At 42.4% G+C, this 72,089-nt stretch overlaps 4 protein-coding genes across 4 annotated transcripts; 1 reads left to right on the top strand and 3 right to left on the bottom strand.

The window, feature by feature from the left end:
- Positions 1 to 18,687: 18,687 nt before the first annotated feature.
- LOC111212300 (short-chain dehydrogenase TIC 32 A, chloroplastic) lies at positions 18,688 to 23,721 on the bottom strand. Its single transcript, XM_022713788.2, has 8 exons — positions 23,426 to 23,721; positions 22,353 to 22,584; positions 20,164 to 20,243; positions 19,930 to 20,083; positions 19,741 to 19,819; positions 19,555 to 19,642; positions 19,410 to 19,456; positions 18,688 to 19,111 (listed from the first exon to the last, which is right to left on the bottom strand). Exons 1-8 carry the CDS (start codon positions 23,550 to 23,552, stop codon positions 18,914 to 18,916), a joined length of 1,005 nt encoding a protein of 334 aa, XP_022569509.2. The 5' UTR covers positions 23,553 to 23,721; the 3' UTR covers positions 18,688 to 18,913.
- Positions 23,722 to 29,461: 5,740 nt separating this feature from the next.
- Positions 29,462 to 30,444, top strand: LOC125578956. Its single transcript, XM_048742114.1, has 2 exons — positions 29,462 to 29,881; positions 29,929 to 30,444. Exons 1-2 carry the CDS (start codon positions 29,462 to 29,464, stop codon positions 30,442 to 30,444), a joined length of 936 nt encoding a protein of 311 aa, XP_048598071.1.
- Positions 30,445 to 52,057: 21,613 nt separating this feature from the next.
- On the bottom strand, positions 52,058 to 53,497 carry LOC125578955. Its single transcript, XM_048742113.1, has one exon. The coding sequence runs from the start codon at positions 53,495 to 53,497 to the stop codon at positions 52,058 to 52,060; it is 1,440 nt and encodes a 479-aa protein (XP_048598070.1).
- Positions 53,498 to 53,790: 293 nt separating this feature from the next.
- Positions 53,791 to 54,864, bottom strand: LOC111212301. The gene has a single exon (XM_048742112.1). The coding sequence runs from the start codon at positions 54,862 to 54,864 to the stop codon at positions 53,791 to 53,793; it is 1,074 nt and encodes a 357-aa protein (XP_048598069.1).
- Positions 54,865 to 72,089: the final 17,225 nt, after the last annotated feature.

The raw sequence follows: 72,089 nt of genomic DNA, 5'->3' as shown, positions 1-72,089 counted from the left end.
GTGTCAAGTGTCGAGAGCTTCTTAGCCAAACTCTACATAGGAAAAAAGGAGTTGGTTGATGTTAAGGCTAAGCTGTCCAGTGTTCACAAGCTTCTCAGAAGCAGGTTAACTTTAAGGAGGATATGGAAGTTGTAGATGTCAACAGTGACGTAGATTTTGAGGAGAATGTGAACTTCATTAGTGATACCAGTTTTCAGAATTAGAAGCCTGAGAATCAGAGTGGATACAGAAACTCCTATGAGAATAGTCAGAAGAGTAACTTCAACCAGAGATCACAGTTCCAAAAACCCTACAGCAACAACTTCAATAACAACAGCAACAAAAACTATGGAAATTCTTTCTATCAGAACGTGTTACCACATACTCGAGAGAGCAAGATAGAAGATATGATTGATCAAGTTCTTTAGGGCTAGCATAAGCTGATGGTGAATGTCAATGGGAAGATAGATGTTGACTACACTGAGTTGAATGCAAAGTTTGAGACTTTGAATACACATGTGAAGAAGTTGGAGACACAAGTAGTTCAGATATGAGAAGCTGTTAAGAAACAAGAGACCTTCATCAAGGGTAAAGGAGATGAAGCACTGAAGTACCACGTGAATGCCATCATAGAGGATGATTTCTGGCAGGTGGTGAAGGAGGAAAAGCTTCAGGAGGGAGACTTCGACGTTGACAGTTTTATGAGCTTCGGTAGTTCACATTGGTGTCGACCGACGTCAAGAGAGGAACATCAATCGATGGGATCAGACGAACACCGATTGATGGAGTCAGTTGCAGCATGCAAGACGGTGAGAATCATGACCCATAAAGAGTTCGCACCTAAATACCCTCATCCACCCAAACCCTTTTGTATGAAAGATATCGACCAGCAGAATGAGCCAGTCGCCGATCGATAGAGAGAATCAACCGGCGATCGACAGTCAACTCTAGTCATCGATCGACGAGTACCTCTCTGCCACCGAGTAAAACTAGCAAAAATAGATGTGGCACGACTGAATGCACTCAGAAACCCCTCTCAACCTTCAGAGACATCAACATACAATATCAGTGAGCAACCTGAAGATGCACCAGAGCCTATGCAAGTTGATCAGGCTACTGTGAGGCGAACCTTGAGGAAGTGATAGGAAAATGTTCCTAAGCATCTGAAGAGAGGAGCTAATGATAAGGAGATGGATAATTTCATAAAGAGGATTCTAAGGATCCCAATTGATATGCCATTTGAGGAGGTTTACTTTACCCACGGGCTGTGGATGTTCTTCTGAGAGACCAAGAAAACTGAAGAAGACATTAGGAGAATGTTCCACCAAGTTAGAGAGAAGATAAGATCTTGGATCTCCATAGGCTCTGACGCGCGCGACTTTAGACGGGTCGGTTTCATCAATGGGGACTTCTCGGACCCCCTCCTTCTAGGGATAGATCTTGGGAATTGGTTTTGCGACCGAGTTAACTAGTGAAGTTGACTGTTGTAGCTTGACTGCAGCGATAAGCAGCTCTCTCGCAGCACGTTGGTCTCTGCGGATCGTCTTTTTCGTGTCGTCCTTCCCAAGGAATTTGACACACTGGTGATAAGTCGGGGTAATGGCTTTCATGGAGTGCAACCATGGGGTACCGAGGATAGCATTGTAGGGCGCTTTCGCCCGAATGATGGAGAACTTAACAGTTCGGGTTACGTCCCCTGCGTACACCGGGAGGCGTATTGTCCTGATTATCTGTTCCGAGGAGCCATTGAACCCGGTGAGGGTGCGTGAAGAGGGCTTCATGTCGCGTAAGTCGATTCCCAACTTGTCGAGCGTATCCTGAAAGAAAAGGTCGACAGGGCTACCAGTGTGGATGAGAACCGTTGTGACCTGGCATTCGCCAATCCCAATATCAATGAGGAGTGGATCATTGTGCGGCATGCTGATGCCGCTAGTATCGGCTGCTGAGAAAGAGATTTGATGGTCAGCCTCAACTTGTGAGGGCCATTTCTGCGAGGTGATGGCTTGCCATCGGTAGTCTTTCACGGCTCGTACCGAGTCTCCGCAGGGAGGTGAGCCACCCACTATAACGTTGAGGTGCGGTGTGCGCGTGGCCCTCATGGACTCTAATCGTGTCCACAGATCGCCTGTAATCGTTCTTCGCTTTGAGAAGCCCTGGCCTGAAGTTTATGACTTTTCTTCTCCTTGTTTTTGCTCCAGCTTTTATTGTTCTTCGGCTTCTGCGGGGGAGACTCTATCTCGATTTTGCCACTTTCGACCGACTCGAGGAAATGTCCATAAAGAACTTTGCAATCCTTCGTGTTGTGTGACTTGAATTTGTGATACGAGCACCACTTATTAGGTTCAGGAGTGTTTGAACTCGTTGGTTCGGAGGAGCTGGATGACTTTGTGCGGAGTCTCGGTCCCAGTGATTCCATCATTTCTCTCGCACGACAATTGCATAGCCTGGGGAATCTTCTTCGTCCACGACGTTCATATTACCCCTTTTCTGGTTGGGGTTTCCGCTGGAAGAATGCTGGTGAGGTTCCTGACGGGTGTTGTTCGTTCGGGCGAGTGTTTGTTTTCCCGCCGCTTCTTTCGCCGCCTTCGCCCTGGTGTCTTCTTCCATCCGGATAAAGTTGTTGGATCGGGCGATAACGTCTGGCACGAACCTCGTCGGGTGCCGGTAGAGGTCGGCTCGAAATGGTGATTTGATATGGAGGGTGTTCATCTGGGACGTCGAACTTTGAGACGACGGATTTAAACTTCTCCATGAAATCCCGGAGGCTCTGCCCATTAGCGTGATTGAGATTCCACAGGTCTGTGGCGGTAGCTTCCTGACGAGTGAACATGATATAGTTCTTGAGGAAGGCCGTCGAGAGGTCGTGAAAGCTGTTGACGGAGTTCTCTTGGAGACCGGTGAACCAGTTGAGGGCCGGTCTTTCGAGGGTCTCGATGAAAAGTTGGCAAAAACCGGCGTCTTTCTCTCTGTCGGATAGGTTTGGGCGTCGCATCGCGATGTTGAAGGATGTGACGATGGCGGAGGGGACAGAAACACCATCGAAGGTCGGAAGACGGAGCTTTTCCATCTTTAGGAGTCGAACCCCCGTTATTTTTTTCTGTGAACAGCGTCCGGAGAGATTCTGCGAGGACACGCTCAATTTGCGGAGTAGACGTCGTTATGTTGTGAATCCTTGAGTTTTCATAAAGCACTGATTGCTTTAACCCGGCGAGTTCGTTTATGGTCTGGGCGTCAAGACCTCCAGGGTGGGGTTTGAGCCGTATCGCCGTCATTGATATCTTGGTCTTCAGCATGCGCCAGAGTCGCGCCAGTCGCTCGATCTGTATTAAACAGATGTCTTCGGTACTGCGCCATTGAGGCTCCAACGTTCGCGGCGAGAGGGGCTATGATTTTTGCGAGAGCCGCGATTTGGTCGGTTGCCGCCTTCTGGGCTGCGTCTTGCTGTGCGAGGCGCGCCATGATAGTTTCTATGGATGCGGGTGGTAACGGCGCTGGAGTCGCAGGAAAGGGTGTAGGCGTCGTTTCAGGAGCTTCACACTCTTCTCCAGAGGAAGAGTCGTCATTACTCGTCACCATCTTGTTGACGTTACTTTTCTGAAGGCCCCACGGTGGGCACCAACTGTTTGATCGGGAAACGGTATTAAAAGGTGAAACGTTGATTTCAGATGTGGGTTAAGCAAAGACGTCTTATAGATGGTCGGAAAAGCGTTTGGTCGGTTACAAAGAAAGGAAATGTGCGACAGAAAGGAAACCGGAGCTCGGAGAGCTTGCCGGAAAAGTACAATACGGCGAGAGAATAAAGGTAAAACCCTAATCTAGCCGCCGAGTGTGTGTGAGTGATTTCAGATCCTCTTTACGTCGCACCCGTTTCTCCTTATATAGTCGACTTGGTGCTCTTCTGTAACCTAGCTCGCGTCGTCTTCGTGGGCTTTTAACTTGTTGGGCTGAGAAGTCCACGCTGCTTCGGAAAGCCGTTAAGCCGTATGTGCCTAGTCGATACGTCGATGCTCCGAGCCGTCGAGCCGAACTATCGTTATGTCTTATGCGGGTCGGGCCGTCTATTCTCCGGGCCTTGAGGGATGGTCGAATCCAGCCCTACACGCTCTTGCCAAAAACCGTGAAACGAAGAAACTGAGAGAGAGAGAGAGAGAGAGAGAAAGAAACGCCACCATCGGAGAGAGAAAGAATAAAAAAAATAAACCCCGAATAAAATGAATAAATTAAGCCCTGATTTTGCTCGATTTTTATTGGTCATGTGCAGAGGGGCATTTTCGACATTGCCCATCCATATGAAGAGTATCAGAATATACAAGAGTATGGGAGAATAAGTAAGAGTACGACATAATGAATTTCGCCTCATTAAGAGCATCTGAGCGTTTCTCCCTAAAATTATGTGAAATCAGCATTTAGTTTTATTAAATTTTCCAAAAATATTTATTTCAAAATAAAATAAAAGTAATATCAAACAAGGTAAACTAAAAACATAAATCAATATATAATCTAAAGAATCATATTTATTCAATTAAAATACAAATAAAAATAAGAAACTAAGCTAACAAAGGAAACATATATCCTTCTAAAACTTTAACTTAACTCTTTGGAAATTTAATATCAAACATAAATTCTTCGAAAAAATGTTTCCTCGGTCTAAATATACAAAATTATATATATCAAAATAAAAATAAATAAATAATATCAAAATAGCTAACCTAGTAAAAAATTAAAAGAAAATTGCAAGACTCACAATAGTCACTACAATTATTTAGTGATGACATTCAACCGTATTAATGCTCCAACTACGTTTCTAAGTTTGTGACTCGGTATTTAAACCTTATATGCGTCACTTTGATGCATAACTCATCACCAAAAAACATGTGGAACATGTAAAATGCAACTTTGAAATGATGAGACAGAATGTTTGTATGCTAAGAGAAGTAAGTATGCTTTTGCTAGGGAGAGAATAGAGTATTGAGGGCATTATGTTTATTTTGAAGAGTATCCGCATACTCAATGAAAGTTAAAGCAATTGTTTAATGGCATATATAGTTATATTTTTCTCAAGGACTATATGGATCTGATATCATATCTCTCTAAAAATTCAGCACAAAAATGTTTAACTAACAAAAAAGGAACATACATTATGTCTTATAAAACTGTAAGAAGTTTCAAAGATTTTAACAACCTAAAACCCATAATTCTTGACAAACTTATTTGTAATAGTTAGGGATAGAAAATGTCCAGTTAGGGATACTGGGATAGTTACATGGCTTTTAAATAAATATGAAAAGTTGAAATATCCATAATAGCTAAAAGATTGATGTTCAGTCTTTTAAAATGTCAAGCCAATTTTATTAAATTATAATTCTACACAAATATAATAATTCTAAAACGTGTTTGAAAATTTAGTATTTTTCTAAATTAGTTATTAGTTAAGAAAATATCGCACATTTTCACTAACTTCTCTTTTCAAACTCTAAAATACTATTTTAGCATTGCTTTCACAAATATCATACTGAGAGATACATTTAGAAAATGAAGTAAAATGATGACTTCGTAATTTTAAAAATATTATGAAAATATAAATACAATATCTGATGAAGTGTAAGCTCTAAAAAACATAAATTCAAAAAAAAAAAATTATTTTCTAAACTTTCCACCACAATTTTCAACTTTTGTGCCTTGCATAATGCCGAATGCAAAATCAGGTTAGGTTCTTAAAATTTATGTATTTGATTGTCATTTAGTAAAACAATAAAATAATAAAGACCAGTAGACTAACAGAAATCATAGTTAAATGACAATCAAATACCAATTTTTTTAGTATCACTTTTATACTAGGGAAAATAAATAAAGCACATACCCTATTATAATATGTGTGTCTTATAATAATCAACATAATTAGAGACAATTTGCAAGTAATTAACAATACATCTATTATGCTTGAAAATTCAATTTCATCAATAAACATCACCTAAATGAAATGTTAAACATTCTAGATAAATGAAACATAGAAAAAAGCCAAATCAATACAACAAAAATGAAGTTAATGAAATAAAATATTATATTTTACATACGTATAATTCATATTATGTTGTAACCTATTAAATTTTGTTTTAGTCAAGTTAATATTGCACCGTCAAACATTTAAAAAGTGGTTTCAATCCTAAAACCACAATCAACAACCTATTTCAAATTGATGACATAAACTTAGAATGATATTTGTAAGTGTCTAGAGAACTTTTCTTACTATGCATTTATGAGTTTGTTTTCTATTAATGATACATTATCGATTTGTAAAAAAAATTAGATGATTCAAGCCACATACACAAATAAAACAATAGCTCTAAATTGACTATACTACATCTAAAATTAAATATAATATAAATGCAACAATTTATATATAAGAAAAAATGGTCAATATTTCAAAATACACAATCCGCGCGAAGCGCGGAAAAAATCTCTAGTTTGATTTTAGAGGATCCAATTTAAGGAGCACTTGAACTTGACCTGCACGCCCGTGCAGGTACTTATTTTCACTTTTATATACGTGATTATTATTTAAATGTTTATTAGTTAAAATTTTAAATATTATAATATTTTGAAATATTTATAAATTCAATAATTAAATTGTGTACATATTGTAAAAAAATATTGATCCATACGCCATACTAAACTTTCGACAAATATTGACCCATTGATATGTTTGAATATAAAATTTTTTTTTTGAATGAATGTTAAATTATATTATTCAAAAAAACCTGATTACAACTAGTGCACCTTTATGTAAACCCTATTTCTTCCCCCCTTTACAAATCCAGATTATAACCCCAAGCAAAGTTTATTTCTATTTACAATCTCCTTTGCCACCTTTAATTCTCATCAGACTTAGCTTATTACGAACTCCTTTCTCAACCAACTTCTGTAGAGCTGACAATGGCAATGGCTTATCATCATGTTTGATCTTATTTCTTTCCCTCCATAACGCATAGACCGCAGCTTGAAATGCATATCTAACGCAGAAGAGATTCTTTCTTTCCATGGACTGATCTGCGATCAAGATTACTATCGCATTCCAATCATTTGTGTAAGCACTACCCAACATCCCTTTCACAAAAAATTCCCACAGCTGAGAAGAGAAGGAACAACCAAAGAAGAGATGATTCTTTGTTTCAGGAGCACACTTACACAGGACACATGTTTCATCAACCCCTACAACCATCATTCATTCTCGAATGCTCACTATATGGAACTCCTACAATGACAAATAAGTATAGATAGTCAGACAAATTTCTACTCCAACTTGAAATTCTGTCCATAGTTGATAACCTATTCAACATCGCAAGCCACACTATGAACGAGAACTTAGGAGTTGCCTGCGAAAACTAGACGCTTCTTGACCAACTACACTGAGTAAAATTCACTCTCAAAAACCTCCAAGTCTCGTTAGTTGAGAAACTAGCTTTATATCCCGACCCCCTACGCCACATACTCATACCCTCAGTAGATGGACAAAGCTTATCCTTTAGCTCTGTTATATTTGCTTCAATTTCATTCAAAATTCCAGCACGATGCCTGCGCCTTCTACGCACATTCATCACAGCCTCCTCAACCGTTGCACCTCTCCTAATCCCCATATCAACGATACCACGATCACCCAAAATGTCAATAAGAACTACTCTATCCGCTCATCTATCATACCAGAACGAGATGTGCCGATCATTTCCCACTGCTATTTTGTAAAAAGATCTTACCACCTCTCTCAATTTAAGCATCTTCTTCCACATCCAAGATTCCATTTGAGTGTTTTCCTTTACTTCCCAAAAGCTTTTCTGTTTCAGTAGCTTAATCTTAATCTATTTTCCCCACAGAGATACCCCAGTGAGCATTCTCCATATGAGTTTTAACCCATACACAATGTTTACTTCCTTCAACGGTCGAATACCCAACCCACCTTCATTCTGCAACTTATAAATATCTCTCCAAGCAACTTTCGCACCAGTTGACTTCAACTCAGGGCCATACCAAAGGAATGATGAACAGAGTTGTTCAATCTCTTTCATACACTTACTAGGAAGCCTATAAACCCCTGCCCAAAAGTTTACAATACTCATCAGAACTGATTTGATTAGCTGAAGTCTTCCAGCATATGAAATAAATCTACAAGTCCAAGAGTTGATTCTGCTCCTGATCTTTTTCACCAGAGGTAGGAAATCTTGCTTCTTCATCCCTTGAGTCATCAGAGGGAGTCCCAAATAACGAACCGGAAGATCCCCATCCGCAAAAGAGAAGTTAGCTAAGATCCTCCCCTTCTCCTCTACTGAGACACAAGCCATATAAATTGTGGACTTCTCTATACTGATAAAGAGACCTGACCATACAGCAAATTCATCAAATACCGAGAGGGCCCCCTCTATAGACTCTTTAAAACCTTCTACGAACACCATCAGATCATCCGCAAAACAAAGATGAGTAAGAGATAGCTCTTTACACTGCGGATGGAACTTGAACTTACCCTGCTCCACTGCTTTATCGATTTTATGTGAGAGAACATTCATACACAGCACAAACAAGTATGGCGAGAGGGAGCAGCCCTGCCTCAAACCTCTTGTACTTTGGAAGTAACCAGCAAGGTCACCGTTAAATTTCTCTGGCACTCCTAGAGCTTCCAAACTCTTCAGAACAAAGGACCATTGAACTGATTCAAAGGCCTTTGATATATCAATCTTCATCACACACCGCGGAGAGACTTCCTCTTTGTGGTATTTTTTTACAAGCTCTGAAGCTAACAACACATTTTCTATCAGCAACCTTCCCTTTACAAATGCTGACTGATTCTCCGTGATCACTCTAGGAAGAAGCCCCTTTAGCCTATTTGCTAGGATCTTAGAGACGACTTTGTAAAGGACATTGCAGCAGGCAATAGGCCTATAGTCCTTCATCTCCATAGAGTCAGTCTTCTTAGGTACCAGAGCTAAAATTGTAGAGTTAACCCCTTTAGGAAGAAAGCCAAACCGAAAAACCGACTGCACTGCGATGGTGAACTCCTTACCCAGAACAGACTAAGTTGCTTTGATAAACTCACAAGGATAGCCATCAGGCCCTGGGAACTTGTATGATGGCATAGAAAACAGAACCTTACGTACCTCCTCTTCGGTAACTTCCGACTCTACCAACCTACAGTCCTCAGCAGTACATCTAAACCCAAAGAGACTTTGCAACTCTTCCACAGAAGCCCCTTGATAACTTCCAGGAATCTGGTTTAAAAACTCTGAGAAGAATCTCTCAGCTTCCTTTTTAATGTCTGAGTGATTAGAGACTGTGGTACCATCCGAACATCTGAGCTCACGAATAGCGTTCTGAGCCTGCCTGCTTTTGATAGAATTGTAGAACGTTTTATTGTTCTGATCCCCCACATCTAGCCAATGAAGCTTCGCCCGCTCCTTTAGAAAATCCTCTTCCAAACCCGCTGTTGGGGTCGAAAATGGTCACGACGAAGTTAACGTCCAAATCTCTGCAATATATAAGTATGACTCTCCGCAACATAGCTTTTCGAGATGAAGTTTCATCTCGAATTCCATTTAGATCAAACATAAGACAAAACCCTAGCAAAAAATCTCCCGTCGAAAACGGGAACCCCAAAAGTCCTCCACCTCCCGTAAAGGATTCGGAGGATAACGAAGTCGAACGCGTTGACCTGGATCCTAGCGATGTCTCCAACGATACCGATGAGGACGTCGACAGACATCCAAGTAAGACCAGAAGCCGATCTGCTCGGGAAAGCTCTCCGTTGGACAAACCAATGACGGAAGAAGAGGAAATCCTCTATTGGAACGAACAAGAAGAGCTGGCTGAAAAGCAAACCGAGCCCACTCGCAGTAAACGCCGATAGGCTCGGAAATCTACTGACGAGACGTCGGATATCTGCGATCTTCGCGACTACATCACCAAGACTGCGGCAGAAGTAAGAGCCGTAAAGTCTCAAATCCATCATGCTACTAGCGCTGCCCTTGAGATCGACAGGCTGCTGGAAGAGGCTCGGAAGACCCCTTTCACCACTCGCATCTCATATATGAGGGTGTCAGATCCGGAAAAAATCAAAGTACCAAAGTATGACGGTACGACCAATCTGAAGGCGCACCTTCAGGCTTTCCACATTACGATGGGAAGAGCGAGACTGAAGGATGGCGAAAAAGATGCCGGCTATTGCCGCCTGTTCATAGAGAATCTGGAAGGAGCAGCCCTCGAATGGTTCGCGCACCTTAAGCGAAACTCTACCGGGAGTTTCCGACAGCTCGCGTCGGAATTTCTCAAACAATACTCTATGTTCATAGATAGAGAAACTTCCGATGTCAATCTCTGGAGTCTATCCCAGAGGGAAGACGAACCCCTCCGCGAGTTCATCAGCCGATTCAAACTGGTGATATCCAGGGTCAGTGGAAAAAGCGACAAACTGGCCATCGACGCACTCAGAAAAATGCTCTTATAAAAGTCGAAATTCAGAAAATGGATAACCCTCGACAAACTGCGGACGATCCAGGACGCCCTCCACAAGGCAACTGACTACATCATAATCGAGGAGTAAACAAAAGTATTGTCGCAAAAACATAAGTCGGCAAGACCATCCTCAAAAGACGTAGATCCGAAAGCAAAAAAGAAGAACTCTTGTAATGACTAGTATGTCCATCACGAGGTGGAAGATCTCCAAGGAGCGCACAATTACGCGATCAATTCGCACCAAGGCCGAACCACAGGTAATATGTGGACCCGCAATCAAGGATATGACGAAAACACCTTCTGAGAGTTCCACCAGTCCCAAGGACACTCCACGACTAACTGCAAAGTATTGGGAGCAAGGCTGGCCGCGAAGCTACTCTCTGGAGAGCTCTTGGAAGTAACCAGCGTCAAAGATCTCATCCTTGATTTCGATCGCCCTCCAAAGACGGACAGAAATCCACCCGCTGAAAAATCCCCTCAATGAAACCAACCCGGGGATAAACGGACAGGAGGTCGGACAACAAGGGGAATGATAACAATCGTCGCAGAGTCAACATGATCATCGGAGGATCGCAATATTGCAACGATACTGTTTCGGCCATCAAGACTTACCAATGGAAGGCAGAGTCGAGTGCAAAATGGCCTACATGGTCTCCTCTTCGAGATGGCCAAAATTGTTTGATCACCTTCACAAAGGAGGAAGCTGGCGGCATAGATCAACCTCACTGCAATCCGCTCGTCATAGATCTCGACATACGAGACCTGGAAGTTGGGAGGGTACTCATCGACACGGGAAGCATGGTCAATGTAATCTTCCGCGACACTCTCAATCAAATGAGCATCAATCTCGGGGAAGTAATTCTGACGCCGAAACCACTCATGGGTTTTTCGTGCAAAGTGTCGATGACTCTCGGATCAATCCAGTTGCCAGTCATGGCCAAGGAGATCACGAAAATTGTCGAGTTCGCGGTAGTCGATCATCCCACTATCTACAACGTGATCATGGGAACCCCATGGCTCAATGCCATGCACTTCCAGTTGGCTTAAAAATTGTCTCTAAGAAGATGCTCGATTCATACCATACAAGTCGTATAAGCCGAGAACCTATCACGGACTTTAAATCGGTACGAATCAGGAAAAATCGCAACAGGAAAAACGATAGCCGGCTAGTCACCGCACAAACCTTAAACCGAAAGTAAACCTAGGTTTTACCCTAAACCCATCGCATTGGTCTCAGATATCTCAAGACATGATATCTAAATGATACGAGATCCTAAATCATGTCTCTCCGTTCACATCTCAACGTTCCTGAAAATCATAAGAATAAGTAATTTTTACGAAAAGTCACGAACGAACCGACAGATTGAACGTCTCAACGGAATTAAATATGAAACGACAACTCGTATTTAATTCGAACTTACTCAAAATAATTCGACATAAAATATCCATCATATATATATAAACCGCGTAAAGCAGTAGAGATTCAAAGCCACCAACGGCCAGTCCCGGTAAAATGATAAAACGGCCAAAACAGGCCCATATAATCTCTTGAAATAAAGGCCACATGCGGCCACAAACGTAGAACAGATAAACAAACACCTCCCTCTCAATGATCACTCCACCTATCAAGATCCAAAGTAAAAGTCCCCGGACAACGAAGCGCCGAATGCATCCGCAGGACGATCCACTTCCTCGTCACCATCGGGAAACCCGGTCGCGACCTCTTCAGTATTAAGAGAAACCGGGATGGAGTCCCAGCATCCTTGGATCCTCCCGTCGATCGAGGGAATGAGCGCCTCAGCGTGAGCATGTTTGTTCATGCCGCTCTTCATCAAACTCATTTCCTTCTCGAAAACGTAGTCGTCGGCTCGCGTCCTCCAAAGACTTCCGACTGAACCACGGCACTCACGGAAATCACCTCGAACTGGAACTAAGAGGCACGAGTCTTCATCACCTCGACGATCTCGCTCTTGCCCTTCCTTTCCGCCTTGCGGATAGCCCTCGCATGATCACGAGCAAGTTGCACATCTCGCTCCAACATCTCGCCTTGCACGCAAGCGAGATCACGTTTCGCTTTCTCCGCTTTAAAGCGATAGACCATGGCTTCCCTGTGGCTCGCCTCAATGGCCTTGCCAAGCAAGTTAAGGCCTTGCGAAACCGATTAACATGTTACAAGCGGAAAGAGAAACAACTAGGCAATCGCCAAAATTTTCGAAAAAATCTAACCCCGTTGATAATGCGAGACCCTTCCGCGACGACTTTCGGCCTCCATGATTCATTCATAGGCGGAGGAGCATCGAAGCCAGAGGAAAGACCAGCGAAGAAATCATCGAAGTCCGGAATAGGAACCTCGTTAGTACCGCTTCCATCGCCGTAAGCAAGGTCTGGATCCCATCCCGGAAGCATAGAATCGTCCATCGAAAACTCTATGTCACCAAGATCAATATCCTTCCCCTTCGAAGAGTTCCACCCCGTCGCAACAGTGAGGGCAGCGTCGGGACTCTGATCATCGGGCTCGGAGTTGCTCCCCGTTTCCACAGGACCTGGACGCACAAACCTCAACGCCTTCCGAACTCCCTTCAGCATAAAAGAAGTCCAGAAAAACGGACCGTTCCTAAGAAGATTCCTCACTTCGATGATATACTCGAGGAACAGAGAAAGCGGGTTGATGAAGGGACGGTCATTCGGCAACCTCCAGAACAGTGGGATACAACTCTCTTCGACAGACGCAGTGTCTATACGAACAAAGAAGAAAAACTTCTTCCACGAGTTGAAGTTGGAGATGAACCTCTTAACCACCGACATAAAGCTCCGAGGGACCAGCCTATACTTGTCCGTATCCTTGACGAGCTGTAGCCTCAAAAGTGCTTCAAAGTGATCGACGGAAAGGGAGAGACCATGCTCGTAGCTCAGGATCATGATTCCAATGAGATGCTGAATGGAAAGGGGATACAGCTAGCTTATCGCCACCTCGAAACGGTCCAACACGCGGACGATGATTTCAGGAATCGGGAACCACAAGCGACAATGCACTACAAACGCTTTGTAGCAAGTAAAGTAACCCTCTAGGGGGCTATTAGCGCGCTCCCCTCGATGGGGAACACCCAGAATTCCACCGTGAACAGAATATGGTAGAACGATCGCATGATCTCGAGAAACTCGTCGGTACTCCTGCTTGGAGCCCCTTCCTCGACTGCACGATGGGTCAGGACCGGGAATGACTTCTCTTTGGGAGGAGTGATCGAACCGTAATGCGCAACCCACCATGCCTCATTCTCGGCAGGATCTACCGAGTGAGGCACGAACTCTATCTTCGGAACAAGGAGCTCTTCATGAGCGCTTGGGGACGAAGACCCTTTCCTTGAAATCTTTTTCTTACTCGACATTTTATACTTCTCTTTTGGGAAACTAGAAGAAAAGGATAGAGAGAACGAAAGAAATTTTTTCTTAAGGGAAATCTTTATGAAAACAAGCAAGTGAAAAAATTGTGAAGAAGTTACCTCCCTTCTTATAGGCATGAAGAATTACTATTTACTTGCAGATTTTCAGACACAAACTTCGCCCAAATACACCAATCTCGTCCGAACTCGCCATACCGCGCGTTAGAATCTCGCTGGAAATCCACGATTCTAACGGCCGGGGGGCTAACTGTTGGGGTCGAAAACGGTAACGACGAAGTTAACGTCCAAATCTCCGCAATATATAACTATGACTCTCCGCAACATAGCTTTTCGAGATGAAGTTTCATCTCGAATTCCATTTAGATCAAACATAAGCCATCGGAAACATACCCAAACCAATTACGGATAGGTTCGAGTATGACAATCGGAACACGGAAAAACCAAGCTCGGTCATTACGTAACTACCGCACATGCACGCTATCCGGTCGCTACGTAGCGACCAAGCTCGAGCCAAAGCCTGGTCGCTACGTAGCGACCGAGCTCTTCTGAAACGTCGATACGACACCAGTCCATGCATTCTCGTCTATCCTTCGACGCTATCTCCCGAAGACCATAGCAAACTCAGCTCATGTTTTCCGTCGTTCTAAATCATCGATCAAACTTTGCGGTAAAAACCGCGGAAAGTTCATTCTTTTATCCAAAGAAGTCGCGATAAACGTTTCGAGTCGGAAGATGGCCCAAAGGGACCTAAGACACGACTCGAGGCCCATCTCGCGATTTTAACCAAAGGCCCGTAAACCATACGACGGTTTACACATGGTTCGCAAGGGAAGATATATGTCAAGTTTCCGCGGATAAATACGGAATTTTGAAGACAATTACGAAGATCGGAAAAAATGGAATATCTCTATTTTTTGCTATGACGGCTTAAGGGCAGAAGAGGAAAAGCGTAAACCGACCTTGGAGCGAGTATATAAGGAGTCCTAAGCGAGAGGCATGGAAGAGAAAATTTTCAGAGTAAACTTAGCACTTAGAGCAATTTAGGCATATTTCCGTTTTTGTTATTCGAGCTGCGACTCAATTAGGTTATTGCCGTCTTAGGGTTTTAGAACTAGGAATCTCGCCGACAGCTCTCGAGCTCAGGCTTATACCTTGTTGTAACGCTCAAACGCAGATTCGGAATAAGATCTACTTTGCTCTCTTTTCAATTTCTTATATTTTATCGTTGTTATCCTCGTGTTGTGATTGTTTGACGTGTGGTATTAGCAGATATCCGGGACCTCTGGGAAATTAGGGGTTTCCTAGTTTCCTTATTTAAACGGAAATCGACAGTGTGAATTTCGGTTCCCACACCCACTACTTGTAACCATTTCCCATACGCATCAGCCTCTTCTTGAATGGAACTACTACTCGGATTTAAAAGGGTCTGATTCTGCTTGTCACAAAGTATATCATGCGCCACTTTTGCTCTCTTTGATAAGTTGTCTAACTTCTCCCGACCCAACTCCCTGATAAGAGGCTTCAAGGCTTTCAGCTTTTTTGAGAATCTAAACATCGCAGAAGTGGAATGGAAAATATTTTCTGTTGCGTCCCAATACTCCTTTACCATAGGAATAAACTGAAGGAGACTTCCAATGGCGTTGACATACTTGAAGGGTCTACGGATTTTCTCACCAGAAGCCAACAGTTGAATCTTGCATCTCATATGATCTGAGCATCCTCCTGACTCAAATACCGAGAACGCACTTGAAAATCTTTGCTGCCCAACATCGTTTATCAGCACTCTATCTAACTTCTTGCAGATCACTCCCTCCTCTCTTTTATTACACCATGTAAACAATGGACCCCCATAGCCCATGTCTGATAGATTACAGTGAAGTACCATCCTTTGAAAATCTCTCATTCCACAAGGAAGCCTTCCCAAATCAGAGAATCCTGAATTTTCCTCACCTTCTAATATTTCATTAAAGTCTCCCATAAGTACCCACGCCTTATTTTGAAACAAAGGTGAGTTCTTATGATGACAAATATCCTCCCATATCTCCTTTCTACCTTCCACCAGATTACATGCGTAAATGAAAGTGCAGAAGAACTCCTCTTCACCTTGCATACCCACTGAACACGTAATCATTTGGTCTGATTTGTGAACCGGAGTGACACGGATTGTATCCCTCCAGACAAGCCAGATTCTACCACCTTGACTGTGCTCATAGTTTGTCATAGAACTCCAATCTCGAAATACCTTCTCAAAATCCCTTCTGCCTTTCTTTCCTTCACCCTTGTCTCCAAAATACATCCAAACTTCAGATCATTTCCATTTACCCAATCTCTTACCACGGAATGCTTCAAAGGTTTGTTGAATCCGCGCATATTCCAGAAGAATCACGACATAATTAAAGATTTCGCCGAGAAGACCTTGTGCTCATGAGATTTGCATCTTGAGCTTTAGCCTTCCGACCTCTCTTCTTCCTTTTTTCTGAACTGACTTATCCTTCCCTTTACTCTGCTGATCCAAAATGTGATCTTCCAACAGATCCGCATCAGAATCCCCCTCTGTCTCACTAACTTCAACTTCTTTTATTTGATTTCCTTGCTGCTCTTCTACCAGAATTTCACCTTCCTCCACATCATCACTGAGATTAGAAAACTTTGAAGCAAATATCATGACTTCATCAGCTGGTTTACTTGGTGATTGTACCTGAGCTCTGCCCACTTTAGATTGAGATACTAGCGACCAAGCTTTTACTGAAGCCTCCTGAGACGTCCCAGTATCTGACACTGCCTTCTCTGCGATAGAGTTATTACTGCCCTCTTCCTCAATTTCTTTCTCATTGACCGTTTCTACAACTTCTGCATTGACATCAACCGGAGCATCAATCCGAGTGTTACTTCTTTCATTTAGCTTCATCCCTTTACTCTTCATCACACATACTTTCTCCACATGTCCCACATCTCGAAGGTAGCCATGGATAGTGAAACTCCACCGTAAATTCCTTCCCATTCTTTGTAAAGTTGATTTCCTTTGGTAAGACTTTAGAGACATCAACATTTACAAACACCTTAGCTACTTCGAAGTTTGAACACGCCACAGTTTCAGGATGAAGTCTTGCAGGGAACCCAACAGTACTAGTGATGAAACTGAGACCCTTCCACGAGTACATAGGAAGAGGGACTTTCCTGAGATGAACCCACATGGGAATCATTTCTTCCTCCTGCTTTGGCGTCCATTTCGCTACCACCATTGGCACACCAGATATGTTCCACATACCTCTCCTTAGAACCTTCGCTCTTGCTTTTGGATTTGAGACCCTAAAGGGCATAGTTGTAGCATTTACTTCATAGACTTCCACCTTCAAATCTAACTCACCATAGCTCCAAATCTTGTTTAGCACCATGTGGACCTTAGCTACATGAGGCGCTAGATCCAAGAACTTCCCCACTATGAAATCTTCCCAAAGCGAAGTTGAATCAGAGATAACCTCATCCGGAACCTCCACTGTATGCTTCCCATCCTTCATTGACACATCAATGTCATACTTCTGAAAAACCTTCTTATCTTTGACTGCTGAGACCCAACTCTTTGGACCCAGAACTTTTTTATCTACCTCAACTTTCTCCTGATTTGCTAAATCCTCCACTCGAAGAACCCCAACCTCCTCACGATTAACCCTCACCTCTTTCCGCACCAAATCACTACCCAGAGAATCAGATTGATTCGGCGGTATAGCCGAATCCATCGGATCAGAACTCAGATCGGAAATCGCACTCAGAGTCGCTTTTTCGCCTTTTCTCTCAAAATGCAGCGTTTTACGGATTCAACGCACTCCTTCACGGAAAAGACGTTGTCTGCGACGGAAGTGAAAGAGAGGAGTCTGATTTTAACAATATTTCTTTTAACACGAACTTGTTTCACAAATGTAATAACATTTTAAATATTTTGATTAGATACGAGCAATATTGCGAGATTTAGATACATCATAAAATGAATATTCAGTTATAAACATTAAATATTATTCTACAAGTAATTCAATGATATTTAAATCTTAATGTAAATAGATTTTATTGTTGAAAATAATTAATAGTAACTGAAATGGTTAAAATATATTTTAGAAATATTTGAAAAATATATATATATATATTTTTAGGTGAGATTTAGATAGATTAGAATGAATATTATGTTATAAACAATCCATAATATTCTACACGTAATTCAAAAAATATTTAAATCTAAACATAGATATATTTTATTATTGAAAATATATAATGGTAACCGGTTAAACATATACTTTTGAAATATTCGAAATAAATATCTTTTATTTCTTACAATCTAAATGTGTGGGATCATATGATACTTGAGAAATATTACATAATATTATTAAAAATCATTTTTAAACTTTAATTTTCCTAAAATTTAGCTAAATCATTTTAGGAAATATGTTAAACAAAAAAATTTAGCTAAATCTGACTTAGGAAATAATTTGATAAAATAGGAAAAATAATGATTACTTAAAGTAAATGTTCCTACTTAAAGTTAATGTTTTAACAGAGTCAGTATGAATCTGTTTATGTTGATGACAAAAAAAAACTTACAGTTAATATTATTCAATATTTCAGTGGTATTGACTTGTAAATAAGTTATAAATTTAAGGATAAATATGTATTTGTACTTCTCTTTTAACAATATAGATTGATTCAATGCTATTGAAGATATTTCCTATTATTTTTTGGTCCTATGTTTTGGGAAGGTTTGTCCAAAATCAAATATCTCATGAACCTATATATGTTTTTTCAAAAAAAAAAGTACCTATAAATGTTGATAACAGAAAAGTAAGAATTCTTTTACCCAAACTTTGACATAAGAAGAAATGACAATGAGTGTTTAGTATGAAATCATTAGACCTCGGTAAAGATCCTTTAGGAAAATACTGAGGTCTATGAGGAAACACACATGATGATGAGATAAGTCTTGATACAATTACTTTACATCAATAAATTGGTGGATTTTCTTTTAGTAGAAAAGGGATATATATCAAGAAGAGTTACAGAAGACTCAGATTAGGAAGAGATAGATGCAAATAATCATGGATTAGGGTATGACTGTTGGTGCAGAGCTTGAGAGCTAAAGATACATCATTCGCCAAATCTGAGCAATTTGTCTCATTCGAGTCTGCAAAATACTTTCCACTAATCCTTTTGGTTTCGTTACTCAAAGCCACATAACATGTCGTCGCTGCGCCCTAACCGCCATAATAAAAAAGAACTCGGGAGTTAATATAATATAAAAGTATTAATTTTTTTTTCTTTTTGGTAAAAAGTTTTAATATATTTGCTTGTGTTAGTGTTAATACTTCATAGGATTTATATTGCCATGTAATTTATATACGACTCTCTGGCATTAATATTGATGATGACAATAAAACTTTTGTTTGGGATTTAAAATAACATATATATTGTCAGGAAAAAGCAAAATAAGTTTATTAAGCCTATGATCGTACTACTTGGACAAAAAAATGGAAGTAATAACCATAAACCTACCTGGCTTACAGACTTTAGGAGCTTCGAAGCTATCAAAAACAGAGAATCTGCATCAAAGCACATCATGATTTTATTTTCATTGATTTTTCCTTACCAATTATTAGATTCCTTTTGCACTACTATATATGGAAAGTTTTAATTTCACCTGTCAAAAGACCCTTGTGCGCTCTGATAATTCCTGTTTTAACAATCCCTGGATGGACTGCATTTATCGTTACGTTTGCATTTCTGTCCTGTAAGCACATATAGTTGTAAAATTTCCCAATTATTATGTAAATAAATAAAAATAAAAATAATTAATATTTGCTTAAAATCAAATTTTCAAACTCACCTTTAATCGCCTGCTCAGCGCTTTGGCATGTAAAATTGTTGCCAGCTTTGACTGAGCATATGCCTTTGTACCATTATACCTTTGGTTACGCAACCACATTAGCATACCAAACATAAACCATGTCATATGAATAGTTTCTATATACAATAAGTAGTTTTAGTATTAAAAATAGAAATGAGTGTGAATTACTTAATGGGATGTAGTAATTCAGGGAAGGAGAAACAATCAGGCTTGACCCAACTATGAATCACGGAAGTAAGGTTAATGACTCGTCCTTCGATTCCACTCTTCTTAGCCGTATCTATCATTTTCTTTATCAGCATCTCTGTTAATAAGTAATGTCCTGAAAAAAAAGATATACTTCACATCATTAATTCTTCTTCACTCCATATGGTCATCTGTCTAGTGATTCCAGAAAACTACCTAAAAAGTTTGTAGCAAATGTCAGTTCAATCTTTTCCTCTGAGAATTCAAGATTTGGAGAGAAAATCCCAGCATTGTTTCTGCAAAAAAAAAAGGTTATATATATATATATATACATATATCGTTTCCTTTCAAGGGTGTGATTAATTAAAGTCTCAGTCTCATTGTACAAATGAGTGTGGATGGGAAAAGAAAATGATGGTACAATCCAACTTTTGTAGTTCTATTAGGATATGAATGGTGACCAAAAAACGAAGAGGAACAATGTATTCCTTAACATTCCTGAAATTTTTTATCATTCATAAGGAATAATTTTTCCTTTCCATTCTTTCTCATTCCGTTTGTTGCAGAGAAATATAGAATAAATTTATTCTTCACTAAGCGTCAGACTGGTGACCATTCTGGAAACAAGAGGAATCAATATGAAATGAATGTACATGAATAAAATAGCAGGAATGAAAAGGAACGGGTGTTCCTTCTCAAATTTTAGAAGGAATGATTTGTTCTTTATTTCTCTACAGAACAAAAAATGATAGGGAATGAGAGAAAGAAATCATTTCTTGTGAATGGTGATTTTTTTTAGGAACATTAGGGAATGCATTGTTCTTCGTCGTTCCTTGGTCACCATTCATACCCTAAGAGTCTGACTGGTGACCATTCGGGAAACAAGAGGAACATATAAAAAAAGAATGTTCGGGAATAAAATAGCAGGAATGAAAAGGAATGGTTGTTCCTTATCAATTTTAACAAGAATACTTTTTTTCTTTAATTCTCTGCAAAAAAAAAAGAATAAAAGAGAATGAGAGGGAATTATTATTCCTTGTGAATGGTGATTTTTTTCAGGAACGTTAGGGAATGCATTATTCCTCTACATTCCCTGGTCACCATTCATACCTTAAATATGATAAAGAATAATTATTCCTCATCATTCCTATAATTTTATTCCTTTCCGTTCCTTTCATATCCATTCCTAATGTTCCTGTGATGGTTACCAGTTAGACCCTAAAGGATTAAGATGATTGATTTAGCTACTTATGTTATCAAAGTTGACTTACCTTTTCCGTAACACATCCGTTTAGAACTCCAGAGTTAAGCGTGTTTGGGCTAGAGTAGTAAAAGGCTGGCTGACCTATCGGGAAGTGATTCGCGATACCGTGCGAGTGAGGCCAAAGCACGGGGAAAGGTCATGTGGTGATTTCAGGGTTTGTAAACAATGATTCCGAGCCTTGGAAAATTTACGCATCGATCGTTGGAACGGGATGGGGCCCACGGGCTGGGAGAGCAGGCGTGGGTGGCCCATTAGCCGTGGGCGGTCGGGACGTTACAAATTGTAACATCCCGAGTTAAGATATATGGAAAGGCTTAAGATAATTGATTTGGCTACCTATGTCACCAAAGTTGACTTACCTTTTCCATCACACATCCGTTTAGAACACTCTAGTTAAGTGTTCTTGGGCTGAAGTAGTGAAAGGATGGGTGACCTACCGGGAAGTGATTCGCGATACCATGCAAGTGAGGCCGAAGCACGGGAAAAGGTCATGTGGTGATTGCAAGGTCAGTAAACAAGACTTTTGGTCTTTGGAAAATTAACGGATAGACCGCCCACGCCCCGACCGACCGTTGGAACGTGATGGGTCCACGGGCTGAGAGAGCGGGCGTGCATGACTCATTATACGTGGGCGGTCGGGGCATTACAAGTGGTATCAGAGCTGGTTAGCCATCTTGGTTCTGACCCGAGAGGCATCTTGAGACCTGTCGTGGGGTGCAACGAGGACGTTGCGTTCTTTGAGAGGGGGTGAATTGTAACATCCCGAGTTGTGATATATGGAAATGCTTAAGAGAATTGATTTGGCTACCTATGTCACCAAAGTTGACTTACCTTTTCCGTCACACATCTGTTTAGAACTCCAGAGTTAAGCATGCTTTGGCTGGAGTAGTGAAAGGATGGGTGATCTATCGGAATGTGATTTGCGATACTGTGCAAGTGAGGCCAAAGCACGGAGAAAAGTCATGTGGTGATTGCAGGTCAGTAAACAAGACTTTCGAACTTTGAAAAATTAGTGTACCGACTGTTGGAATGTCCATGGACCGAGTGAACGGACGTGGGTGGCCTATTAACCGTGGACTGGTCGGGGCGTTATAGTAATATGTGCAAAGATTCATGAGGTTGTGGAATGAATCTTACGTACATGATAATGTTGAGGGGAAGATCCTGTGAAAGAAACTGAGAGCAGAATCTGGCCACTGAAGAGAGAGAGCTGAGATCAATCTCCAATAATACGATATCAGCTTCTGGGCTCTCTCTCACTATTCTCTCCTTCACAATTTCTGCTTTCTTCATATCTCTTACTGCCATCACTACTCTCACCCCTCTTTTTGCTAACACTCTGGTGGTTTCCGCACCGATCCCAGATGTTCCTCCTGTGAAATAGCGAAGTGGGTCATTAAACAAAAATAAACACTATAACCATTTAATTTCTGCTCATTTTCTTATTTCATGTTATGAAAATAGAGTATTCCATACTAACATTATATCCGGTATATCATAATTTTTTTGTTTTCTTACAACTAAAATAAAGAGTAAAGAGACACCACTTTAAAATTTATTCATTGATTCTTATTGTGTAAAGTTTCAGCCGACAAATTAGGGAACATAAAGATGGCATAAAGTACGTTTTGGGCAGGCTGATCGCTAAAATAATAAAATAAAATAATGTTTTGCAACGATGAGACATGTTTCACATATTAAAGTCAAAAGGCAAATCAATTGTGTTTGGAAATATGCTGTAACCAACAATGTTACAAATTTCAATGGAGACAAAATCAATATTTTCTCAAAAAAAAAAATGCACAACAACATCTTCAACGAATATATTTATATAACGTGTTTTTTGCATATGATCTTTTCCCAAGTATTGGAAGAAACTTTATCGAATATCTGATTAGAAAATAACAACAAAATAATTCAGACGATAAACTAAATATTTGTTGTGCGTACGAGAAGGTAATGATAAAAAAGTAATGGTAAAATATGTTTGAGAAGTAATTTCTTGGGTATTTGGAGGCGAGTACATAGGAATTCTGGGAGAATCACTATGATGTGCTTCGGTATTGCAGCAAAATTTGGGTTCTTTTATTTTTGTAGAGGATATTGAAACCTGTCTTTCGTCAAAGGGACACACGAGATTCTACTCCACAAAAATTGTTTATATATCAAGCATTTCAAATGATATCATCCATTTAAAGTGTAACGAAGACAAACCAGTGATAATGGCCGTGAGATGGGAGTAAGGGAGAAAGCAGTGTTGTGTAACTTGTTCAGCTGTAGATCGTGAGCCAAACCCATTTGGCCCTGCAATTCCTGCTAAGTATCTTAGTGTTCCCTTCATCAGAGAGAGATATAGAAGTAAAAAGAGAGAATTGGTCGAGAATATTGTGTAGCTGAACTTCAATAGAATTGATCACTCTTATAGAGGAGGGTAATGCACACACGCACCTATATGTACACATTTACGTGTGTGTTTTTCGTTATTTGTAAACAAAAGTTGAATTAAAGTAAGCAATTACTTGATTGCTTGATGGTAACACTTCACACGAGTACTTGTTCATGTGTCTTTTACTTTTGAACACCAATCCTTTACTTTTACAGATATTGTATTTACTGATGATAGAAACAAAATATTTTGTTCTTTGTATTTTTGGAATAACTTTATGAAGTGAAAGAGGTTGTCTAGAGCTGAGATCGAATAATTGATTCTAAGTATAATTTTATTTCGAGAAAATTGGGAAAAGGAGTTAGTTTCGACTAAGATTTGTCTCAATAAAACTTGTAGAAGATTATTTAGGTAACTAGAATTTATATTTTTACCATTATACCCTTTAATTAACCTAATTAATTTTGATTTTTCGTAAATTATTTTAGTTTTGTAAAAAAGGAAAAAAAAAGTTAAATAAAAAAGAAAGTAGAAAAAGAAAGTAGAAAAAGAAAGAAAGTGAAATAGGTAAAACATACTTAAGTGTCGCATTTTACCTTTTACCAAAATTTCACGACACTCTCTTCTCCGCCAAAACCTTGAAGCTGTATCAATGGCGATTTAGGTTAAGAATCCTTGTTCCTTCATCCTTTATGATCAATTTTTTCCGTCTCTAACTCACTTTCCTTCTCTTTGTTCTTAGACACGAATAGAAGAATTGGAGATTCATTCTTCCTCTACGGGTTTCGTCGGACGTCTTCTTCTTTCTGTACGAGTTTCATCGGGCAGCCTTTTCACACTCTGTATGATCAATTTCATCAAAGTCCCATGTTTCGAAACACTAGGTCTGTGATTATTCTTAAACTTGATTTGTCTTATTTCTTAAACTAAAATTAGTTGTATGGATTGATTAATTTTCTTATACACTACGATTAAGTCATTCATGTTATTGTTTTTTATTTGTATTTGTAAAGTATCCTTAGGATTTTTTTTTAAAAGAGAAAATTTGACAAAGAGCTTATATTCATGTTAAACATATAGAAATGTTATATGAATGTAGAAATGAGAGCTTACTTTTAGTTGTTGTCCGATTGTAATGTTTGTTGTTCTTTGAAATCTTAGAAATAGGTAGAACATGTGTTCTGAACAGGTTGTTTCTCCTCCTAGTGGAATCTCCTAGTTCAATAACAGTCAAAGGCGCGTTTTCAAAACTTGGGTCATCGGTCGACCGAAGTTGGGTCCTCAACGTTGATTGACGGTCGAGAGTGATGTCCAATATAATACTTGAAATGATTGTCTACTCCACCAGCTATTTCATAGGACTCGTTTGTAACCCTCTGGTGATGTGCTGGGATGTTGCGTTATTCCATGAAGAGATTATCTGCTCCATTAGCCATCTGAAGATTGTTTGCAATGTCCTATCTGGATATATGCAGTGCATGTCCATCTATTGCTCTTGCGTAGCCATCTAGGTCCCTGAAAATACCAAACTCATCATGTGTTAGATACTGGTTATCATAATTAGTATTTCTGCTTAGAGTGGATGGTGGTTTCGGACAGATGTCAATCGACGGACGATTTGTTCTGTCGATAGGATGGCTGAAATGTGTTCTTTCCCCTTAAGCTTCTGCTTGTTGTTGATCTGCTTCATCGCATATTTGCATATTGAGAAGTCTCTAATATGTGAAACCCTCATGAAATTCATCTGCTCATGGATCACGGACTACTATCTCTACTGCATAGCTCTCGTGATAGCGATCACCTGCCTAACTGCCAATCGAGTAATCTCCTTCTCGTGCACAGTCGACATTAGTGTCGATCGATCGGTATCATGCAATGTCGGTCGATGCTCGTTTTCGGCTAGTCTGATTAAGATGAGTGTCGATCGATGTTGAGACTGTTATGTCGATCGACTGTGCATTCCTTTTCCAAGAGGAATGGTGGAGAAGTCTATCTTCCTCATCAAAAATGGCTTTGTACTCTATAGCTCGTTCCTTCTCATAATCTTCATCATACTCCTCCGTATGCATGGTGTGTATGGTGTGTGCTGCGATAGTGGAATTGTAGTAGTCATCTTCCCAATCTCATGGACTACTGTCGACCGATTCTACTTTGGCCATGTCAATTGATTTCCGGTGAGCACTGTCGACCGATGTTGCAGTGTGAGTTTCGATAGATGCCGAATATTTTGTCCGATATTCAGCTCCACAGTGGCATGCTGCGATGAGTCCTGGATCATCGATTCTTCTGGAGGACGTATGTGGATTCTTAACAGGAATAGGATTGTAGTGGACATGAGGATCTATGAGCGTCAGGAACAATTGGTTGGTTTGCATGTTACACATTGCTCCTATTGTTGACAAAAAGGCTCTTCCAATTAGTAGAGAAGAGTTCCAGTTTAGTTTGATATCCTAGACATGGAAATTGTGGGAACCGAAATTTGCACTGTCGATTTCTGCTTAAATAAGGAAACTAGGAAAACCCTAATTTCCCAGAGGACCCGGATATCTGCTAATTACCACACGTCAAGCAATCAGAACACGAGAATAACAACGATAAAGAATAAGAAATCGAAAAAGAGAGCAAAGAAGATCTTATTCTGAATTTGCGTATGAGCGTTTACAACAAGGTATAAGCATGGGCTCGAGAGCTGTCGGCGAGATTCCTAGTTCTAGCAACCCTAAGACGGCTAAACCTAATTGAGTCGCAGCTCGAAATAACAAAAACGGAAAATTGCCTAAATTGCTCTAAGTGCTAAGTTTTCTCTCAAAAAGTTCTCTCCCATGCTCCTCGCCTAGGACTCCTTATATACTAGCTCCAAGGTCGGTTTACACTTTTGCTCTTCTGCCCTTAAGCCGTCATAGCATAAAAATGGAGATATTCCATTTTTCCCGATCTTCACAATTATCTTCAAAACTTCCGTATTTATCCGCGGAAACTTGACATTTATCCTTCCTTGTGGGGCAAGCGTAAACCGTGCTGCAGTTTACGGACTTTTGGTTAAGAAATCGTAGGATGGGCCTCGAGTCGTGTTTTAGGTCCCTTTGGGCCGTCTTCCGACTCGACACGTTTACTACGAATTTTCTGTGGTTTCTAATCCGCGAAGTTTGATCGATGAGTTAGAATAGCGGAAAACATGGACTGAGCTTGCTACGGTCTTCGGGAGATAGCATTCGAAGATTTGACGAGAATGCATGGATTGATGTCTCTCAATGTTTGGAAGAGTTCAATCGCTACACAGCGACCGAACTTCGGCTCGAGCCCGGTCGCTACGTAGCGACCGAGCGGGATGAGCGCTCGGTCGCTACGTAGCGACCGAGCTTTGGCTTGAGCTCGGTCACTACGTAGCGACCGAGCGGGACGATCGCTTGGTCGCTACGTAGCGACCGAGCTTTGGCTCGAGCTCGGTCGCTACGTAGCGACCGAGCTTGGCCGAACTCGGTCGCTACATAGCGACCGCGGGGGACGATCGCTCGGTCGCTACGTAGCGACCAAGCGGGACGAGCGCTCGGTCGCTACGTAGTGACCGAGCTCGGTCGCTACGTAGTGACCGAGCTCGGTCGCTACGTAGTGACCGAGCTCGGTCGCTACGTAGCGACCGAGCTTTGGCTCGAGCTCGGTCGCTACGTAGCGACCGAGCGGGACGATCGTTCGGTCGCTACGTAGCGACCGAGCTTGGCCGGGCTCGGTCGCTACGTAGCGATCGAGCGGGACGATCGCTCGGTCGCTACGTTGCGACCGAGCTTTGGCTCGAGCTCGGTCGCTGTGTAGCGACCGAGCGGGACGAGCGCTCGGTCGCTACGTAGCGACCGAGCTTTGGTTCGAGCTCGGTCGCTACATAGCGACCGAGCGAGACGGACGCTCGGTCGCTACATAACGATCAAGCTTGGCTCGGGCTTGATTGCTATGTAGCGACCGGACGGCGTGTATGCGCGGTAATTACGCAACGACCGAGCCTGGTTTGTTTGGTTTGAATCTTCAAGGATACTTCTTCGTAAAAACTTCGCATTGGTTATATTTTACGAAAGTTGTATCCTTCTTTTTACTATCTCTTTCGGAAATACGATCTCCGAGGATTTTCGGGTGGTAATTCCGTCGTAACCGTTTTTAACCCCAACAGAAATCAACTGGAACTAGGGCATCCCCAATCTGCACCTCTAGGTCTCTTACAATTCCTCCTGAGCTCGTATGAGAACTGTTGGGGAAAAATACCCCGGTATCATTTTCTCCGGCCTCCAGGCAGGACCCAGACCCTCGGGTCCCCGATAAGGGAACGCTCCAGGTCCCCGCTAGAAGGAACCCTGAGTTTGGTCCCTGGAACCGAGCTCCCTTCCAAGAAATGAAAAACTTCCGATAAGGAGAACCTTCCATATTTCAGAATATGGAAGAGTTTAACCTAATGGAACCGACTCCTAGAAGACTATATAAGCGCTACTAAAACCCTAAAGGAAGGGATCGACTTCTCCAAGGCTTAGAGACTAGAGTTAGATGGCTAGAATTAGGGTTCTTACCCAATACCTTGTAATCTTTCTTGTTCTATCTAATAAAAGTCTCTTCAAGCATATCTCTTTATTATCCTCTCTAAATCTTCATGAAATACATACAAATACCGTTGGTTTACTAGCTTATCCATCGTTCCGTAGTACTCACAAAGAGCCTACACAAAAATCCCCTAACAATTTGGCGCTAGAAGGAGGGGAGTAATCTAACTACGTGATGGTGGCGGTGGATGAGCAAGGCGAACCAGCTGAAGCTGCTCAAACGATAGCTGAGCTTCAAAAGCAAATAGACGGCCTACAAGGCCAAATCAACGACATGCATCGAGCTCGGGAGACTACCGGAGGAAACCCCGACCTCTCTTCAGAAGTTCAAAGCCTGAAGGAGAAACTTGATGAACACTCCAAACAGCTGGAGCAAAGCGCCGAGAAACTAAGCAAGCTTCAGTCAGCAAACACTGTCCTCCGGGACCAGAACCAAACCCTCAAAACGGCAGGCAACAAGAAGCGTTGTTTCAACACCCATGTCCGACCTATGGGAAATTTGAACACGCCCAGCATCAGAGGAGGTACCACCGACACGCCTCCTGCACCTGGGGTAGCTGGGGCAACTCGGGAAGGGACCGAGAATCCTATAATTCAAGACCTGGAAGAAAGCGATTCCGAGCCGGAATCCGAGAAAGAAGCACCTGAGAGGACTGCAGCAACAAAGTCCTCCATAACCGCCTACCTGGAGCAGATTTTCTGTAAGAGATTCGACGCCATGCAGTCCATGGTAGAACGCCTACCAGGAGTAGCTCCCCCAATCCGGAGGAGCAACCCAAATTCCTACGCCGATACCCCCTTCGTGGAGGAAATCGCCTCAATCGAGATGCCTAGAAAGTTCTCCTTCCCCAGCATCAAGATGTATGACAGTACTGGCGACCCCAACGATCACATCGCGCAGTACAAACAAAGGATGTTGGCGGCTGCACTCCCTAAGGATTCCCGCGAAACCAAGATGTGCAAAGGGTTCGGTTCCACTCTGATCGGACCTGCCTTGCAATGGTACATCAATCTCCCTACCAGGTCCATATCTTCCTTCGCAGGCCTGAGCGACAAATTCGTGGAGCAATTCACAAGTAGTAGAAGCCTGGAGAAGATTTCGGATGGTCTCTCGAGATCCTCCAGCATCGAGTGGAACCCCTGCGAGACTACATAGCCCGCTTCAATCAGGAGAAAGTGGCGGTCCCCAAATGCAGCATCCCTACTGCGATCTCTTCCTTCAAAAGAGGTCGACTTCCAGACGGGGGGCTATACAAAGAGTTGACCATGTACCCTTGTAAGGCCATGGAAGATGTGCTGTCCCGAGCCTGGGCGCTGGTGAAGTGGGAGGAAGATGTTGCTAGCCATGCCAAGGGTCAACCAAAGCAGGACCAAAGGTCAGCCGATCAGATCGAGGAGACCGAGAGGAAAGATCCTCCCAAAAAGGATCCAAGGACTCCGGTAATAGAAACAGGGGCAGGTTCTAGTACTGGCCTCAAGAGAAGGAAGAAGGAAGATGGAATGTCGGTATCTACCTGGCCCGATATCTCTCATCTCTCGATATCAACACCAGAGCTGGCCAACGCACAGAGACAGATGGGCCAACAGGTTAAGTGGCCTCCAAAGATGAAAGGATCTGATTCGTTCTGGAACCCGCAACTCTGGTGCGACTTCCACCGCGATCATGGCCACAAAACCAAAGACTGCATCGCCATAAAGATTGAGGTCAACGAACTACTCCAAAAGGGGCATCCTGAGAATTCCTCTCAGAGAAAGCCAAGGCCCACCTCAGCAAAGAGACAGTCGGGAAGTCCAAAGGAGCTGCACCAACCTCACCACCTTGCCAAGATCGGGTGATCCATGTCATATCCGAAGGCTCAGAAGTAAGCGGAGTAAGCCACACAGCCGCAAAGAAAAGCACCCATAACGCTAAGCATGATCTGGAAACGACCCAATCGAAGCGCCTACTTCTAGGCACCGATGAGATAAGCTTCACAGCTAAGGAGCTAGAGAAGATCCTAGCTCCCCAACACGATGCTCTAGTTATCGCTCTCACCATAGTGAACTGCTTGGTGAAAAGAGTACTAGTAGACAACGACAGCTCCAACAACATTATCTTCCAGATGGTGTACCAAGATCATGGGCTTGAGGAGAGCGCCCTAACGCGAAAGGTAACCCCACTCATCGGATTCAGCGGCGAGGTCAAGCAAACCGCCGGAGAGGCAATCCTCCCAGTATACGCTGAAGGAGTCAACATGTCTACCAAATTCCTGGTCGTAGATTGCTAATCAGCATATAACATGATCTTGAGACGACCCTGGATTCACAACATGGGAGCAGTCCCTTCAACCCTTCATCAGATGGTGAAATTTCCTACACCCTGGGGCATTACAGTAATCAGGGGAGACTAAGAGAATTCTCGATCCTGCTACCAGACCACCCTGAAGGGGAAGACCAAGGTGTTATAGCAATTACAGAGAAGACCTCGGCCCCCGCGAACCCATGGATTAGAGGTCAATGATACAAGTAGTTGGGGTCGTTCCGGAGAAGGCGGACCCCGAATCATTCCAAGAACCAGAGGAATCCTCAGAGAACCTATGTCGATCGCTCCGCATGGTCTCCCCCGAAGCCCTTCGAAGTTGCATATGCTCGCAAGACCTGGTTTTCACCGGATCCTCGTCCCCCGCCTCACATAGACAAGATCACCAAGAACCTTATCAGGCATCAGCCAGTGGTCTCGCGAATAAATAAGTGGGGCACGAGTACTTCAAGGAGACATCCTCAGAGGGTACATCGGATGGACCCGGAGCAAAGGGTGCCTCACAGATGCAGGAGGGAGACACTTAGCCAGACAGGAGACCTCCAAACCTGGTTGCTCCGATGGATGAATGTGACTACACGTTTCATGGAAGTACAGAAAACCTTCATCAATAGAAGACAGTGGTACCTGAACACTAAAGGCCGGGGCATGAAACGAGTCTCGACCACGGTCCCTAGACCCAAGAAAAAGGCAAAACCCTGCAGAAGAAGGAGGAACCCTCCAGCAAGGACGCTTGTCCCAAAAGCAAGTCAAACACTGCGAATCACCTAGAAACAAGAGGTAAAGCATGGCCTAACCACCGGGGAACCTCGCAAGCTGATATCTTGTACGGTCTCCGGGCCATGATTTCTATTAATTATTTTATCTATTATTTAAGCATTATGTTTTCCTACTCCTATGTACGCTGAAACGTTTCCGGACAAAACTTATATAATAAAATAGTTCCGACTATAAGAGAGTAGTAGGAATGCCATAATACTTAAAGGGGCAAACGAGCTGGTTCAGGTCCAAGAGTCCTTCGATCCTGGCCAACCCTTAATGATAAAAGTGGTACGACCACGCAAAAACAAAATGGGGGTGAGACATCAGGTGGGAATGGGTCTGCGCAAGCCCGAGTATGCCGTCAATACTACCTAAAACCCCGGTATAGCCTCATGCATATCGGGGTCCCAAATAAAAATACCAAAAATGTGAAAGTACTTGTATTAAAATGCTACGTGCTAGAATAATACAGGGGACACGAGGTATAATTGCTCTTGAGCAAGTGCAAAAGTCCGGAAGCACCACATAACATTCTACTTCTCCAGACGTGGAAAGTAGCAAAGCCTGGCACTTGGGTTTTCACCCACACCAGCACCCTCTAAGTCTGATAATGGCTTTCTGCAGAAAGCAGCATGCAGCATGGGAACTCGATAGTGACCAGCTTCCGAGCGGTAGAATGCGGTACCCCAACAGGTACCGAGAGTGGCCTCACCTAGGGTGGCAGAGTGCGGTCCCTTTAACCTTAATTCTGGGCTCTGAGAAAGAACTACGGGCTCAGATAGGCCTCAGAGCCAAGAACTTATTGGTTCCCTAAAACGACTTAAGGGTCCAAAGACCATATGTCCAACTCAAGACCTCATGGTCTAGAACCCACGGGTTCCCTAAAAACGACCTACGGGTCCTAAGCTTACCAAAAACTCTCCAAGTGACTCCAGGGTCCCCAGAGGAGAACCAGTCATACGAGACCCGTCATGTCTGATTGTTGCAAGGTCCAAAGGTTCCAAGGAACCTTAGCACCCAGGATCCATAGGTCCTCTGACGTTAATGACATCTAGAGCCCATGCGGCCTAGGTCCCGTAAGAGACCCTTAAGAAATCAACGCTTAGCTCAACCATTCTTCGATTACGACTCGTGAGTCAAGCCTCAAGGCCCTGAGATCATTCAACGACCTGAGATCTTTTGAAAGATTGAAAATCGCAGAAGCAATACACTTATCACCTACAAAGCTAAATATCCCGAAGATGAAGGACAAGCAAGCAAACGAAAAATGCAAATCCATGAAGCATAAATCAAAAGGCCACAACAGGGTCATCGTTTGAAACAGCAAAATAAAAAAGGCACAAAGGCCTGGTCCAGAGTTTTAAGCCTTCATCAACGGCAGTTAGAAAATGAAACTCCTCTGCGGAGTTAAGAGTACGAACAATAAAATATCGGGATCAGTTGGCAGGAGGATCATCAGCAGCAGGCTCTGGCGTCTTCTTCACTTCCTCGTCACCAGGGACCTGAGGCACATACTCAAAGGAGGGAGCTGGGAGTCCTAGAAGCTCGGCTTCGGTGGTCTTCACCGTCTTTTACTGGTTTAGGGTATTCACAGGATCCCAGCTATCGGTCTGACCACTAAGACACTCCCGCATCAGCTCACATCGGGCCACAACCTTGGCACCATTCACAGCCATGGCCTTCTCAGCCTCAAAGGTTTCTGCGGCATCCTTCAGATCGTTCAGCTCCTCCTCCCTATTCTTCAGTTGGCTCCTTAGAGAGACGTTCTTTGCTGCCGCCAGCTCCCCTGCTTCTTCTTGGTTCCTCACCTTGAGCCTCAACGCCTTGATCTCCGTGTCCTTGGCTAGAGAATCATCTTTTTCCTCGCACAGCTGGGAGGCCAGAGTATCCATCTCGACTTTTGTAGAAGCTGCACCTTCCATCCTCTCCCTGAGATTGTATAGTTGAGACGACACCTACTCATAAGCTCTGATCAGCAGCCGGAACCAAAAAACCAAAGAAACATATGAGGAATTACCTGAAGCAAGTCACCCTGAAGCGACGGAATGGCCATGGAAAAATCCTCTTCCAATGCCAGAAGCACCAGAGTCGAAGGGAACACCTTCGTGTTAAGGTTGGTGAGCACTGTGGCCCAGTCATAAGGGACAGAGGGAGAAACTTTAGGAGAAGAGCCTGACGCCATGGATTTATTCTTAGAAGAGGATGGATCTGCAGCAGCAACCGCCTGGCGTTTGCTACTCCTGATAATTTGCACCTCGTCATCGTCTTTGGAAGGAGCAACTCGCTTAGGGGCAGCTTTCCTTGCGGACATCACCTCAAGAGCTTTCTTGTACTCTGCCAAAGCCTCGTCACCCTTGGATCCTGACATCTCACCTAACACATGAAAGTAAATCAAGTCAGCAACTATAAAGAAGAAGTATGGAAGAAAGTGGGAAGCTGACCCTAGATACTGCAACGCATTAATGCTGCTTTGCTCGAGAGAAAAGGAATCTGACGTCGCTCGAGAGGAAGCTTCAACACCTGCTCGATGGTATCCTTCCCCGAAGAATAGTCAACACAAGGCAAATCTGCACCAAAAAGACAAGAGATCGTTAGTATCCTAGTATCTAGATAACCTGCTTGGTTCCTGCGACTAGCCTACCCTCCAATTGCCAAATTGACAAAAAACCCGGGAGATGCATAAAGGCGAATTTTTCCGTCCAGTTTCCCTCAAAGGCCGGAAGCCGTTTCCTGTCCTTCTTGAGAATTTCCCTAACTGGGGGCTCCTTGCTTTGAGGATGAAGGTGGTACCTCCATTCTGCACCACTTAAAGGAGAGACGGAGTAAGAATGCAGGACCTCAGCCACTCCAATCATAAGTCCGTTGAGATCACCCAAATTCTACAGAGCTATTAATGTCCTCCAAGCCGGAGGGTTTAACTGACCTGGGGAATTCCCTATGGTTTCGGACATCTTAGATACCAAAGAGGGAATTTGATCCCTGAAGCCAGACGCGAAGTAACCCTCGTAGACAAGAACCTCATCCACACCGAAATCAGAAACCCTGTCTTCTGGATCAGGTACTCGAATAACAACATCATCAGGAAACTCGTACTTCTCCCTCCAAATCGCGACCTCTTCAGCCCCTATCACCGAAGGAGGGCCAATCAGAGGATATCGGCTCCCCCCTGCCGGTGAAGCTCTCTTAGCAACAATAGCTTTGGGATTTTTTGCCTTGACGGTTAGATCCAGAGAAGAATCGGAAGAATCCAAGGATTCCGTTGGAGCAACCCTCAATCTACTAGATCTAACTCTACTACCTATGGAAGAAGAATCTGGAGAGAGACCCGACTCAGTCCTCATCTCAAGAACAGGAGGAAGAAATGATCTATAAGTAAGCGAAAGAGAAGGAGAAGTTACCTGCAGAATGAGGACCCAAGTCGAGATATGGAGATCGCAAGAAATCTTCGAGAGGGAGAGAAAAGGAAACTAAAGGAATCAGGAGGAGATATCGGACGGATAGAAATCGAAAACCCTAGAAACACTTTACACGCGTCGAGGGGAAAACCACGCGTGAATACAAATCTCGAGATAAAGAAGCGAGGAACTTCCATTTTTCCCGCCAAAATTTTGGACCAAAATCCCCTTGCTGTTTCCCCAGTTCAAGGAACCTCATAAAGAAGCCCCGGTCCTCTCCAATAGGAACTCTCTCATCTGCAGAGTCGAAGCATCAACTCCGTAGCACTCCCGCCTTTCCTCAAAGCAAAGGATCATAGCCTCGAAGATCCCTAGATTCTCCCAGCAAGAACTCTCTCCAGCCTATACGCAGCCTAAACATCAGAGTTCCAACACCGTCATCTCCAGAAGATAAGCGAAACTACAACTAGACTCTGGTCAAACACGAAGGAACCGATCCTCACCTGGGTTCAGAATGAGTTCCGTCTTGAGTGGAACCCAGGATAGCAAGATCAATGGAACGGGGTCCTGCCTAAGGGGAGCCTGCTGAGAATGAGCAACCCCAGTTGACTCGAGTGCACAGGTTATTCCTCGACTTCGATGACAAAATCAAGAAATAAGGGGCAAACTGTTGGGGAAAAATACGCCGGTGTCATTTCCTCCAGCCTCCAGGTAAGACCCAGACCCTCGGGTCCCCGATAAGGGAACGCTCCAGGTCCCCGCTAGAAGGAACCCTGAGTTCGGTCCCTGGAACCGAGCTCCCTTCCAAGAAATGGAAAAATTCCGATAAGGAGAACCTTCCATATTTCCGAATATGGAAGAGTTTAACCTAATGGAACCGACTCCTAGACGACTATATAAGAGCAACTAAAACCCTAAAGGAAAGGATCGACTTCTCCAAGCTTAGAGACTAGAGTTAGACGGCTAGAATTAGGGTTCTTACTCAATACCTTGTAATCTTGCTTGTTCTATCTAATAAAAGTCTCTTCAAGCCTATCTCTTTATTATCCTCCCTAAATCCTCACTAAATACATACAAATACCCTTGGTTTACTAGCTTGTCCATCGTTCTGTAGTACTCACAAAGAGCCTACACAAAAATCCCCTAACAAGAACAATCCACAAAAGTGAATGATTCCTTGGAAGGCTCCACCTTCAAACCTAGATGGTCTGCCATAACCCTAGGTAAGATGCTTACTGATGCTCATGTGTCGCACAGTGCATGTGGGAATTCAATACCCTTCACCGTGCATGGTATTGCAAACTTCCCAGGATCACTCTTCTTCTTCAGTGTAATCATCCTCTTCATCTTTTCTCTAGCTTCACAGAACATTCTCCTAATGTCCTCTTCGGTCTCTCTGGTTTCTCTGAAGAACATCCTCAATCTGTGGGTAAAATAAGCATGCTCGAATGACGTTTCTAAAAGAATCCTGAAGACTCTCTTTTGGAAACTTTTCTTTTTCATTTCATTTGCTCCCCTCTTCAGATGTTTCGCAACTTTTTCCTTTCTTTTCCTTAGGATTCTTCCCATAGGAACCCTATCAACTTCCATAGGATCTGCTGCATCATCTGAATGTGCTGGTGGCCTCTGGTGGGTTATCCAAAGGTTTGGGTTGTGGCCTGAGTGCATTGAGATAGGCAATATCTATCTTTGGCACCTGCACTCGGTATGTAAGAGGTGTGCGTCAATCGATGGGCGTTGGAGGTTATCGATCGATGGCATTCTCTTTCTTTCGATCGATGGCAGTATCATAATGTTGATCGATTTTGACATAAACAGGGCTGGGCGGATTTGGGTGTCTTGCTGTGAACTCCTCTTGAGTTAGGATCCTCTCGGCATTGCAAGATGCGGTTGACTCCGTAATTGTCATCGATCGATGCTCTGGAGAACCTGTCGCTCGGTTTTGATCGAATTCTATCGATCGATGTTTGAAGTCCGGCGTCGATCGACACCAATGCGATCCACCAAAACTCATCGAGCTTTCTACTTCAAAATCTTCTTCTTGCAGCTTCTCCTACTTCACCACTTGCCAGAAATCATCATCTATGATGACATTCATGTGGTGATTCGTTACATCATCCCCTACCCCTCTTGTTAAGGCTTCCTACCTCTTAACAACTTCTCCTGTCTGAATAACCTAAATCTCCATCTTCTTTGCAGGGGTGCTCTTGAGTAGGTGACGGTGGCTTCTGGTAGTAGGAGTTTCCATAACCCCTATTGTTGCTGCTGTAGTTGTTGATGTAGGGTTTCTACTGCTGCGAACTCTGGTTGAAATTACTTCTTTGTCCATAGAAGTTTCCATTCTGGTTTCCAGGCTTCTGAAATCCAGTTCCACTAATGAAGTTCACATCTTCTTCTACCTCTGCTCTACCCTCTGTGTCTACAGCCTCTGCATCCTCAACTAAGCAGACCAGCCTCCTGTGAAGCTTGTGAACACTGCCCAGCTTTACCTTCACCTCATCCATCTGACCATTCCCAAGAATGGTTGCAGATCTCTTACTCTCAAGCGTTCTTGGTGCTGCTGCTGGATGCTAGGTTTTCAATAAGTCTCACAGCCTTTTATGGATTCCTGGTGTTGAAGTTCCCATTGCCGGAAGAATCAAGAGCCATCTAATATTGCACCGCAATGCCTATGTAGAAAGTACCGCAGGCTCCTGAGTGAATGTGGTAATCTTGCTCCTCAAGTCTTCAGCACGCGCCTCATCAAAGAATTTGCATATGAATGCATTCTTGATGTCGCTCCAGGATGTGAGAGATCCTAGTGGTAACTGCTTAAGCCAATGCGAAGAATCTCCAGCAAGTGAGTACTTGAAGAGCTTACATACGAGGTAGTCTTCATAGACTCCCTCGACTTTAGTAGCAGATATAAGATCCTAGAACCTCTCTAGATGGTCCATAGGATGCTCGTGAGATAACCCATAGTAGGGTGTCTGTCCCACGAGTGTGTAGTACTGTGGCTTCAACTCGAAATTCTCCCTCTGAATAGTTGAAGGACGAATCGCTGATCTGTTGGTGTAGAATTGATCTGGACGGTTGTAATCAGCCAACGTTCTGGGTCGAGCAACCTCATCTACAGGTAGAGTAGTGCCTGTAGCATAAATATCAGACTCATGGATTGCAGACCCCTGAGCATCTAACCTTTGACATGCTGCATTACGCAGATGACCTTCCTGGTCATGCAGATCTCCCTTCACCTCATGTACAAGTATCAAGGTCACAACCATGTCTCGCGGCTCAGTATCGATCGATCTTCAGACTTAAGTATCGATCGACATCGGATGGAAGATGTTGGTCGACGGAAGAAGAGTGTCTTCGGTTGATGGTGGTGAGCGAGTGTCGGTCGACGAGACTGGTGTATGGGTCAACGGTGGCTGACAAAAATCGAGCGATGAACAAGTGTTGTCGATCGATGAGGAACATATACCTTTGCGGATTAAACGTTCCAAGCTTGCCGGATCTGAGGAGATTAGAAGTTTAGTTTCCTTGTTGCTTCTGGTATTGCTGGGCATGTACCTGAAATGACAAGAAATAAATTTTGGGTAAGAAAGTAGTTTTAAGAAGAAACCTAGACTAGACAAGATTAAATCTATAGGGCGATCAAAGCTCCCCGACAACGGTACCAAAATTGATATCACTCAAATTACTCTAAGGAGTGAATTATTCTCTCAAATAAGATGTTCAGTTGTAGTACTTAGGGATCAAATCCACAGAGAGTTAGGGAACCTAATAAATCTAATCAGATTTGTTAAGCTAGGTTGTTTAATGTTTTTAAATGTAGAATTGCAGGTTTGTGAGCAAGTGAATACTCGATTGATTGATTGGGGTTTTGGTACTTAAATGCAAATAGCTAGACTTAGGGTTTTTATTCAGAAAATCAAGATTATAATCCTACAGATGCCTAATAAGTTGTATGCATGATATTATAGAGCTCAACACTGAATAACAATCCATTAGGCTTTTGCTTTCAAGGGTTGTCTATTTACCAGTGTCGATCGATTATTCTATAGGAATATCGATCGACGCTCTTGGTCAAGCGTTAATGTGCGGATTGAATATGCTCACTAAGCTTCCTAGATGAGCTCTCGCCTACTCTAGCAATCTTAGCGTAGTTTGGATGGATTCAGAGTGAGATGCAAGCTATCGCTTATGTCCACAACTCCAAGGACAAGTTCTAGGTAGCTAATCTAGAAACAAGCATTAATGACAATTCTAAAGATGAATATCACAACTTAGCAATCTATAGTTGGGGCTAATCCCTCATAACCTATTTAAACCCTAAATCTAACAAGAGAACTACTCAGACATGGCCAAACAATTCATAACAGCAGTAAGGTATAAAAACTGCATAGATAAATAGATAGACATCAATGGAGTTCCAATCACAAATCTCTTTGGATCTTTTCTCCAATCTACTAAATATCCTAGAAAATCTTTGTCGTAAAATCAGTAAAACAAGAAAGTACACTTTGCCTCTAACATGTTGGCAAAACTTATATAATTAGGTTAAAACTCGTCAGGGGTAATCTTGTAAAAAGGTGAAGACTTGGGATCAAAGTCTGCTGAGACCAAACAGGCTTTCTGCGCGCTTCGCTGTCGATCGATGTCACGATGTGAACATCGATCGATTATTCCTCTTCTGTGTCGACCGATGGTCTTGCTCGATGGTCATCTCGGGGACTTACTCCAAATATCTCCAAAATCCTCCAAATCACTCCCAATCGTCCTATAAATATGCTAAATAAACTCTATAATATAATAAATAGTAGTTAAAACACTTATAAACCATGGGTAAAAGTGTGTCAAATCCATGGTCTATCAGTCTTCTGCATTCTTAGTATATGAATGATCAATGAGTGGTTGAAACTTCCTTTGGGGATCTTGATATCTTCTAAGTAACTTGTAAAGACAGGTCATTCTTCTGATTCCGAAACCATATTCAGCAATTGAGAACAATCCGTTGCAAATATAACATGAAACAACCGTAAATTTTTTATACATTCTATTGCCTAAATGAGCACATCTACCTCCGCGTGTAAGGGTGAGAGAGCAGCTTTGGTATTCTTTTCCCCATTTACTCCATCAAAACCATCTAGTGTACTATATAAGCCTTATTTCGAGTGATTTTCTTGATTTTTCCATGATCCATCCGTGAAGCACCATCTCCAAGTTATGGATGGCAATGTCGCCCCACCACTGCTTCCGTAGGTTGAATAACTTTGTGCGTAAGTGAAGCATGTGCCTCGGTCCAAAGTAATAATTCTGTTTGTGCCAATTTGAGAGTATTTCTATGATCAATACCCATGCCATTAAAATCTTGTGGTTTCGTCTCTTCTAATGTACCATAATATTCATGCAAAATGTCATCTATTTCATCACTCTCTCAAATAAAAAGAATAAATAGTTTTGTACGTAAACAATACAAAGACGGAATTTTATAGAGTATTCCTATATATTATTTTTAAACTTCAAAAGCCTGTCATTATCGACAAGATATTTTGAGTTGTAGATATAAAAATATATATATATTCAACAAGTTCCAAATTAGTATATGGTGAACATATATTTGTATGTATCATGTAATTCTAAACCATGTGATAGTTGTCCAGTGGCACACAAGCTTTGGGTTGCTAATCAATTTAGGTTTAAAAATATTTTACTACATTTATCATGTAACCGTACAGATATAAATTCATTGTAGGGATCATTTGAATATCCAAAAATTCTGTGGACTGCATATTCTTTTAAAAATTGGTTTGAGGGTAACCTTAGATCAATAAAATAAGTATCGTGTGTTCTATCTTAAAACGAAAAAACAAATGGGATAAGAAAAGACACAAGTAATAATAAACAAACTCTTGCTATTTTACTTAGAGTCGTTCTGTTACTTTCATAGATTCTTCATGCTATTTTACTAGAGTCGTTGTAAAACAAACTCTTGCCACCTTTTAATTATAATGCACCAAAAGTTAGCAAAAAAAAAAAGACACAAGTAATAATGTAGATAAAAGACAAACTTGGCGGGCGTTCGTTGTCAAAGATTGCATGCGTGTGGAGGAAGCTGGTCCAGTGTTCCCCACCGAAAAAAGTGGTTCCCTCCGACTAGGCAGTCACTTTGTATTTACAACCATCTTACGTTTTCTGTTACTTTCATAATATCTCGTCAAACTAACTTTCTCAAACTCCCAAAACCCAAAAACAAATAGTTGGTGATTTTTGTAGACTTGGAAGCTAGTGCAAAATTCACTAGTTAATCTTTTTTTTTTTGTCATCAGCATAACACAGATTTCTAATACTTTGAAAACAAAACCGGTAAATTTGCATCCATGTGAACGACAGAAGACGACTGCTTCCTAACACTGCGTGCAAGACAATCCACCAGTGTATTATGTGTTCTGGGTACATGAATGATGTTCGAGTTGTTGAAACTTTTCTTTAAGATCTTGATATCTTCCAAATAACTTGCAAAAGCTGGTCATTCTTCTAGTTCGGAAACCATTTTCACCAATTGAGAATAATCCGTTTCAAATGTGACCTGAAACAGACGTAAATTCCGCATAGATTCCATTGCCCAAATAAGCACTTCAACTTCCGCGTGAAGGGGTGACATACTCGCCCTTGTGTTCCTTGCGCCCATCAGACCATCAAAACCTTCCAAAGTACTATACCATCTTTATCCTGAAAAAAAAATCTCCTCATCTTTCTACGACCCATCTGTAAAGCACCATATACCTGGAATGATTGGTAGGTTAGTGGTGTCGACCTCTATATTTTGGAAAACCCTTTGTGCCAATGAAACTTGTGCTTCAGTACACAATATAGACTTCGTTTCTGCCAATTTTAAAGTTTCCCTAGGATCAACATCAATATTACTAAGAACTTTATTATTTCTTCACATCCAAATATACCATAATATCCAAGCAAATTGATGATCCTCCATTTGTGGAATAACTCTCCAAAACAAATTATCCATATTCGCGAAAAGTGATGGATTAGGGAAAACAACTGGTTTCGATGAGATGTTTGAGATGCCCAAACTTGTATCGCCGGTGGACATTCAAAAAACACATGATTTATTAATTCTTCCGGTTCTCCACACCTTGCACATCAAATATCTTCTTGCATCCCCCTTGCTCGCGAGTTTTTCTTAACTGCAATGCATCCTGACACCTGACACTATTTACCATAAGAAATGCTTCCTTTTCGCTGGACATCTTATTTTCCATCAAAACGCCTTCAAAATTTCAACCGAAGGACAAAAAACTGGTAACGGTTTATCCTTGTCAGCGTAGACACGTTCTACTTGGTATGCAGATTTCACCATATATTTTCCATTATTTGTGAAATGCCATCCGTTTTTATCAATCAGCTGTATCCGACTCAAATGGATAATTTCTATGATCAAACAAAAATCTAAAAATATATTTATGATCATTTTGGATAAATAACTTGGAATATGGACTAACTTATTTATGGTAAAGCCTATGCTGCTGTAGGGATTGGATAAGATCCATACAAGTTATGATGTAAAAGCATGGAAAGATCCATGGATTCTCACGTCACCTCCAAGGCCGGCTACGCCAAATGTCCCGATAGCACATCTCATGATGATAGTTAGTGATTTTATTAATCAAGACTTAAAGGAATGGGATGTGCCATTCTTGACAACTTTGTAGCACAAGAAGATATACATTTGATTAGAAGTTTGCACATAAGCCGATCATTAGATCGGGATACTAATTAGTTCAATTTTATCAAGAGTGATCTGTATAGTGTTGAGTAAGGATATTGGGTGGCCATATATATACTTAAAGCTGAAAATATGTTACTTACACGAAACCAAGCCTCACGAAACTCCAAGCGTTTGTTTGAAAGGTAAATGCTCCTCAAAAAAATTTATCATCTTATATGGCAATTTATCACATGATATATAGCTGTCACAGGAAATTTGACTCGTCGCCATATGCAATGTGATAACATTTGTCCGAGATGTGGTGACCTGATGAGTCTGTAACTTATGCTATCTTTGAATATCCTCCAGCGCTCCTAGTGTGGGCTCTAGTAGCTACACCGTCTCATCTGAATGTTTTTCTTCTATCCAGCATATAGACTAAGATGGATTATATTTTCTAGGGGAATAATTTTATATACGATCCGGAGATGGACATGGACCCTTATCCATGAATAATTTTGTATTTGTGGAAATACGGAATGATAAACTATCCATAAGGATGGATAGAGACCCATTTGAGAAGATAAAATATGCAGAAGGAGAATATCAAGCTTGGTTGATGACAAATGATCTAACTACTGATTTGATCCAAACCCTAGTAGCAACATCGATCTTTAGTGAATGTGGATGGATGTGGCTAGATAACATGGGACATACACATCTTACAGGGATAAAAAATCAAAGTCAGAGATAATCCGCATTGCATATGGAGTTGGAAACGCCTACAATAACAATTGATAGCATTGCATCATTCGACATGTCAGCAATGTGGAGCAGACTTTGAAGACTTGATAGCGATGCTTAGGTGAACCCAGACATGGCCGCTTTTTTCGACAAAGTTGGAGGAGATACAAGAGCTGAAGAGAATATTTTGAGATTTCAGGATATGTTATACTCCTTAGTCTTGTTGGTTGTTCTATTACGATATGATACCCAGACCACCTCAAACTTGAGTAATAGAATAACCTTTGACGAAAAAAACTTGAACGAGTGGGTTTCCATGAGCTAAAGGAGTACAATTGGTAGGGGTGGTTCCTCAATCTTCTAAGTACTTGATTCCAAGACCAATAAGTTCAGATATGATCTTGTAGTTGATCGTCTGAAACATGAAGAAAATAATGTTACCCATGAAGATGTAGATGTTGATTTTATATACATTTAGAGCTTGAAATTGGTTGTTCATGGTGGTGAATGTATTGATAACAATGTCAATGTTGTAAATAGAAGAGAAAGATGAAGTGATTGAGTAAAACAAGTATTTCAAAAAAATAAACTTTAAAACAAGTAATGATATTTTTTTGAATAATCCAAACTTATTAGGTGAATAAGACAAATGAAAGTTCCAAAAAAAATCATAGGCTAGTTTTGCATTTGACTTTTTGTTTTGAGTCATTTTTGAAAAAACCCTATAATATTTGATGAAAACCCGAAAAATTTCAATACTAGAAATATCAATCATAAACCTACCCATTATATAGATTCCAGTTTTATTATTTTATGTTTTGTATTGATCAGTTTTTAATATTTTAAGTTAAAATATATTTAATTTTAATTTAAAAGTACAAATTGGAATATCTATTTTATAATATTCAATGTTACAAAAAATCAACATATGCTGAAAATAGATTTATGTTGGTTTATATATATACCATAAATTTTATTTACAATCTAAAAATAGTGCATTAAATTATTATTTTAACATCATATCAAATTATTTAATAAGATTATCATTTGGTTAGTAATATAATTTCACTTAAGTAATATATTAAAATATACATAGACTTCTATTTTCGTTAAAAATAAATTAACTTAAAATTAATTTATAATCATATTTTATATTATATGAATTTATTAATTACCTAAAAATAGAGAGCCAAAATATTATCTTAAGATTTTGTTGTTCTTAAAAAGAGAAGTATTTACTTATGATTATCTATTAAATGATATTGAAATTTATTTATTTATTTATGAATTAATGAATGAATTAATTACCTTCAAACTCTATTCACATATTATTGTTCAGATCTAATATATCAACTTGTTATAGAATATAAGTGTAGACTCAAAATATAAATGTCTGTCTAGTATATATTCCCCAATTCGGTCTAAAAATAATCTAATTCTAGAACAACTTACTTATTTTATCAACCTACACTTTTAATGTTTAGTTACTTAAGAGTATACCGATAAAAAAATATACAATATTTTCCCATTCTAATATATGTAAACTATGTATAAACTAAGAAATGTTTGATTTGTCAAATGACAAACCAGAAAAATTATAAGAAATAGTTAAAATCTCTCATTCCTACAATTACAATAGCTAGATGGGGCATTAGGGAAAACAAATATTAGACGAATGATCAAATCACTCTTTCTTCGAACAAACTCAAAAGGAAGTGATTTGAACCTTTTCATGATATTTCATTAAAAGCTTTTTAAGAATAAAAATTAAGACTACATTATTTAATCTGAACGAAATAATATATATAGTGCTTTCAATATTAAAAATTACTTCGATTTGACAAAGTGTATTTCTAGGATTGCCAGAATAAAATAACATATTAGAAAACACCTATTTAAAAAAAAAATTTGTATACATTAGAGTATTTATGATAGGCCATGGATTTTACCTACTTTTAGCCATGGTTTATAAGTGTTTTAATAACTAATTATTATATTCTAGAGTCTATTTAGTATATTTATAGTATCATGAGTGATTTGAAAGAAAGTGATGATTTTGAAGCATTTTGGAGATATTAGGAGAAAGCATCCGAGCTGACCATCGAAAAAGACCATTGGTCGACATTCAGAGAAAATAATTGATCGATGAATACCTTGTTACATCGATCGACGGCGAAGCGCGCAAAAGCCCGTTTGGTTCTAGCCTACTTTGCTATAAGATTACCCCTGACGAGTTTTAACCTAATTATATATAGCTTGCCAAAATGTTAGAGGCATAGTGTGCCTTCTTGTTCTTATTTTCATAGCAAAAGTGTTCTAGGATTTTTAGTAGATTGGAGAGAAGATCCAAAGGGATTTGTGATTGGAACTCCATTAATATCTATCTATTTATCTATGCACTTTTTATACCTAATTACTGTTAAGAATTGCTTAGCCATGTCTGAGTAGTTCTCTTGTTAGGTTTAGGGTTTAAATAGGTTATGAAGGATTATCCCCAACTATAGATTGCTATGTTGTGATATTCATCATTAGGATTGTCATTAAAGCTTGTCTCTAGTTTAGCTTTCTAGAACTTGATCTAGGAGTTGTAGACTCAGGTCATCACTTGCATCTCATCCTGAATCCATCCTAATTGAGCTAGGATTGCTAGAGTAAGGCGAGAGCTAATCTAAGAAGCCTACTGAGCACAATTCAACGCGTCGATCGATATTCTAATCGAATAATTGATCGACGGTTCAACAAGTGTATCGATCGATATTCCTATAGAATCATCGATCGACACTTATATCTGGCCAATAGACAAACCTAGAAAGCGAACGCCGATTGGTTTGTTTATAAGTGTTGAGCTCTATAATATCATGCATACAACTTATTACGCATCTGTAGGATAATAATCCTGAATACCTGAATAGAAACCCTAAGTCTATCTATTTCATCTAAAGCACCAAAAACTCAATCAAATCAATCGAGCAACTGCCTTGCTCACAAACCTGCTATTTACATTTAATCATAATCAACCTAGCTTAATCACTCTGATTAGATTTATTAGGTTCCCTAGCTCCACGTGTATTCAATCCCTAAGTACTACAACTGAACCTCTTATTTGAGAGAGTAATTCACTCCTTAGAGTAATTTCAGTGAGATCAAATTTGGCAACGTTGTCGAGGAGCTTTGATCCCCTATAGAGTTAGTCTGATTTAGTCTAGGTTATTTCTTAAAACCACTTTCTAACACAAAATTTCTTTTGTCTTTTCAGGTGCATGCCCAGCAGTACCAGAAGCAAAAAGGAAACTCAACTGCTATTCTCATCAGATCCTACAAGTTTAGGACCTTCAATCCGCAAAGAAAGAAGCTCCTCATCGATTGACAACAACACTAGTTCGTCGCTTGATTCTCGCCAACCACCTTCGACCCAGACACAAGTCTCGTCGACCGACACTCGCCCACCACCGTCGACCGAAGACACTCTTCCGTCGACTGATATCTTCCATCCGACGTCGATCGATACTTCAGTTTGAACATCGATCGTTACTGTACCGTGAGACATGGTTGCGAATTTGATTCTTGTATGAGATGATAATGGAGACCTGCATGACCAGGAGAGTCATCTGCGTAATGAAGCAGGTCTGAGGATAGATGCTCAGGGGGCTGTAATCCCTGAGCCCAATACTGATACTACAGGTGTTAGGGTATTTTTGTGTACAAGCGATCTGTGCTCAGCTCTACGGAATCATAGGAAGAAAGAGACATGTCATTAAGTGTATTCTCGTGCTTCGATAGTTGATAAACCAGAAGATCCTGCTCTTAGGATACTACCATATAGGTATGGGCCAGTATATGTCGTCGGTGCCTTAGTAGCAGCAGGGGAGATTGGTTGTTAGGCGGGGACCGCCTATCGATAGTGAAGATCGCATGGTCTTCTTGATCTATGATCGATGGTTCCGACTACCAGGGTCGGTCCTTGGGTGCCTCATGATCTGTAGTTGATGGTTCCGGCTACCAGGGTCGGTCCTTGGGTATATACGCACGGGACCATGGAAGGTGTTTAGATTTATAGCTGCATCCTTAAGTGGGGATTGCCTACGTACCCTTCAATGAGGGATCAAACCGTTTGTAGTTCATTTACATGGATGCGTGTAGCCTGGATGGGCATGTATTTATACTCTCTAAGCGATCCCAGGGTCCCCAAAAAAGACTCAATCCTACGAGACCTATGAGGTCCGATCATCTTAAGGTCCAGAGGTTCTAAGGAATCCAGACGCCTAGGATCCCTGAATCCTCCGAAAAACATCTGAAAGGCATAGAAAGGCTCAAGGTTACCAAACGATTGGATCAACGCTTGACTCTCCAGTTCTTCGAAGACGATCCAAGATCCTAAGATCATTAGACGACCTGCATTTTTTCCAAAAGAAGAGACGTGTAAACAGAAGCAGAAGATCTCAAAAGGAGAAAAATGAGAGTCCAAAAAGAAAACACTTCAAAAGATCACAGCAGGGCCATTGTTCAGAAAGATAAGATAAAAAGGCACGAAGGCCCGATCCAAAAGTTCTAAACCCCCCCCCCCCATCAAAGGTAAATACAAAAAGATACCCCTTCACGGTGTTAAAAACGTAACTAGCAGAAATATGGATCAGTTGATAGGAGGATCACCGGAAGGAGGTTCCGATGCCCCCATTCATCTCATCACTACAAGGAACCTAAGGCTTATACTCAAAGGAAGGAGGTGGAAGTCCAAGGAACTCGGCTTCACTGATCTTCACCACCTCATATTGCTCAAAGGAATTTATCGGATCCCAACGGTCGGTCTGATCATCAAGCCACTCCCGCATCAGTATCAAAGACTTCAATGGCATTGTGGGAACCGAAATTTGCACTGTCAATTTTCCGTCAAATATGGAAACTTAGGGAAAACTCTAATTCTCCCGAGGTCCTGGATCTCTGCGGAAACCACTAAAACGAAAAAGATGAACAGATTTGCGTAAGAGCTATTATTGATAAAGAGATTGAATGCTGTTACCAAGAGAATCGCGGAATTTAGATGACAAAACGTTCTAAGGATCCGACTTGCTAGTCTAGCCACCTAAGTCCTAAATTTGCCTAAGCTAACAGCCGTTTTTCTAGGTCTAGAATTCGTCCCTTGCTCTTGTCCCCAATCTTCTGCTTATATATTTCCTCCTTCGGCGGTTTAGTCCTTCCTTTTCCGCCCAGATTCGAGTCTATCGGAAATCTTCCATTTGTCTCGATCTTTCCATTTTTCTTTGGAAAACTTCTATTTATCTTCAAGCTTGACATTTATCTTCTTTCTGCGAGTAAATAGACAAACCGTCGTCGTATCTTTGGGCTGACTTCGTTTAAAGTCGCGAGTAGGCTTTCATCGTGTTTTTGACTTTCCGAGCCCGTTTTGCGACTTAATCGTTTTGCGATTTTAAACAAGATCGTTCCTCGATATGATGCTGTTTTTATAAAACATCTCGAGTTAATCGTATAGCTTGGCAATATCCGATGTTTCGTCTAACCGTTGCCGTTTTATACGATTTACTAGAGTTCTTACGAGAAAACAAGACTTTAAGGTTTTTATCGTAAAACTTGATTGGTAAGACGGATCGAGATGAAACAAGAGACGTTCCAATCACGTTTCAGAGAACGATTGGGGTCGAAGGACGTATGCTCCGCATTGGGAGTGCGGGGAGCAAGGCTCGGACTGGTCAGCTCGATCTGAGCTGAACGCTCCTGCGACTCAGCCAACTTCTTCCCAAGCTGATCAACAAAGCCATGACGTCCCAGCTACTGCCAACTCTACGGCAGACTCGCAGGATGCTCTCATCTCTGAGTTACTCTCGTTTCAGGAAGAGATGGATTGCTGCGATGCCGAGGAGGAAGCTACGCCACTGACTTGCGCAGCCCTGGCGGATCTGCCCGTTCCTGTGGAGGAGTCCGACGTTGTTCCGGACGAGTTGGTGAGTGCTGCAGCGGAACCTGCGGCGAGTGCCATTGTCGAACCATCGAGTTCGTCCGCGGTCCCGACTCTTGCTGAGGTTGAACCTCTAGCGGCTCCCACGGATGTCGAACTAGCTGTGGCTCCTGCCGAGGTCGATCCAGCTGCGGTCTCGAAACCTCCTCCTCCGGTCAAGAGGGTGATCGTCCTAGGGCTTTTGGCGCTTAGCGCGATGTCGGCTGCTCCAGCCAAAGGTCGTAAGAGACCTTGTGCGAACCCTGATGCTCCCAAGAGAAAGAGATGCACGAAGGGTCCGGACGCTGGTCCCTCGTCGAGCAAGGCGCCGAGCTCGGGTCTGATGTCGCAGCACCGCGCCAAGGTATAGATTCGCGAGTACACCTTAAATTTTTTTTTTTTTAAATTGGTGTCTGATCATCTATCTTGGTTCTTTCAGTTCGTTTCGTTAATCGATGGAGTGATTAACGAATGCGGGTCTGACGTTGAGCACTTGGCGAAGGAGTTGGCTGAGTCGCAGGAGCGGTCCGCTCAGTTCGAAGGGAAGCTGAAGGTGATTGAAGATGCGCATTCTGCGGAGGTGTCTCAGTTCGAGGCTAGGATCAGCGACTTGGAGCGCGATCTCGGGAAGACCGCGAGTTCTTTGCTCAAGGCGAATGATGCGAAGAAGGCTAAGGCTTTGGAGCTGCGCAGACTTCAGCGCAAGATGAAGAGCATCGATGGATCGACGGTCCGCGAGACCAAGGAGGATGTCCCTGCCATGGAAAGCGACTTCGATCCGGCTCTTGCGACCGAGTGCGCCCTTCAGCCTGACGTGGACGAGAGCAAGGCTCCAGAGGTCGCCGAGGAAGGTGAAGGTGTGGTTGCGTGCGCCAGCGAGGCGATGGATGAGGACGAGACTCCGTGTGTGGAGGGTGTCTGAGGTTGTTGTCTCGTATGAGACTTTAAAAATTTATATCTTTCTGTGTTGGCCGAGAGTGGCCTTTGTATTTATTCGGGACTGGCCATTACGGCTTCGAATCCCTGTTGCTTCGGCAACTTTTTATTAAACAATCAGTTTTCGTTAACTTTTTGCTTTGAGTTGATATTGAGGGAGGTCTGCGAGTTGTCGCCTCGCATTCCTTCTCCTTTGTATATCGCCTTATTCGTTTGCTCGTTTTAGGATGTTTAAAAAATCGAGTGAGCGTTTAGATGTAGACGAAAAGACATGCCTTTAGGATCTCGAATCATGCCTTGAGACGTTAGAGACCAGTGTGCTTGGTTTAGGGCAAGACCTAGGTTTACTTTCGGATTGAGGCTATGCGATGACTAGCCCGTGATAGGTTCTCGGCTTATACGACTCGTCTGGTTGGAATCGAGTACCCCGAAGGTGCTGACCAAAATTTGGATTTCTTTATAGCGCTATTACCCTTGTGTCGGGTGTATGAGAGCTATCTATGCGAGATAACTTAAGTTTGTTTAGGACTGTTGTGAGTTTGTTGTGATCAGCAACAAACTTAGGTGGTGGGTGTTACCGTTGTTTGGACCTTCGCGAAGGTTTTATATCTTAAGGAGTTTTGTATGCTTTTTTATAGTCGCGGATGGACTGTTTATCGTTTTTTGGAGAGAAACGGTTTTCCGAACATTGGCGACGTCTCGCTATATTCAAAATTTCGTTTTTTGATTTTTTTTTTTTGGTGTGTCGTTGAAAAAAGTTTGAGAAATTTCGAGTTTGAAATTTCGGGAGTATACGAGTATACGTATACTCACCTACCCCCCCCCCCCTTTTTAACAAGGGGGGACAGCTGGTCTCGTCTTGCGACAAGATGCCTACGTACCCTTGAGGGGGGATCAAGCCGTCTCGTAGTGCAGTGCTTTGCGGGCGTGTTGCCTAGTGATAGTATTTTTTGAGATGCATCGCGTTCCACGATCAGGGAATTTCGGTGCCCTGCATGTTCGCGATTTCGTATGCTCCCGGCCGGACTACCTTTATGACCTTGTATGGTCCTTCCCAGTTTGCTCCCAATTTCCCGGTGTTTCTTCTGCGGTGTTTTGGAAGACTTTTCGTAAGACTATTTCGCCTTCTCGAAATCTGCGGCCTCGTACGTTTGAGTTATAGTACTTTGCTGCTGCTTGCTGATAATTCTGAATTCGGATGAGGGCCTGATCCCGTCGTTCGTTAATCAGATCGAATTCGTCGAGCAGCATTAGGTTGTTCGACTCTTCTCATTCCGGAAGTAGCCTTCTGCGTACTCCAGGGAATTCGACTTCTGCCGGGATCATGCACTCTGTTCCGTATACGAGGGCGAAGGGGGTTTCACCCGTTGCTCGCCTTGGGGTTGTGCGGTGTGACCACAAAACTCCTTCGAGCTCCTCTGCCCATTTGCCCGTTTTGGCGTCGAGGCATTTTTTGAGGCCGTCGAGGATAGTTTTGTTAATGGTCTCAGCTTGTCCGTTGCCTTGTGGATATCTTGGAGTTGATTTTGTCAATCGTATTTTCTATTTCTCGCAGAAAGCTTCGAATCTAGTCGAGATGAATTGAGACCCGTTATCCGTTACGATTTCATATGGTACTCCGTTCCTGCAAACTATGTTCTTCCATACGAAACTCTCTACTTGGGCGTCTTTGATGCTTGCGTAAGAGTCCGCTTCGACCCACTTGGAGAAAAAGTCGGTTAGGACTAATAGGAAACGTTTTTGTTTCGACGCGTGCATTGGTCCGACTATATCCATCGACAATCGCATGAACGGATATGGTGCCGAGATAGACGAGAGAACTTTGGCTGGTTGATGGATAGTAGGAGCGTGTCGTTGACACTTCTCACATTTTCGTGAAAAATCGTCGCAGTCTTTGACCATCGTTGGCCAGAAATACCTGTGGCGCTTGATTTTTATTGCGAGAGATCTTCCCTCTTCCGCCAGAATGTTTTCCGCAGGATCCGTAATGCACTTCTTGCATCATCCGCTGCGCTTTTTCTCCTTGCACGCAGGTCATAAGTGGTCCAGAGAACCTCCACTTATAGAGTTCTCCGTCAACCAGAACCTACCGTGCGGCCTGAGTTTTTATTTTTCGGGCCGCCCATTTTTCCGATGGGAGTTCTCCGTTGGTTATGTACGCGAGGATTGTTTCCATCCATAGACGGCTGAATCCGTAATCGGACTGATTTGCGGCTGGATGGTTATCGTTTTCGTCGATGTCGTCCTCCGGTTCGTTGATCAGGTTTATGGCTACGGCCGGTCCGATACTAGGATGTTCGATGAAATCCACGGGAATAACCCTGCTCAAACCAGGATCCGAGCTGGATGCCAAGGCGGCCAAAGCGTCTGCTTGAGTGTTTTCAGCTCGAGGGATTCTTGTAAGGGCGAATTGATCGAACTTTCGGGCTACATCCTTGACCAAGGTCGGATATGCCTCCATTTTTTCGTCCCTTGCTTCATATTCCCCGCTGAACTGGCTAGCCACTAGCTGGGAGTCGCAGTAAGCGTGAAGATTACGTATCTTTAGACCGCGAGCTAGTCGTAATCCTGCTATCAAGGCCTCGTATTCGGCTTCGTTATTCGAAGCGTGGAAAATTAATCGAAACGATTGTTCCAACACTTCTCCGGTTGGGGACGCGAGTCGGATGCCAAACCCGGAGCCCTGTTGGGACAAGGATCCGTCAACGTATAGGGTCCAGGTCGAGTTCGGCTCTTGGTCGGGTGCACCCTCTGTCGGGAGTTCCACTAAGAAATCTGCGAGTACTTGCGATTTCGCGCAAGTCGTTGCACGATATTCTATGTCGTACTCGCTCAGCTCGATTGCCCATTTTGCTAATCTTCCCAACTGGCTGGGACTGTGCAAAATTGTGCGGATAGGGAAAGAAGTGGGCACGACAACAGTGTGAGACTGAAAATATGGTCTCAGTTTTCTAGCCGACATGACCACCACCAACGCCAATTTCTCCATCATTGGATATCGTGTTTCCGCGTCCAGTAGCGTTTTACTCACATAAAATATTGGCTTTTGTTTGCCGCGTTCTTCTCGGATGAGGACGCCACTTACAGCGGTCGTCGATACCGCGATGTAGAGGAATAATGGTTCTCCTTCTACAGGTTTCGCGAGTACTGGCAGGGTAGCTAGGTAATGCTTTAGATGTTGGAAAGCTTTCTCGCATTCCTCGGACCATTCGAACTTTTTGTTTCCCTTCAAAGTTTCGTAGAAAGGAAGACATTTGTCCGTTGATCGCGAGATGAAACAGTTAAGTGCCGCGACCCTGCCGGTCAATATTTGTAATTCGCGTTTCGTCCTAGGGGGTACCATCTCTATCAGCGCCGTGATTTGTTTTGGGTTGGCCTCAATCCCTCGGTAGGTACCGAGATACCCCAAAAACTCTCCGGACGTGACGGCGAACCGACACTTTGCGGGATTTAGCTTCATGTTATGAAGATTGAGTCTCTCGAAACATTCTTGGAGGTGCACCACATTCTTGGAGGTGCACCACATGATATCGTGGAAGTATTCTTGGAGGTGCACCACATGATATCGTCGAGCGATTTCACAAGCATATCGTCGATGTATACTTCCATCGTTTTTCCGAGTTGCTCGGAGAACATGCGATTGACGAGTCGTTGATAAGTCGCGCCAGCATTCTTAAGGCCGAAGGGCAATACCTTATAGCAGTAAGTTCCGTGATTGGCTATGAATGCGGTTCTCTCTCGATCGTCAGGGTTCATAATGATCTGATTGTACCCGGAAAAAGCGTCCATGAAGGATAAGAGTTTGTTCCCCGCAGTTGCCTAGACTAAGCGATTGATATGCGGCAGCGGGTAACTATCTTTAGGACACGCTTTATTGAGATCAGTGAAATCGACGCAGACTCGCCACTTTTCGTTCTTTTTCTTAACGACGACAGGATTAGCGAGCCAGTCAGGATATGTAACTTCCGTTATCGATCCGACTTTAAGGAGTCTGTCGACTTCGTTGTTGACCGCTTCGGCGCGTTCCGGCCCCAGTTTCCATCTCTTTTGTTTGACGGGTTTGGATGTTGGGTCAACATTGAGTTCGTGACATGTGATGTTAATGTCAATTCCTGGCATATCTTCCGCAGTCCATGCGAACGTGTTCGAGTTTCTATTCAGACAAGTCAGGAGCTTGGCTTTTAAAGTCTCGCTCAGGTTCGCACCGATTTCGACGCAGCGTTCTGGGAAGGCTTCATCGATGCATACTGAGATGACAGGTTCGCAGGTAGGCTCGCGTTTCCCTTCCATTGGCTCGGCTGCTCGCAACTGCCAGAAGATTTCCGCTTTATCTTGTTCTGGGGCGTCGTCGAGGGCAGACGGTTTCTTTTTCTTTTTGGAAGGAGCGTCAGCCGGCAGATTTTTCCGTTTTAAATTCGCGGCATAGCAAACCTGCGAAGTTCTCCGATCTCCCCAGATGGTCTCGATTCCGCATGGAGTCGGAAACTTGAGACACATGTGGTACGTCGACGGTACCGCTTGCATCGAATATAACCATGGTGTCCCTACGATTGTGTTGTAGAACATGGATCGATCGACGACTAGGAATTCGACGATTTTGACTACGCTCCCAGCTCGAACCGTAAGGTTGATTGTGCCGAGAGTCATGGTGACTTCTCCCGAGAATCCTACTAGCGGGCTTGCGTTTTCCGCGATTTTGGATGGATCGATTTCCATTCTCTCGAGAGTGTTTTTGAAGATGATATCAGCCAAGCTTCCGGTATCGACTAATATCCTTGCGACATCCATATTCTGGATTGTCAGCTCGATGACAAGAAGATCGTTGAGAGGTTTGATCAAATCGATCGTTGCTCTTTCCTTGAACGAGATGATGTCGCTGTTTGAGTTAGGCATATCTTTTCTCGTTCGTTCTAGCGGTTATTGTGTAAGCGAATCCGACCCCCCCCCCCTCCTTCTAGCGCCAAACTGTGGGAACCGAAATTCGCACTGTCAATTTTCCGTCAAATATGGAAACTTAGGGAAAACCCTAATTCTCCCGAGGTCGTGGATCTCTGCGGATGATACCACTCAAATTACCCTAAGGAGTGTTACTCTCATCAAAAGAGGTTCAGATGTAGTACTTAGGGATCGAATCCACAATGAGCTAGGGAACAATTAAATCTAGTGTTTATTAATTCTAAAGGTTGTAATGTTTTAAATGAAATAGCAATAATAACTAGCGTGTAAATGATAAATGTAACTTAGGTTGGAAATGATATTAGATGCAGGGCCACTATTCAGGTGTTGGAGATTATAATTCCTATAGATGCCTAACTGTTGCATGCATGATATATTAGAGCTCATTCGCTTAACTCAATTATCAGCTGTCGCATGTACCACTGGTTAACAGACTAGATCTTGTGTCTCACCGGTTAGATGCAGACACAAGAGAGTGTCGATCAATAGTCTATTAAGACGTCGACCGATACACCTTTGCCAACATCGATCGATTGTCAGTTAAGGACATCGATCGACGGGTTCTAGCCAGGCCTATGCGCGAGTTTGAAAATGCTCTACTAAGATTCTAAATTGGCGGTTAGCCCTCTCTAGCAATCCTAATATGAAAGATAGATGTCAGGATGGGATAACAAGGGTGCTTGAATATGCAATCCTATGATCAAGTTCTAGTTAGCTAGGCTAAAACAAGCAATGAATACAAATCTATCATGAATATCACAACAAGGCAGATCTATAGTTTGGGGCTAATCCCACAAACCTATCTGAACCCTGGATCTAACAGTTGAACTACTCAGACATAGCAAAGCAATTCATATCAATAGATAAATAGAAACTCATAGAATATATGATAATAAAATGAAACAAGGAGTTCTAATCACAAGTGATCTTCTCTCCAAATGAAACTTGTAACAAAACTAGGTCTGCCTCAAAACACTTGCAGTATATATTCTACTAGGTTAAAAACTCGTCAGGACATTTTGGTAATTTGGCTTGGCCTTGGTTTTTAAGTCTGTTGAATCCAAAATGTCGCGTCTGGTGTCTCGACATCGATCGACGGTACTTGTGTACATCGATCGATATTAATCTTCATCTGTCGAGGCATTTTCTGATATCGATCGTCAGCACTGATGCGCATCGATCGATTATTCTTCCTCTCGTCGACCTCTAAGTGGTCAGCTCGGGTGAAATGTCTTTTAAGCTCCAAAATGCTCCAAACTCATAGCTTTACTCCGAAATGCACCTGAACCTGAAAACATACCTATAAGAGTAGAAAACATAGATATATATATATAGTAAAATATTAATATACCATGGATAAAAATGGGTCAAATCCAAGGTATATCAACTCCCCCAGACTTACCCTTTTTCTTGTCCTCAAGCAAAACATATAGACAGTCTCTCTGAAAGAGGTTTGAAAATATTTAGGGATTTAAGATTTTAAAAACATAGAAATCTTTCCTCAACAATTTTGCAACCACATTTAAAAAGTCTTAATCACAAAAGCACACTATGCAATATCCTAGCTTAGCAACCATTTCTAACATAACACAACTCATCAATTCACGTCTGACATCCCCTCTACTGATTTCATTTCTTAGCATAAATATAAAGTAAATGTTTTACCTTGGGAGTATCGATCACAGGATGCAAGGATTTCAGACAGGTATCTGGAGCTGCAGGTAAAAGTTAGTTCCTAGTTTTTCTCTCTTTAAATTTCTCTCTTGAGTCAAAGTCTGCTTCCATTGCAGGATCAGTGACCAAGATTGGATAGGCTTCCATGAATCAAAACTTAATGGTGGTTGCCACCAAGTTTTATTCACTTCTTTTTGACCTATATCCAAGAGTTCTTTGCGAAAACGAGCCTTGAAGATTACCGCCTCCAAGTCCCGTTTCGAACTCTTTAATTTGAGTCTTTATGAATCAAGCCTTAATGGTTTTAGCCACCAAGTCCTGTTCAGACTCATCCTAATTAAACAATAGATCTTATTTATTATTATTTTTATTTATTTTTATTATATATATATATATATATATATATTTATATATACACTAACTAATCTAGGGTCAAAATCTAGAGAGAGAAAATGTGATAAATAATCTAAACCAGACGTTACCTTCCAGACCTGTCTGAAGAATCCGATCCCATGTATACCAAGCCCCAAGACAAGCGGTTATGTCAGGTTTAGTGTTGGAAATCAGCTTTGGCTACTTCATACGGTTCAAGGTAAGTGTGTAGTTGATAGGTTGATCCGCTTTAGCATCTTTAGTGCTATCTGCAATCAGTAAATCTAAAATGGTGCTAAAGATTGGTTAGATATTCATGTTTAAATCAATATAGGATTATAGTCCCTATTTTCAATAGCTAAGCATAATTTATTTGAAATTCCTTTTTACATAAGAATAAAATAAATTATATCAGTAAATCTCCCCCAGACTTAAATTACACTGTCTCAGTGTAACTCAGCCGGAGTTATGATGAATAGTTTATAATGTACGAAATGTAACAAGTAGGTAAGATACATCTGACCGGATTAAATATCGATCGATGTGTAAGTGTTACATCGATCGTCGTGTGGTTGCCTATATCGAACGATTTCGACGTCTCGTCGTCGGTCGATATTCAAGTCCTCCTACTTGGGTCTCCTAAATCTGAAAGAAATAAAACGAAAGAAATTAAATGCTAGCTAATAAAACCAAAGTAAAATACCTAATAGTGGGTTGTCTCCCACTCAGCGCTTGGTTATAGTCATTTAGCTTGACTGTGGTAGTGATTGGCTATTGGGTGGAGAAGCAGCTGCTTGTTGGAAAGCAAGAATCCACGTCATCTCTGCGCATTCTGGACCAAGATGCAATGAAACTTCTTGTGGCCTAATCATTTCTTGTCCATTTCTCATCCATCTTCCCCAGTACATTGGAGATGTTCTGTAGCCTTTCTTGAATGTTGTCAATGCTGACCTGGTGCCAGCCTATGTTGTCATAGGCGTATGCTGGAAGATCTGTCAGTTCCTTTTTCATTGACTCTACTGTCTTGTGTATCAGCTGCTCGCCGATTGGTATAGACTCGGCGTCGATCGATGCGATTATGTGTTCGTTGGTCGATCTCGGCGAGTTGCTGTCGATCGATTTTGCTTTTGTCATATCGATCGATGCTGATATCTGATGTTGAGCTGCGAGTTGCCTCTGAATGGCTTTGACTTTTTTCTGTAGCCATTCTGCGTGGTTGTCTAGTCCACTGATTTTGTTGTCGAATGGAAAGTAGATGTCAGTGCAGCGTTTGTCAAGTCGTTCCTCCATGGTGTCTAGAGCAGTGTAGATCTTGGATGTGATCTTGTCAACTTCTGCTGCTGTGTAAGGAAGTAACTCCACAGGTTTCTTGCCATCGATCCAGGGTCCTCTTAGCCTGTCGATCGATGCTGATTTTGCCTGCAAAAAACTTTAATTAGTAATGTTCTCAATATCCTTTTGGGCATCAAGTAATTGACTAGACAATTTGTTTAAATCTATCATGCCTGGTGATATAAAACGGTCATGCATATCCTCGTAAGTCCTCAGCCTCTCATTCATTGCTGAGACTTTGGCGTCGAACGATGTGAAGGTGCACATGTCGATCGATGTGGCTGGATGTTGGTCCTTCTTGCGAATGGTGTCCAGATCTTGCTGTAGTAGCTCGATTTTAGTGCTTAGCCAGTCCACGTTGTTGTTGAGAGGGCAGTAAACGTCGTTTATCCTCGTGTCGATGTATGAGACTTCCCATTCATCCCTGTGTTGTGTTGAACATTGTGGTTCTGCAGGGATCTGAGCTGTAAGAAGACTGACGTCGATCGATGTTGCACGTGGTGCGTCGATCGATGCTGAGGTCGTAGCTTCCTTCTCAAGTTGCTGACGTAAACTTTCAATTTATGTCCTCATTTCTGCCATACATCTGAAAAGCTCATTGTGGCCTCTATCCAAAGGCTGATGTGTGTCATCCACCAATGTTTTGAGCTCCTCTCCCAGTTTCTCCTGAGCTCCACAAATACCAAACACCATCTCATCGATTTCATCTTTGGTGTAGAGTTCTGGTGCCAGTCTTGTGAGTGTGAAGGAAGTGGCATGTTCTGGAAGACAGATGTGGCTCTCTTCAAAAAGAGATGCTTTTTCCAGTATTTTCCTGATGTTGTCCTTTGTGACAAGTATCATCTCACCAGCTACGCCTCGTGCGTGTCCACGCTCATCTCTGTAGACTCCATATTCGTCCCTTTGTTCCCAAGTGAACTTTCTGGCTGCATGCATGTCGAAAGTGCGGTTCCCACATTCATACCATCTGTTGATCGACGTCGGTTCATCCATATCGATCGACGTTGGTGTTACCCTGTCGATCAATGTCTCTGTTGTACCGTCGATCGATGCTTGCCCTTTTGGTTGGCGTGATAGATCTGGGTTGATCTCTGTTGTGGCGACTCCTGCGTGGTTGTTAGGATCCCCGGATCCCTTGTAAATGAGTACCCGGGGTCCCCGCCGGAGGGAACCTTAAGCTCTGTCCCTGGACCCTGCTTCCTTCCAAGAAATGGAAAACTTCCGACAAGGAGAAACCTTCCATATTTCCAAATATGGAAGAGTTTAACCTAATGAAACCAACTTCTAGACGACTATATAAGATCTACAACAGCCCTCAGGCAAGGGATCGACTTCTCCAAGGCTTAGAGACTAGAACTAGACGGCTAGAATTAGGGTTCTTACTCAATACCTTGTAATCTTGTTCGTTCTATCTAATAAAAGTCTCTTCAAGCCTATTTCTTCATTATCATCTCTAAATCCTCACGAAATACATACGAACACCCTCATTTTACTAGCTTATCCATCGTTTCGTAGTACTCATAAAGAGCCTACACAAAAATCCCCTAACAGTTTGGCGCTAGAAGGAGGGGAGTAATCTAAGCTACATGACGATGGCGGTGGATGAGCAAGACGATCAATCAGAATTTACCCCAAGAGAAGCCGAGCTTCAAGGACAGATCGATGGACTGCAGAGCCAAGTAATCGACTTGCACAAGGCTTGGGAAACAACCGAAAATCCAGAGCTTTCCTCCGAGGTTCAGAGCCTGAAGGAAAAACTTGGTGACCATTCCAAACAGCTGGAGTTAAGCGCCGAGAAACTCAACCAACTACAAACGGAGAATGCTGCACTCCGAGACCAGAACAAAGCTCCCAACACGGCGAGCAACAAGAAGCGTCGCTTCGACACGCGGGTTCGACCTATGGGAAGCCTGAGCACTCCCAACACCGGAGAAGGCACCACTAACGCGACTCTTGCATCCGGGGCGGCCGGGGCAACACGATAAGGGATCGAGGATCACCAGATCTACGACCTAGAGGAAAGTGATTCCGAACCTGAACCCGAGAAAGAAGAACCCGAGAAGACAACAGCCGAGTCTTCCATAACCGCCCATCTGGAGCAGATGTTTTCCAAGAGGCTCGACGCCATGCAATCCATGGTGGAACGTCTACTAGGAGTAGCTTCCCCAATCCGTAGGAGCAACCCCGAATCGTACACAGATACTCCCTTCACGGAGGAGATCGCCTCAGTCGAGATGCCTCGGAAATTCTCCTTCCCCAGCATCAAGATGTACCATGGTACCGGAGACCCCGATGATCATATCGCACAATATAAACAAAGGATGCTAGTGGTTGAGCTCCCCAAGGAGTCCCATGAAGCTACCACGTGTAAAGGGTTCGGCTCCAATCTAATTGGACCCGCCTTGCAATGGTACATCAATCTCCTTACCAGGTCCATCTCTTCCTTTGCCGGCCTGAGCGACAAGTTCGTAGAACAATTCGCGAGTAGCAGGAGCCTGGAGAAGACTTCAGACGGTCTCTACGAGATCCTCCAGCATCGAGCAGAACCCCTGCGGGAATACATAGCCCGTTTCAATCAAGAGAAGGTAGTGGTCCCCGAATGCAGCATCCCTATCGCGATCTCTGCCTTCAAGAGAGGCTTATTTCCAGACGGAGGGCTATACAAAGAGCTAACCATGTACCCTTGCAAAACCATGGAGGATGTTTTATCCCAAGCGTGGGCACAGGTGAAGTGGGAAGAAGACGTCGCTAGCCGCACCAAGGCTCAACCCAAACAGGATCAAAGGTCCACCCGATCAGACCGGGGAGACCGAGAAGAATCCAAAGATGTTGTTGGGACCCGAACGTCGTTTCTGGAGCCCGGAGGCTGCCCTAGACCCGGAGCTCGCCTTTAGAACCAAGAGGTTGAGTGAGGACGCAAAGGTCGATGGAGAACCCGGAGGTTCCTCTAGACCTTGAGGTCATATTTAGGACCCTGAGATCGTTTAGGGACCCGAAGGCCGATTAGGAACCCGGAAGTTCCTCTAGACCCTGAGGTCATATTTAGGACCCTGAGGTCGTTTAGGGATCCGGAGGTTGGTGGGGAACCCGAAGGTTCCTCTAGACCCTGAGGTCGTTTAGGGATCCGGAGGTCGGTGGGGAACCCGGAGGTTCCTCTAGACCCTGAGGTCGTATTTAGGACCCTGAGGTCGTTTAGGGATCCGGAGGTCGGTGGGGAACCCGGAGGTTCCTCTAGACCCTGAGGTAGTATTTAGGACCCTGAGGTCGTTTAGGGACTCGGAGGTTGGTTGGGAACCCGGAGGTTCTTCTAGACCCTGAGGTCGTATTTAGGATCCTGAAGTCGTTTTGAACCCGGAGGTTTCTTCTTGACTCGGAGGTCGTTTGAGAACCCGGAAGTTCCTTCAAACCTTGAGGTTGTTGTTGGGCCCGAGGGTTATAAAGAACCTGGAGGTTTACCTTTTCCAGGTCCTGAAGAAATTTGTTCAGGACTCGGACACTGCATGGGGACCCCAAAGTTATTAATAACCCAGGGGTATTTGATTTGTATTTTAAGGGATTGTATTCTGCCATCGTAGGTGAGACCACTACCGGTACCTGTTGGGATTTCGCATTCTCTTGCTCAGAAGCTGGTCACTACCGAGTTTCCGTGCTGCATGCTGCTTTCTGCAGAAAGCCACTATCAGACTTAGGGGTGCTGTTTATGGATTCGGAAATCCAAGTGCCAGGTTTACGCTGCTTTCCACGTCTGGAGAAGCAGGAATTTATGTATTGCTCCCTGCACGTGGCCATACTTATGCAATATGCAAACTCCCTGAATTAACCCGGAGGTGTCACAGTATTCTTGCTTATGGGGCCCCGATATGGCTCTAGGCCTATACCGGGGTTATAGGTAGTTTTGACAAGCATATGAGATTTGTAGAGTTCTCTTCTCTGGTTGTATGTGTGTGTGTATAAACTCCAATGGAGAAAGATGAGAGCTTGCTCTAGGTGATTTAGAAAGAGAGATTGATGAGAGTGTTTATGAGAGAATAAGAGACTTAGGAACAGAGATTAAGAGACTGAGAGATTAGGAGAATGAGAGATTATAGATTAGGGTTTCAGATTCAAGAACAAGTTTATCATTCATGAAGTGGAGAGGGGAAATCCCCCTTACTCCCTTAAGGCTCAAAATCGCCATTTACATGCTTATTTATAATCTCAATAGGTTTACACAATCTAAAACCTAAATCTAATGGATAATATTAACTTGAGAGAATGGATGGTGTAGATGAGATGGTCTTCTTGTAATATATGAAGTGTTGGCAGGATAAGGTTGGCGCCCACTTTACTTCAAACCATAGCAAGCTGGCTCCTTGCTTGTGATTGGCTCTCCTTAGGCTCCTCCTAATCTGCCCATGCATCTGTCCAGGTTCATGGTCGTGGCTCCCTTGTCTTTACAGCAAGAGACAACCTGTTCAAGACCAGAACTAGCCAATCACACACAAGGAAGCTCCCATTGGTTGTTTGCCTCCACAAAGCATCTTCTTGATGCCATATTGATTCCTTATGCATAACGCCTTCCAGACATGCTTTGATAACACCCTCTCTTTGCACAGTTGGTCTAATCACGCCCTAACTTTGCACCAACTTCAAATGGTCGAGTTGTGCACTTCTTGGATCGACCTACGGATCCGTACGGTCCGTACAACATCCGTACCGAATTCGTACTACCTCGCCCTAACATTGCACACTCACCCATTTGCTCCTCAACACTCTTCTAAGTCTCTCCTAGATTTTGTCCTTGCTTAGAACATCCATCAGATCACTTCTGGATGCCTTTACACACTTCATAACTCCTGATAGGCATTCTCTAAAGTTCTTGCCTTATCTTTGCACAAGATCCATCTCAATTCAACACCTTTAGCTCCTCCATTCCTTTTCTTCAAGTTAACACTGATTTGGATACATGTTCGTTGCCTTCGGACAATCGGTATTTAGTGGTTCGATTGAGATTTGAACAAGATTTTACTGCAAGGCTCTTTGTAAAGATTTCTTTAAGAAGATTATTTTTCGTAAAAATGTTCATGCTGATTTTTACGAACTTTCAGACATTGATTCCGTCGTGACCGATTTTGACCTTAACAATGTCTAATACCCATTTGTTTTCACGTGGAAATACCACGTATCAGTGAGGTTGAGCTGGGATTCGAAGGTTTTGTGGAACCTAATCCAGCCCTATATGCCCCTTTAAGTATTGTGGCTTTCCTACTATTTTTATAGTCGGAACTATTTCATTATATTAGCTTTGTCCGGAGACTCTTAGTGTAATAACCCTCACGAGTAGATATAATTTTGGTCGAGAAAATTCTTTAAGATCAGTTTGAAGATTGATCGATCAGAATTTAAATAAAAATCGATACGATGAATTAATCTCGACGGGGCTGTCGTTTGGTCGAAAAACCATCTCTTGATGGTTATGGTCGAGTGTTAATTATTATTGTCGATTTTTATTCATGCTGGGCGAGTTTATTCAGAGCAGGACGAGATTCGAATGATGAAAAATATTTAGTCGAAACAGTCCGAAAAATATCGACAAGACTCTTAAAATTATTTCTGAACAGTCACATGCTTTGCACCTTCTAGCCTACTTGCTTCCTCAGTAATTAAGTCACATGACCTTCACCTACTTGCTTGCCTGCTTTCTCATTATTCAGTCACATGATTGTCACCAGCTGCTTGCAGCTTTCTTCTTGGAAGGGAAAGGACAGCAGCTTGCTGTTGGAAGTGCTGAAGCTGCTCTCCACATGTCCTTTCTCAGCCTTGCTTTGTGCTGAGTGAAACCCTCACCTGAAGCAACTTCTTATGTTATAAAACACCATCTTCTCTCCTCTGGACGTTCATAACCTGCTAGAAAAACCAGAGAAAAATTCAGAGAGAAAGAGAGAAAGAAGAGAGAAAAATTTGTGAGAAAAACTAGTTGAAAAATTCAGAAAAAAATTCAAATAAGAAAATTGAGCATGGACAAACCTTTCTCACCATCCTGTGACTTTATCCAGTGTGTTCTGGTGTGGTTAAGAGCTGAAGGTTTGGTGTCCAAGAGTTTAGAATCACCCATGTTCTTCAGCCTTTGATTTTGATCGGTAAGATGGTTGTGGATCAGTTTCTGTGAGAAGTTTTGTTGGTTTGCCTACACTGGAGATAAATTCTGAATAAATCCAACCATGGATTCTTGTGGTGTTGATCAGATTAATGTGTGGTTAGCTTGAAGAGAGACAACCAGTCAAGTTTAATTAGTTGAGTAAAACCGGTAAGCTTCAGCTTCTTGATTCAGCCATGTTTTGATGAGAACCAATTGCTGTATGTTGGTTAACCTGTCAGGATCAGTTGTCTAAGGTCTTGTTCTCTTCAGTCTTGGTTGGTTTATGATTTAATCAGTCTCATAGAACCAGTAGACGAACTGATAAGAATTATGGGAATTAAACCGAACTGATTTGATCTTGTTTAGAACTGAATTGAACTGAGTATGTTCTGATCTGATCTGAGCCGAGCTGTCTATGGTCTGAAATTATCTTGAACTGATGTCGTCTAAGTATAACCGAGTTAAGCTGTTGGGAACTTATTAGAACCGGAGTTAGCTGAGCATGAACTAAGCTGATATGAACCGAGTTAAATTGTTAAAGCTTGAACCGAGCTGAACATGGTATCAATCTGTCTTGAACCGAACTGATATGAGAGAACTGAACTGAGTTGTTATTAACTGAGTTGAGTTTCTTCTTGAACCAGACTAGTTAACCTTATGTTCCAACTGTTATGTTTTAAATTCAGATGGCCAAGGAGAGTATTCGGATCAGCCGGATCCTTGTGATGGTTCTAAACCGAGAGTGATCCAGAAGTGAAGTGTGATTAGCTTGAGCTTGAGTCTAGTCTTCCTTAGCCAATCTCATGGATTTAAAGGTGAGTCTAGATAGATGATGAATGAATTATGAATGAGTATGCATGATTGCATATTGAATATGGTTGATTAATTGAGAATTAATCATGAATTAATTAAGGGATAATCATTGATTAATTAAGGATTAATCATGGATTAATTAAGAAGTAATTATGGTTGATTGATTAAGTATTATCCCTTGATCTGTATTTATATATGAAGTATTTATCTAGTTTAAATACTTAAGAATTAATAATAATAATTTTTTGAAGTTATCCCAAGCCTTAGTACTTGTTCTCAAGTACTAATCTATAAGTATTCTATTAATAAGTGTGAATCATGTGAAGTCTTATTGTATACTCACTCTCCCGAAAGTCCCGCATTGCCGTGAATTGGTCCTGCGATATGGATCAAGGTCATGAAGACACGATGATGGGGTCACACCCTGGAGGCCGTGTAACTGCATGCAGCGTTGGATGTTCTATCTTGGAATATCTAATGGAGATGATGGTTATATTTATTCCCCGTTAGGCTCGGTTAGCCTTGGTGGTTTTTCGGGTTTAGCATATATATATATTAAGAGTATGAGTGATTGGCGGGTATCGTGGAGGTGATGTTTAAGATAGATGCACATGGATGGATTGAGAGGCCTTATAATTATATTAGTTATGGAATATAATTCCACTGCATTCAAATGGTGTCGCTTGCTCGGGATACTATTGATATGTGTTTGGGTGTGGGATTAGACTCACTGAGTAAACTAGTTACTCATGACTCATTTGTGATGCAGGTAACCAATAGGCGGGAGACCTTACTCTAGGACGGGAAGGAACAGCATTAGCCAGTGGTAGTTTTATTATCCTTGCAAAGTCATTTTGATATATCTTATGTATAAGATTTGTTGACCGAAAACCTCGAGGTTAATTTATAACAAATTTTTTAAGATGCTTTTGATTGATATATAAAGAATATTTTTTAAAAGTACGGGCTCCATTTGATATTAGTCCTTGTCTGGACGAACTAACTATCAGGTATTGCTTTGTCGGGTTGAAAAGCCTAGAGTTATATCCGATAGGAGTGTTGGTGTTCCTAGGTTGTTGGTCTAAGGCGATCAGAACTATTCTGAGAACCTCAGATCGACAATCGGGGAACATCGACTGTGTCATTTCCGGTCATCTACGATCGGGGGTGTCCCAAAGGTGGTATCAGAGCATGGTTATACGATGCTAGAACGAGACTTGTTTCAAATGTTTTTCGAGTCAACATGAGTCGCAAGGATCACTAGGATATGCTGGCTGGTTCCTTCATTTTAGAATAGATAGTCATGGGTAGTTACCTAACCTGATCTTTCATTGCAGAAGCACCAAGACAAGCTTGAACGGGTGAACCGTACTTATCGATGCTGCTATCATCATGCTCGAGTTTTCTACCCTCATGGCCGGGTTCACTACCGTCCTTTTACGAGTCATTAACGTCATGTCTTCCTGCCTTTCTTTTGAGTTCTAGTGGGGGATGCCAATTCTTTAGAGAGATATATGGGACATAGTTGATACATCGAATATATCTCCGGACTTGTGTGTTATGAATATCAAGCTTATGCTGAGACGTACAAGCACCAGAGCTGTACAAGCCAAATTGTTCTGTATTTGTTTCAAGCTTATGATTGGACGAAGAGATGGTTTGATTGTATTACAAGATGATGGAAGCACCGGAAGCATTCTGTTTGCAATGAGACATCATGAAGCTTATGATTCAAAGAAGAAGAAGTTGGGACCACAAGATACTGAAGAAGGACTAAACCGTTCGAAGTATACTTTGGCTTGAGGCAGATTTGGGATCCAACATTCAGAGCTGAATATTGATGTGGCCGTTGTTAAGAAATAACAAGAAGGATTTGGCAGCAAGCTATTTGGAGATGAACGCTATGAGTTGTTGGTCGAGAGTCAAGAATTACTGCAGGAGTTGAGATTGGGTTGGACAGATTTCAAGAGTTCAAGAAGTAGTATTTTCTACCCAAGGTATGGGACCGATTGAAGATTCAGTTTATGGAGTTGGTACAGTGAGATGTTTTCGCCAGGAGGTTCAGGTCGAGTTAATCATATACTACAATTTCAGCATCGAGATATGGTTTGAAGAATAAGCCAAACATCATACATAAAATCTTTGTGAACTTAGCCAAGAATTTAGGAGTAGATAAAAGACCATGGAGTTTCAAAGCTTCGAGGAGATGTTAGAGTATGACGTGAATGTTAAAGAAGCTGTTATTTCTGAAGAAGTTAACCAAGTCATGTAGACGGTTTATTTTCCACCGCTGTAGATCAAAGGTCAGTTTCAAGAAGTGAGTTAAGTAAGTCGTTGGGGATGATTTTGGGTGTACATTTCATAAGATCAAGATTGAGGACCTTGAGCCGTTATGGTTGTGACTAGCAAAGACAGAATGGTCGTAATTGTCAAAGTTTGGGAAATCCTGGAACGTTTGCATTATTTGCGCTTTGGTGGTTCTTGTGAAGAGTTAGGATTTTAGGTTACCCTTCGCGTGAAGTTACCCGATCTACGTTACCTATACCTAAGATAACACTTGTTGAACTTGTTCGCTTTTCCTTACCGTTAGTCCACATCCAAGTGTTAGGCTATTTGGGTAGAGCCTACACTTTATAGTCGACTGGACCGTCAAAACCCCTGAAAGGTCCAATCACAGGTTTGCTTCTTATCCCATTGCGTGTTGTGTGCATTTTAAAAATTTATGAATGATTAAATAAGGAAGTGAAGGAGTGATCAAGGTGTCGTATGAGACCTTGCCTATGGACGGAATTTTCTGCCCATATTGTGTTTGATGCGGGAACAACACATAGATGTAGTTCTCGGATAGTGTCATTGTTTCGTATTTAATTAAGGGATAATCATTGATTAATTAAGGATTAATCATGGATTAATTAAGAAGTAATTATGGTTGATTGATTAAGTATTATCCCTTGATCTATATTTATATATGAAGTATTTATCTAGTTTAAATACTTAAGAATTAATAATAATAATTCTTTGAGGTTATCCCGAGCCTTAGTACTTGTTCTCAAGTACTAATCTATAAGTATTCTATTAATAAGTGTGAATCATGTGAAGTCTTATTGTATACTCACTCTCCCGAAAGTTCCGCATTGCCGTGAATTGGTCCTGCGATATGGATCAAGGTCATGAAGACACGATGATGGGGTCGCACCCTGGAGGCCGTGTAACTGCATGCAGCGTTGGATGTTCTATCTTGGAATATCTGATGGAGATGATGGTTATATTTATTCTCCGTTAGGCTCGGTTAGCCTTAGTGGTTTTCCGGTTTTAGCATATATATATATTAAGAGTATGAGTGATTGGCGGGTATCGTGGAGGTGATGTTTAAGATAGATTCACATGGATGGATTGAGAGGCCTTATAATTATATTAGTTATGGAATATAATTCCACTGCATTCAAATGGTGTCGCTTGCTCGGGATACTATTGATATGTGTTTGGGTGTGGGATTAGACTCACTGAGTAAACTAGTTACTCATGACTCATTTGTGATGCAGGTAACCAATAGGCGGGAGACCTTACTCTAGGACGGGAAGGAACAACATTAGCCAGCGGTAGTTTTATTATCCTTGAAAAGTCATTTTGATATATCTTATGTATAAGATTTGTTGACCGAAAACCTCGAGGTTAATTTATAACAAATTTTGTAAGATGCTTTTGCTTGATATATAAAGAATATTTTTTTTTAAAGTACGGGTTCCATATGATATTAGTCCTTGTCTGGACGAACTAACTATCGGGTATTGCTTTGTCGGGTTGAAAAGCCTAGAGTTATATCCGATAGGAGTGTTGGTGTTCTTTGGTTGTTGGTCTAAGGCGATCGGGACTATTCTGAGAACCTCAGATCGACAATCGGGGAACATCGACCGTGTCATTTCCGGTCATCTACGATCGGGGGTGTCACACTTAGCATACATATAAGTAGGAAACCAAAATGCTTAAACAATAGATAATAGAGTAATATAAATCGAGATCCAAGGATCCTAATATAGAATAGTATGTTGCAAGGTGTTCAAAATAGGTAGACTACGTTTTACGTTTGCTTTTTGATAGCTCGTGGACTCTGTCCTGTCGTAGAACCTCGTCCCCTTGTTGGGAGATCCCCGTCTCAGCTTGCTCATCATGGCTCCTAGCCGTGTGCCATCGGTTGGGTTGGTTTCGGGCCGACAGCTCGACGTTTTCTCGGATGATGAGCCTAGGGGTTGTGCTCAATGTAGAGAGGGTTCCTCCTTTCATCGTCTGGGGGATAGTCCATTGGGGATCGAATACTCCAAGTGGTTTCTCTACTTGTTTTCTCCCAGGGCTTATCGGGTTCTCTTCTGACCTATGGGTCCTTGCATTGCTCGTAGGTTGAGCTTGCCCCTGGGATCCTATACTGATAGCTATTTTCTTTGGGACCTTTTGGGGTTTAGAGATCTTCTGCCCCGGCGTCATGGATGATCCTGCTTCGAGGTGCGTGCCCCTCCTTTTGAAAGGCCAAGGTGTCGTCGGGGATTTAGGATTCCTTGGACTGGGTCTGTGATCGTCTCCACCTGGTTGATTGAGGACTTCCAAAGTTTTCTGAGGTCTGATCCCTTCCGAGTGTACGCAGAAGATTGGTCTCCCGAGTGGTCCTTTACGGGGAAAATGAGGTATCTCATCCTGCTTCTTGGTACTCCTTATCTGGCCGGAGTTTTCGGGATGCCGAGGTATCTGACAACATATAGAGATGACACATGCGGACCATCGCCCCTTCCGAGCTGGGGAATGACACTTCTCTGGGCCGAACCTGCTGGATCTTATGAGTTTATCACGGATCCTCGACCCTGAACTCTTCCTTGGGGTTATCGTCGCAGGGATCCGGTTCTCCAGATATGATGCTTTGTATATGGGCCTTTAATCGAAAGGACTCTGGGATTTGACTACCTCTGAACTAGCTCAATTCGAATCCAAAAGAGACGATGCGAAGCGGTCGATGTTAAGTCGGAGAGAATTCCTCAGACTCTTTTTCTCGTTTCTAACTCGTCGCGTACCTTTCCTGTCTCTGGTCCCAATACCTGCCCCGGTTCTTACTCCCTTGGTCTTTCATAGATTTCTGGGAGGATATGTCGTCTCGATCACTCCGATCTTTCCTGGTTGCTTGTTTCTGCTGAGTCCTAGCACGGCTTTCGGCGTCTTCCTCCCATTTTACTTGGGCCCAGGCTCGGGATAATACATCTTCCATAGTTTTTACTGATACTTGGTCAGTTCATCGTAGAGATCCCCGTCTCGGAGCATGCCTCTTTTGAAGGCTGAGATCGTTGTGGTGACGTTGCATTCAAGAATTTATACCTTTTCCTGATTGAAGCGAGCTATGTAATCGCCAAGGGGTTCGACCCGATGCTGGAGGATTTCATAGAGGCTGTCCGAGGTTTTCTCCAGGTTCCGGCTACTTGTGAACAGCTCCACGAACCCATCGCTGAGGGTTGCGAATGAAGATATGGATCCGATGGGTAGATTAATGTACCATTGCAACGCGGTTCCGATCAGGGTTGAGCCGAATCCCTTGCACATGGTGGCCTCGCGGAACTCCCTTGGGAGTGCTACAGCTAGAACCCTTTGTTTGTACTGAACGACGTGAACGTCTGGGTCACCGGTGCCGTCATACATCTTTATGTTGGGGAAGAACTTTCTCGGCATCTCGATCAGTGCAATGTTTTCTGTGAAAGGAGTATCGGTGAAAGAACCGGGATTACTTTTCCGAATAGGAGGTGCCACCCCGAGGAGCCTTTCTACCATAGATTGCATGGCGTTAAGCTACTTGGAGAACATCTGCTCTAGATAGGTGGTCAATGAGGACTGCAATGCCGCGGCTCCTTCGGATGTTTCCTTTTCGGAGTCTGGCTCGGAGTCGCTGGATATTGTTTCATGGACTCGTGTATCTCCAGCTTTTTCTCTTGATGCCTCGGTTTCACCTGAAGGCTGTCGAGCAGTACCTCCTGCGGTGTTGGGGTGTCTCCAGGCTCGGCATGGATCGGACATGTGTGCGGAAGCGGCGCTTCTTGTTGCTTGTCGTGTTGAGGGCTTTATTCTTGTCTCGGAAAACAAGGTTTTCTGATTCGAGCTGAGTAAGCTTCTCAGCACTTTGTTCCAGCTGCTTCGAATGTTCATCTAGATTTTCCTTCATGCTTTGGACTTCGGAGGAAAGCTCAGGGTTCTCGGTAGCTTCCCGCTCCTTGTGCAAGTCGGTTACCTGGCTTTGTAATCCATCGAGTTGCCTTTGTAGCTCGGCTTCTCTTGGAGTAGATTCTGACGGGTTGTCTTGCTCATCCACCGCCATCGTCACGTAGTTTAGATTAGTCCCCTCCTTCTAGCGCCAAACTGTTAGGAGATTTTTGTGTAGGATCTTTTAGAGTACTACGGAACAATGGATAAACTGGGTTTCGTATTTATAGGTATTTCGTAAGGGTTTATGAGAGATCAAAGAAAAAGAGACTTGAAGAGATCTTTATTGAGTAGACAAGCAAGGATTACAAGTATTTTTGGTATGAACCCTAACCCTAGCCGTCTAAGTATAATCTCTAAGCCTAAAAGTGTCAATCCCTTATTCTAGGGTCTGGGTTCCAATTATATATTCAGAAATATGGAAGGTTCTCCTTATCAGCAATTTTCTTTTTCTTAGAGCTGGAGGCGGTTCCTGGAACTTATACCGGGGTACCCGATACTGGGGATCCTGAGCGTTCCTAAAACGGGGACCCGAAGGTCTAGGTCCTGCCTGGGGTCTAGAGGAAAGTAGTACCTGAGTATTTTTACCCAACAAGGCGCGTGCTGAAGACTTGAGGAGCAATAT

Source organism: Brassica napus, chromosome A10 (genome assembly GCF_020379485.1).
Source record: "Brassica napus cultivar Da-Ae chromosome A10, Da-Ae, whole genome shotgun sequence".
In the NCBI taxonomy this organism is placed as follows: Eukaryota; Viridiplantae; Streptophyta; class Magnoliopsida; order Brassicales; family Brassicaceae; genus Brassica; species Brassica napus.
Note: the sequence above shows the minus strand (reverse complement) of the source record. Positions and strands in the feature narration are given on the sequence as shown.

Coding starts and splice junctions, on each gene's coding strand:
- LOC111212300 (XM_022713788.2), bottom strand. CDS start 23,552: ATGAAGGGAACACTAAGATACTTAGCAGGAATTGCAGGGCCAAATGGG. Junction 20,244..22,352: donor CTTCCCCTCAACATTATCAT/GTACGTAAGATT, acceptor TTTTTTTTGCAG/AAACAATGCTGGGATTTTCT. Junction 19,820..19,929: donor GAATTACTACATCCCATTAA/GTAATTCACACT, acceptor GCGTAACCAAAG/GTATAATGGTACAAAGGCAT.
- LOC125578956 (XM_048742114.1), top strand. CDS start 29,462: ATGGAAGATGTGCTGTCCCGAGCCTGGGCGCTGGTGAAGTGGGAGGAA. Junction 29,882..29,928: donor GCATCGCCATAAAGATTGAG/GTCAACGAACTA, acceptor TTCCTCTCAGAG/AAAGCCAAGGCCCACCTCAG.
- LOC125578955 (XM_048742113.1), bottom strand. CDS start 53,497: ATGTGGTGCACCTCCAAGAATGTGGTGCACCTCCAAGAATGTTTCGAG.
- LOC111212301 (XM_048742112.1), bottom strand. CDS start 54,864: ATGCCTAACTCAAACAGCGACATCATCTCGTTCAAGGAAAGAGCAACG.